The sequence below is a fragment of the Nuphar pumila genome, chromosome 4 (genome assembly GCF_984573655.1).
Source record: "Nuphar pumila chromosome 4, dmNupPumi1.hap1.1, whole genome shotgun sequence".
NCBI lineage: Eukaryota > Viridiplantae > Streptophyta > Magnoliopsida > Nymphaeales > Nymphaeaceae > Nuphar > Nuphar pumila.
In genome coordinates, this window is record NC_143252.1 from 23,538,973 (window position 1) to 23,598,403 (window position 59,431).

The 59,431-nt window shown below is 37.0% G+C and overlaps 1 protein-coding gene across 3 annotated transcripts; it reads right to left on the bottom strand.

Moving 5' to 3' along the window:
- Positions 1-1,924: 1,924 nt before the first annotated feature.
- Positions 1,925-33,227, bottom strand: LOC149839651 (zinc finger CCCH domain-containing protein 11-like). 3 transcript variants are annotated; one of them, XM_090002715.1, is made up of 8 exons: positions 32,877-33,227; positions 32,672-32,756; positions 32,436-32,576; positions 32,264-32,352; positions 24,146-24,334; positions 23,708-23,838; positions 23,479-23,581; positions 1,925-2,361 (listed from the first exon to the last, which is right to left on the bottom strand). In XM_090002715.1, the coding sequence occupies exons 1-8, from the start codon at positions 33,048-33,050 to the stop codon at positions 2,266-2,268; spliced, it is 1,008 nt and encodes a 335-aa protein (XP_089858841.1). In that variant the 5' UTR covers positions 33,051-33,227; the 3' UTR covers positions 1,925-2,265. The 3 variants fall into 3 exon arrangements, with proteins under 3 accessions (XP_089858841.1, XP_089858840.1, XP_089858839.1); XM_090002714.1 differs by having other exon boundaries at positions 1,925-2,371; XM_090002713.1 differs by having other exon boundaries at positions 1,925-2,377.
- Positions 33,228-59,431: the final 26,204 nt, after the last annotated feature.

Below are 59,431 nucleotides of genomic sequence, written 5' to 3' on the forward strand. Positions count from 1 at the left end.
CCCTTATTCCTATCTTACCACCAGTGCCAAATAAAAGAGCATGGTAACCTAAAGTGAAGAGACAAAGAACGAAACATAAGGAAGTGTTGCCATACATGTGCAGTGTATGTCACGAGCTTGGCAACAATAGGTGAAAATATGATTAAGGTAATGTGTGAGTATTTGATGCATTTACAAAGTAGTCTATGACATGCCTCTTTGTAGTTTACATAATATTTTTTCAATATTGTGAGTCTTTTGTTCAAGTACTCATTTGGTTTAATGTTGTGTTGAAGGTTAGTTTGTGGCAATAAAGAGTCTAAGCCGAAGGATGCACTTGTGTCTGTGGATGAAAGTTGATGAAGGTGACCATTGCACTTATTGAAGTTATTCAGCGAATTTGATAAATTGTGGGGCATTTTAAGAAACATGTTATTTTCTCCATACAGTACAATCATTTTCCATTTTAGAAAGGAGATTAATCAACTTGGAGATTGCACCAGATCACTGTCAGCTCTTACTTTCCAAACTAATGGTTGGTCCAGTTATCATTTACATTTTAGGAAAACTGTACGATACTTTTAGCTTCAGCATCATGCATTTGAAGCTGCAGCTTTGTGCCTTGATAACAAAGATTAGGACCTCCAATTTGAATTTTTTCCCTGGGTTGAGTTGAGCGCTTCTGTGATATTCTGAGCAGCTATGCAATGACCCACCAAGCACGGAATACTGGTAACATCAGCAATTCCATGCTGAGCTCTAATATTACAATTAATGGGGGATCGATTTCCACTGGAAATAAAGACTCAAGCCGCCGACATCCACCACAAAGTAAAATACCTTGGTAAAAATTTTCATTTATACGGCAGTTGTTTTCTAGTATGCCGTAGATCAATGTTGACCGTGTAGGCCAGATGTTCATTTTCCATATCAGAACATGTTGGTCCCAATGAAATTTACCATTTAATTTAACCCCTGAAGAAATCGCCACCAACCTTAATATAAGAAAATGAAAACATATCCAAGTTGGTTTTGGTATGAGCATTCTGAATGTTTGGGTGCGTTCAAGACAACAAAGTTCACAGGAGAACCTGAATCTCAACCCACGCTAGAATAGCTCCTTTTGTGATTGTTGTCCAAGATTGATAATTTGGCAATGAGAAAAACACACAAACCAAACAAATTTCTCAGTGAACATGACAGCAAAATTTTGTAAGATTATTTCATAGCCCCAAAACAGCTCCGAATCAACTTACTGCAGACCAAGTCAATTTGGCACAAAGATTTTTCTTTGAATTCAAAATTGACCACAAATCAGAGATGGATCTGAACTACAAGGATATAAATTAAGTGAATGTGGGTTTTCATGTTATTCTTGATTTTAAGCTCAAAAGAATCCGATTCAATTTATGTGGAGTCTTTGTTGGATTTTTCTTAAATTCTTGAAAGAACTAAACATGTTAAATCAAAAGCTATAAGTGAATTTTTATACAATTTACAGTTGATTCAACAGTTGGGATCTGATTGAAACATGGATCATAATGTTTTGGAGTTAAAACCTAAATAGTTATGTGATAAGCCATGTGAGCTTCTCTTCTTAACAGTTTATTGAACAAAAATGAATTGATTTTACGATAAAACTAAACAAAAACAAACACACAAAAGAAACCTCTCCCCTTATTTATAAAAACTAGGGTTTCCTACTTATGTTTCTTTGTTGAACAGAAAAAACAATCAGTTCATCCAAACAACTATTCTGTTCCAAATAAACAATATAAATAAAAACCAAGTACATCCAAAATTTACCTAGATTTTCAAACCAAATCACTTGCAGAATTCCAAAATTAACTTTGCTTAGATGATATGTTAGGATAAACATCTAGACGAGAATTAAACCAACACTCCAAAATTGGACACAAAAATAACTGATTGAAAATGGGCACAGTAAACTCAAAAATAGCAAAGCTGCCTGCATCCACATTAAGCTTAATCAAGAGTATCCGTAGTGCAGTTTTGTTTGCACACAACACGTTGTCTACAAAAGATACCTAAAACACTAGACAATTCACCAAAAAAGTTGATGACATCAAGATCAATGACCAAGCTATATATCCAAGAAAAGGACAATAAAACCTTTATCAGTGATTAAAATGATTGTGTTTTCCAGCTTGCTGACAGTGTTCTTGAGACAGACCAGGGGCTACTACAAACAGAATCAAGACGATGTTTCTATGCCTGGTTCACGAATCTGGATTGAAGTTCTTGATAAGCTGGCTTCGAGCTCATTTAGCTCATCCATGTCCAATTCATCATCATCATCATCATCATCAGGAAGCACTTCATCTTCATCAGCAATTGATGATGTACTTGGTCCCTCTGGGGCTGGACCATCCTTAACCTCAACAAAGATCCACCAAATGCATTTAAAAAAAACATGATACATAGTAAATGAACATGCTCGCATTCACCAAGAAAATGAACAAGATTCATATCCCTAGACAGTACTCAGGATCAAAATGGGTTATCATAAATTTCAAAAATACTAATTTATCAGATATGGAACTTGACACAAACCATAAAAAATATGCAGCATATTCCTGACCTATCCACCAAAGATAAAATGAGTAGCAAGGGATGATGTCAATGGTTCATGCAGAGTATAGGTTGATCAATTAGATCAAGCCATCAAGGACAACACTGATTCATGTGGACAGTATGCTCCACTGCTTGCAATTAATTCATTATTCCTCCATAATTCATTCATTATCAAATAAATGGTAAACTCACAAGGGAGTGTCAAAGTGTAATGAAAAATTCAAGATTGTTCAGTTAGGTTAACAATTGGTTCATCAAAGAATGAATGCAGCACCAAGAAAGATAACAAATCAGTAGTCAAACAGCAAGCTGTACTAACAGAAAACAGAACAGTGCCTGCTGAAAAAACCCACAACTAAATAAATGGATACTGACCGCCAAGTGGATAACCAGTAGATTATTCTCACAGTGGACATATCGGTTCAAGAAAACAGAGACTGCTGATCGTAAATTATTCATTGTTTTGATTATTTGCATGTCAGGGACCTATTCCATAGGAGGGCCGGCCCTGCAGATCTGGACAAGGAGCGAGGCTGGGCACGGGGCAGAGCGTGCGGCAGAAAGGGGCGCACAGCAGGGAGGTGCAGCAGGCTGGCGACAGGGGAGTACACCGAGCAGCAAGGGGGAAGGTGCAGGGCTGTGTCTCAGGGCTGGAACATGGCCACAGCAAGGGGACAAGGTGTGCAGCAGGCAGGCAGGGCTGACTAGGCACCGAAGCAGCAGAGTTAGCTCGAAGGAGGACGCTAGGGGGTGCCGTGTCCCAGAGAAGGGGACACGGTGACGTGTGAGGCGAAAGGCACCGCAGCAGGGATTTTGGCCAATGCAGAAACCAGCTGAGAGAGAGAGAGAGAGAGAGAGAGAGAGGAACAAACTTTTGGAAATACTTCAAAAATTCATTGAAAAATACTGAAGACACCTATTTATAGAATAGCAAAAGCAAAGTCCTATGCTAAATGGGATTCCTAGGGAGCGTCCCGTAAGAAAATGTAATCCACAAAAAATACCTCTCAACAAGTTCTCACAATGAGATTACAAGAACCACAAAGGTTCACAAAGAGAGCATCAACACAAAACATACACCATACCCGAAAGAGGGTATTCACAACAAAAATAGAAAAAATAAACTTTTTAAACTTGGGATAAAATCCCACACTCGAGAATAACATGTACAAGGGGAATAACCCCATATTTATAGAGGAAATGAGAGGAGCCTCAAGGGAGTCGTTGGACTCCCAACGGCTCCCTTGGAGCTGCACCTTTTTGACTAGTCAAAAAGGTGAAGCCTATGAGGGTCCTAAAATGAGGATTTAAGTTAGTTTTAGTTGGGTTTTAACTAGAACTAATCAAACTAAAAACTAACTGAAAAAAAAAGAAAATTATTACAAGGGATTACATGAGCTACTTATGAGATTACATATGAGATACATGAGCTGCCTATGAGATTACATATTTTAACACGTCCCACCAGATTCTCAATCCTGAAGGAATCTCGAGTTCCAATCCTGGAAAGATTCCAAGCTGGGCAGGATTTCCAGGATGGGCCCTAGAGCTGAGCGGTAAATGTGGAACGATCCTGGGGTGGATCTTGGTGAGGGTCAGGAACAATCCACCCCTCTCAAACACGCATTGTCCCCAAGGCGGGTAGTCAGTGGGCCACCAACTGGTCTTCATCTTGCCAGGTTGCTTCATCCACTCTACCACTGGTCCATTGTAAACCTCCATGACCAAGAGACCATCCTTCCTTCGCCTCCTCTTCCCCAGTTGGTATGGTTGAGGCAAAGTATCCTTGAGATTGGGCAAGACAGGTCGCTCGTCGAGCAACTCACCCTTACATAGCTTAAGGTGAGAAATGTGGAACACAGGTGGACCTGTGCTCATGCAAGGAGGTCCAAACGATAAGTCATTGTCCCGATTTTCTACAAGATAGAGAATGACCCGTAGAAGCGGGATGCCAACTTGTGTTGTTGTACTCGTCGTACTGTCTGTTGGTGAGACAACAACTTCAGGAGCACAAGGTCACCCACCTGGAACTGTTGCAGTTGATGCCTCTGATCATATAACCGCTTCATCTTCTCTTGTGCGGCGATCATATTCTTACGCAGTAAGCTTAAGAGGTGGTCTTTCTCTAGCAAAGCCAACTCAATTGTGTATGCTCGTGGAGTTCCCATAACATAGTTGGCTATAGTTGACGGGGGTCATCCGTACACAATCTGAAACGGGGTTGCCTGAATAGAGGAGTGATAAGTTGTGTTGTACGACCACTCTGCCCAAAAAAAGTCTCACTCATGCCTTGGGTATGTCACCAACGAAGGCGCGAAGGTAGATATCCAAGCACCGGTTCAGTACCTCAGTCAGTCCGTCTGTCTGGGGATGATAAGCGATACTCATAACGAACTTGGTACCCATAACCGAAAAAACTCCACCCAAAAGGTATTGATGAAAGAGTCTATCATTGGCAATAGTAAGCAACATCTCGTGCAGGTAAAACACATCTCGTATAAACAACTCTACAATGGATGTGGCAGTGTACGGGTGATATACAGCTAGGAATAGCCCGTACTTGGATAGACGATTCACAACAACAACCATAATTGTTGACTTTCTTTGCACGGAGGAAAGCCCAATGATGGAGTCCATCGATATGTCCTCCCAAACACGGTCCAGCATTGGAAGAGGCTGTAATAATCCAGTGGGGGAGGTGGCCTCATACTTGACCCTCTGGCCCACGTCACAACACCCCACGAATAGCCGAACCTATTTCTTTATACCCCTCCATGCAAACTACCTACTCAAACGCTGTAGGTCCGCAGTACGCCCTCATGGCCCATTGTAGGAGTCGTGTGGTACTGCTCTATGAGGGCCATCAAATTAGACTCGAGAGAAACTACTATCCACCCACGATGCATCATCAAATTTTCCCGAATTTCTAATTCGGGAGCCTCACCTCTTTAGATCTGCACCTATATAGTAGAGAGGTAGTCACGCGCTGCATACTCTCGTTGAAAGTCGTCTAGAAAAGGGAATATAATTGCGATCATGCTGAGACACATCAACTCATCCTCGTGTCCTCATCTCGAGAGGGCATCGGCTACCTGATTGCTGACCCCCTTGCGATACTGATCTCAAAGTCATACCCCAGAAGCTTCAAGACCAACTTCTGCTGTGTAAGAGTGCTCCCTCGTTGCTCAAGCATGTACTTGAGACTCCTATGGTCTGTCCGGACTATAAAGTGCCGACCAATCAGATGCAACCACCACTTGTCCATGACCATGAACTCTTTCTTGTACGTGGACAGATCCTGCTTCCCAGTTGTGATTCTCTTGCTGAAATAAGTGATGGGGTGTTCTTGCTGCATAAGAACAACCCCTACACCGAGCCCGAATGTGTCGTTGTCACCCGCTAAAGTCTTTGTGAAATCCGGTAGAGCCAACATGGGTGCGTGAGTCATTGCCTCCTTTAGAGACTCAAAGGCAGTAGTAGCAGTTAGAATGTGGGATCTTATTATATATATATAGTTTTATATAAGCATATATATATGTGACATGACTATAATATGTATTATCCTCTAGGGGTATTTTAGTCTTTTGACAAATGTAAATTCCTTGTAATAGGTGTCGCCCATTAGGGGCTTTTTTATTTTAGTTTTGTAATATGTTATATTGTCAAGGGCATTTCTGTACTTGACAATATAACAACTTTATAGCTGTTGGGAGCTCCCAACGACTAGATTTCTAGCTGTTGGGGAGCCCCTAACAGCTATATTTTGGGGAGCTTCTTACTCCCCTTTTGCCAATAAATATGGGACTTAAACCCCTTATAAATCAATGATTTTTTTATGTATTTTGTGCTCAATAAAGATCTAATTTTTATATTGTGATTCTCTGAAGCCCTAAGTGGCTATTGTGCTTTTGCCCCTTTGTGTGGGTTTGTATTTGCCTCTTGTTTGAGGCGTGTGGAAAGTTCTTAATTTCATTACATGGTATCAGAGTCATTGCAACCTTAATCATAGTAAAGCTTGATCGTGTGGACGTGAGATCTTGGATCGTATGATCGTGGTGCTCAAAAGTATTCCTCTTTCATATTTTCTTTTTTCTTCTCTATCTTTCTCTCTCTTTTTCTTCTTGTATCTATGGAGGATGAACGAGAAGTGGTTGTCACCATACCCGTGAGACTCAATGACACAAACTATGTGATGTGTGTATCCATAGTGAAGCACAACATTTGGAAAAAGGGTTTATGGGTCTTGGTGGATGAATCCGAAAAATAACCAAAACTTATACTCACCAAGAGTGAAAACGGCAAAGAAATTGCACTTCAAGTGTTTGACATCAAAGACATTGAATCACTGCAATATTTTTTAGGTTTAGAAGTATTGAGGTCAAAGAAGGGTATACTCCTATCTCAAAGAAATATGTCTTGGATCTACTTGATGAGGTAGGAATATCAATACTTAAAATAGTTAACACCCCTTTGAGAAAAAACATAAATTAGGGTCACATAAAGCTAATACAATAGAAGATACACAGAGGCTTGTGGGAAAACTACTATACCTGACTATCACTAGGGTTGACATTGCATAAACTGCGAGTATGAAGAGCCATTTCATGCATTCACCTTCCACAACCCATATAAACACTGCATCATATCTTGAGATATTTGAAGCTGAACCCAGGAAAAGAAATTATTTATGCTGACCACGAACATTTTGATATACAACGGTATGTGGATACAGATTGGACAGGAACAATAAAAGATCCACTTATGGGTATTGTGCATTATTTGGTGGGAATTTATTCTTGTGGAAAAGAAAAAACGAACAAGGTGGCAAGGTCAAGTGCAAAGACCAAGTAATGAACTATTGCCCATGGTACATGTTAAAATATATGTATATATACCCAATAGGGGTATTTTAGTTTTTTTACATAGTTGTTTCTAGAAACAACTCTTTTAATTATGTAGATTCCTTTCTGTATTTATTGCCTTTTATTTCTTTTTATTTTTCTTTTTTTAAATAACGTTGGGGGCTCCCAACGACTCCATGTGGGAGCCCCCAATGGCCTCTCACTCCTCTTCTTTTGTGTATAAATAGGGAACTTCTCTTATATTCTATGGCATTCCAAAGCTCTCTATAATAAAGATTTTATTTCTTTACATGTTTGTGTAGCCTTTTTAGGCTTTTGTATTGTCCCTTGAGGACTTCTTACTTGTATTTCTCTTGTGTCATAGTTATTGGACTTTGTGAATGCTTTTGCATTCTTGGGTTATATATCCGCATACTTCATTACATGGTATCAGAGCAAGGTTGGGTCCTTGATTTTTGTTAAAATTATCCATTGATAGTTTGTGATTCTGAAATCTCTTTCACTCTTTTTGCTCATCCTCTCTCTAAGTCAATATGGAGAGTGAGCATAAGATTGATCTTTCTTTCAAGTTAAACGACACCAACTACGCGATGTGGGCATCCGCCATGGAGAACAGTCAAGGGCAAAAAACTTTGGGGATATGCGATGGGCTCCATTCCAAAACCACAACTTAAACTTACCAAAATAAAAGTAGGACAAAAAAAAAGCTCTAAAGGGAAATGCAAGCACCAAATCCATTGAAGATCACCGATCCAAGATTGAGAATTGAGAAAGTAAACATGCAAAAATATTTGCATGGTTTAGGAACATTGTGGAGTTGAAGATACGTGCCAACATAGCCAAATTTTGCAAAGCAAACGAGGCATGATTTTTCATGAAAGGTATTTATACCCAAAAAGACCTTGCGAGACAATTTTTTCTTCAAGAAAAAAAACATACCATTAAACAAGGGGACATGAGCATCCGTGATTATTTTAACACACTTAGCCCCTTGTGGGATGAATTGTCTCTTCTTGAACCCAAATAGGTTGCAAGTAAAGATGTTGAATTTAGAAGAGAACAAATGAAAAAAGAACACTTTTTTCAATTCCTACATGGGCTTTGGCCCGAATATGAACAAGTTAGATCCTCTCTCCTCCATAGATCTAAGCCTCTTCCCTTAGAGGATGTCGTTGCCGAAATATGCCAAGAGAAAACTCGTCTTGGTATGATAAAATGAGAAGATAAAGCCTTAGTCATGTCAAACCCAAAAATCATGTTAAAACTTATAAGCCTCCACACTTTGGGAGGCAAAATGGCTATAATGAAAACTATAGGAAAGTCATTTGCCATCATTACCATGAACCGGGATATATAAGGCCTAATTGTTCCAAGTTAAATGAAGCTCATAAAAACAAAGATGCTTCCATCGAAGAAACTACGCCAAGGAAGGAAGAACCAACCAAAGAAAATGATTTTTTTTTCACTAGCTCTACTATCGGAGGCACTTCAAATTCTACTCAAATCTCCATCTACATCGGATGCCGTCATTGCCTCTTCCTCTCCTCCAGGTATATCTTCTTGGATCCTTGATTCGGGGGCTTCTTTTTATATGACACATCTTGAGAATAGTTTATCTGAATTATGCTCTAATTCAAAAATCTCTTGTGTTCTAAATGCCGATGAAACATCTTTACAAATTAAAAGTGTTGAAACTTTAAATTTATATAAAACCTTTTTTGTGCCAAATGTTAGAGTTGTTCCACAACTAAATCTAAATCTTCTTTTCGTTTCTCAAATATCCGATCATGGATGTGGAATCTCTTTCTCATCTAAAGGTTGTTCCATGCAGGATCTCCAGTCTAGGAAGCTGATTGGGTAAGGCCATAGGAAGGGAGATCTCTGCTACATGAACTATTTAAACTTTCCTACCAACTCTTTTTGTAATTATGTTCAAGATAAAAATATTGAAACTTGGTATAAAAGACTTGGACATCCAAGTTTCTCTAAGATGTATCTTTTTTCCTCTGAGAAAAAATTTTGTAATGAGAAAAATTTTGCTTGTAAAGATTGTATTTTTGAAAAAATGAAATTCACTCATTTTTCAAATATAACTTTTGTTTCTAAGAGACCTTTTGAATTAGTACATTCGGATGTTTAGGACCTTCTCCCGTCATATCAAAAGGAGGATACTCATATTATGTGATGTTTATTGATGATTTTACCAGATATGTATGGATATACTTTCTTAGTTTGAAATCCAATGTCTTCTCGTTCTTTAAAAAATTTCATACGATTGTCAAAAATCAATTTTCAAGCAACATCTTTATCCTTAGATCCGATTCGGGTGGTGAATATTTATCAAATGAGTTTCAAAATTATTTAGAAACAAATAGAATTTGTCATCAAAGATCATGTCCTAAAACTCTCCAACAAAATGGATTAACCTAAAGAAAACATAGACACATCTTGAAAACCACTAGGACACTACTTATCTCTAAAGAAATTCCGAAAAGTTTTTTGAACGAAGCCGCTCTAACATCAACTTATTTAATAAATGGAATGACCTCATCATCTTTGCAAAATATATCTCCCTATGAAAAATTATTTGAAAAAACACCCAACTTCAATAGATTAAGAATTTTTTGGTGTAAGTGCTTTGTGCTTTTTCATAAAAGAGATAAATTGTCTCCTAAAGCTATTGAATGTGTATTCTTAGGTTATGGAGAAAACCAAAAAGGATATAGATGTTTTGATTCCAAAAACAACTAACTATATGTTTCTAAAGATATAACCTTTTTAGAAAATGAAAATGGTTTTGAGAAGACTAAAGACAACAATGAAGTTGAATATACCTTTTTTATTTGATCTTTTACCACAAGAAGAGTTAATCTCTTATGATAATTCCTTGAATGATGAAGGGGATATTCTCCTAAATATCAATGAAAATGATAATGAAAATATAGGAAACAATACATACAAGTGATGATATTGTTAATAGGCCTATACAAACTTATACCCGGCATTATCAAAAAAATCCTATAAATGCTTTAGAAAAATATTCCCAAGGTTCAAACTTAGAGGAAACTTTTCTTAGAAGATCCAATCATATTTCCAATCCACCAAATAGGTTTATATCCTACGACACATTAGCACCAAATATAGGTTATGCCTAATTGCATTACATTCATTTCATAAACAATCCCATTATAATAAAGCAAAAAATCTTTTCCAATGGGTTAAAACTATGAATTTATAACTTAGTGCTCTTAAAAAGACTAAAACTTGGGAGATAAGTTCGTTACCTATAAAAAAGAAATCTATAGGATTTATATGGGTATTCAAAGTTAAGACCAAGAGTGATGGGTCTTTAAAACATTACAAAGCTAGACTAGTGGCTAAGAGATATTCTAAAAAATATGGTATTGACTGCAAAGAAACATTTGCCCCTGTCGCAAGAATGGCTAGTGTTAGGACCCTCGTAGTTGTTACATCTATTACACAATAACCCATTTATCAACTAGACGTGAAAAATGCTTTTCTAAATAGTGAATTAAGTGAAGAAGTTTACATGGATCCTCTGCCGAGGGTTTGCATTGGGAACGAAAAAATTCTTAAATTTAAAAAAGCCTTATATGGTCTAAAACAAGCCCCAAAAGTTTGGCATGATAAATTTAGTAAAGTAGTTTTCATTCGTGTTATTCTGACACTGCTCTTTTTGTAAAAAGTACAAGTTCTATGGTGGTTATTCTTCTACTTTATGTAGATGATATGATTATAGGAATCAATGACATTAAGAAAATCTTAAAAGAAAATTTTGATATTTCTAATTTACGATTCTTAAGATACTTCTTAGGTATTGAAGTTGTGTACTCTCCTAGAGGATACATTCTTTTTCAAATGAAACTTGCAGCTAACATTTGTACTAAGTCGGGTATTTCATATGATAAGAAGATAAAACCCCCTAAAGTCATTACTGTCAAATTGAGACTGGAAGATGAAACTCTACTTGAAGATCCTACTCCTTACCGTCAACTTGTTGGATCTCTTACATACTTGTCCATCACTCGGCCAGACATAGCTCACGCAATTCATTCAGTCAGTTTCAACATGCTCCTACCACTGTGCACATGAGTGTTGTCTTAAGAATTATCAGATAAATCAAGAATACCATAACCAAGGTTTTTTTTTTTTCTCATCCTCTTCACTTGATTTGTTTGCTTATACTTATGCTGATTGGGATAGAAATCCTAATGATAGAGTCTCAACTACAGGTTTCTGTGTGTTTTTAGGTGACTCGATGATCTCATGGAGATGCAAGAAGCAACACAAAGTATTGTTATTCTAAACTGAAGTCGAATATCATGCAATAGCCACCACGACCATGGAGCTTGTATGGCTTCAAAGTTTTCTTAGTGATATGGGCATAGTCATCTTTACACCTTCGAAGATGTGATGTGATAACAAAAGTGCAATTTACATCGCAAGCAACCATACCTTCCACGGGCATACTAAGCATATTGAGATGAACTGTCACTATGTACGTGACGAATATCTGCGAGAAACTATTGCACTGTCATATGTCACATCAGAGTACCAATTGACAGATTTCTTCATCAAAGCTCTTCCTGCTCCTCATTTTATTTTTCTTCTTAACAAACTTTCGGTCATCTCCCCATAAAGTTTGAAGGGGGTGTTAATATATATATATATATATATATATATATATATATATATATATATTATGTACAATATACCTGATAGGGGTATTTTAGTCTTTTTACATAGTTGTTTATAGAAACAACTCTTTTAATTATATAGAATCTTTTTTGTATTTTTTACCTTTTATTTCTTTTTATATTCCTTTATTTAAATAACGTTGGGGTCACAACATAGAGTCGTTGGGGGCTCCCAATGACTCCATGTGGGAGCCCCCAATGGCCTCTCACTCCTCTTCTTTCATGTATAAATAGGGGACTTCTCCTCTTATATTCTATGGCATTCCAAAGCTCTCTATAATAAAGATTTTATTTCTTTACACGTTTGTGTAGCCTTTTTAGGCTTTTGTATTGTCCCTTGAGGACTTCTTGTATTTCTCTTGTGTCATAGTGTTTGTCCATTATTGGACTTTGTGAATGCTTTTGCATTCTTGGGTTATATTTCCGCATACTTCATTACATATGTGAAGGCTTATGGTTGAGATCCCTTCACAGCATTGAGGATGGATGTTAAAAACCCCATTTGTGACAACAAGGCTGCCATTCAAATTACAGTAGATATGGTATGCCATGAGAGAACCAAGCACATAGAGATAGATTGCCACTTTATAGAGAAAAAATTGAGGAAAAACTCTTTTTCATAGGTCATGTTCTTACACAACTTCAAGTAGCTCATATTTTGACAAATGAGTAAAGAAGACAAGATTACAGGCGATTATCAGCAAGTTCATGATGTTAGATATCTTCTGCCCAACTTGAGGTGGGTGTTAAAAAGTATGTTAAAGAACCCAGTTGCCATATTTTGTTGTATTAGGGGCATTTTTCTCCTTATTAATTAAAGTTGTAAATAGTCCATTGTAGAATTTTATAAGGATATTTCTGACATAGCATAATATTTTTGTAAAGAGAGAGATGTAAATAGCCACAATCTATGTCACATGGGTGCGGGTGCGAGTGCAGGTGCGGGTGCGGGTGCGGGGATGCGGCACTTCCAAAAAACCCGGGTGCGAGGGTGAAGCAGGGGCAAAAATGTAAAAAATATATATATATACATATATATATATAATTTTGAAGTTTTAACAGTTTAACATTTAACCGTTAACATTGTCATAATATGATTCACCATGCATGCAGTATATCAACCTAAATATCAAATTATCAATCAAATAAGTAAAGCAATTACATAAATTGACCTAAATATCAATCAAATAAGTAAAGTATAAAAGAACTAAATTACATACCAAAGTATATCCTGATGAAGTAATGGATGTTAATAATTTTCTTCATCATCATCAAATGCATCATTAGAAGGAATATTGGGCTCAGCTAAATCCATGTTTGTTATGTTGAAATCATGTTCTCCCTCGAAGTCACACTCTTCGGGGTTTACATCCCAAAATTTAGATGTTCCTTGTCTGCGTTATAAACTCAATTTGAAAATGATAAATACAATACAAGTATATTTAAACAAAAACTAAGAAATAATCAAATAACTAAGAGAGCAAATTAGTACTTGTATTCATCATTGCTTCGCGAAAGTAATCGAAGATTTGAATGAACATATACTAAATCCTCTGCACGCTTGCTGGTGAGTTTGTTTCTCTTCATGTTGTGGATTTAAGAATATGTGCTCCAATTTCTTTTACAACAAGATGAACTAGCAGGCTGCGATAGCAATCTTAATGCAAGACGCTGGAGAAAAGGTGTTTCTGATCCAAATGTTGACCACAATGTGATAGGATCTATATTATCTTCTTCTCTCGCGAATAATGTCGGTCCATATAATCTCGAAGATGAAAATTTTTCAAACTCTTGTGTGACTTGATGTAGAAGATATGTTTCTGGAAAAAGTCTTATCATACACATATTTCTATGTCTTGATAGCTCTGGGTCTAAATTTGGAGGGACACGACCAATACCACCAACCCGTCACTTATTTGCATAATATTTTGGATTAAGAGAATGCGTCATGCAATGCAAATGAGTGTTACTCTTATCCCATCTACTGACTAAAATTGAATGAATATGATTAAAAAAATCTGAATCATCCAATGCAGGATTTTTTTCTTCATACTTGAAAACTATAACTTGTATTTTTTCAATCATATTATCCCACATTTCATAAACTCTGTGAAGCATGGGTTCATCCTTATCAACTTCTCTTAACATTTCCCAAATAGGTTGCGTAAATTGAAGTAAGTATACCACTCTGTACCAAAACTCATCATCAAGAATGAATTTTTTAATTTCTTGAGCCTTGATATCATCATCAGCATGATAGAATGTCCAATTTTCATCAGTCACCATGTTAATCAAAGCATTCTTCACTCTTTTAATCATCTTCATCATCACAATGATGGACGCAAAACGTGTTTCAGCGACCTTCAACAATTTCAAATCAGAATGCCTATTAAATATAGCATTAGTACGATGGTGGCTAACAACAAAATTCCTAATGCTTTTGACATTTCTTTCTAAATCTTCAATCCATGAACATAAAGCATATGCTTATGAATTTTCTTCTTCTTTGGGGTTGCAGCTGCTCTTTAGGGCTAGATTTAAGTTGTGTGCTACACAAGGAGTCCAAAAAATATGAGGGTACTCACTCTCCAAACTCAACGCTACACTTTTACAAACTGGAACGCTGTCTGTAATGATTTGTACCACTTTCTGATCACTCACTTCTATAAACAATCCCTTCAAATACTCTGCATTTTTATATTTCCCAGATGCATCAAATGCTTTCAAGAATATTGGGCCACTAAGCGAACAAGCAATGAAATTGATTAATGGACGCCTTTGAATATCTGTTCATCCATCAGACACAATAGAAACTTCATTTTGCTCCCATGAATATTTTTTAATCTCTAGCAACCTCTTCACATTTGCCCTCTCTTCTGCAAGAAGTGTGGTTCGTATTTTTTCTGAACTTGGAGGCACATAACCACTCAAATTACAATTTGTCAAGGATGTTATTAAATCCTTCCAATAAGGATTTCTAGCCGCATTAAATGAGAGTGAACCAGAATAAAAATACCTCCCAACTTTTCTATCCAATTCTTCTCTTCCATATGTATTGAATGCTGCTTGTATCGTTCCTCTACCTCCTACATTGACTTTTCTTTTTTTTCAGCATCTTCTTGGTGGCTTGCAAATGGCACGCTGACTGCAGAAGAATTGGCCATTGCCTTTCTCTTCTCATATTCTTCTTGTATTTTCTTGTATTGTCTTCGCATTGCCTCATCAACTTTTCTGCAAGCTGAAATGCCATGTCCTGGTATCTTCAACAAATGAGCCTTAACTCTTGTGTAAGACCCAACAAAATCTCTTTCTCAGAGCTTGCATCGAAATATCTTGTTTCCACCACCTCCTCCAGTTTTTGCAAGTTTATCTACATGTACCCATAGTGGCTCCACATCATCAATCCCACTGCAACTATCAGCAAAACTAGCAGCAGAACTCACATGTTGGGATGAGGATGACGCAAGTCCTTTCCCTTTATCCGTCATTTTTATCCTGAAAACACAAAAAAAAATACATTAAAATTTTCAAATCAATTATACTCGACCCCCTCCCCCTGTCGAAAACACAAAGAGAAGGGGGGGCTCAGCCCCTCCCCTGCCAACCCAACAAGAGAGCGAGGGGGGCTCGGCCCCTCCCCTGCCGAAAACAGAGGGAGCAGGGGGGGGCTCAGCCTCTACCCTGCCGACCCAACAAGAGAGCGAGAGGGGGGGGGGCTCGGCCACTCCCCTGAAATCAAAGGGAGTAGGGTGAGGGGCTCGACCCCTCCCCTGCCAAAAACAGGGAGGGGCTCAGCCCCTTCCCTACCGAAAACAGAGGGAGCAGGGGGTGCTCAACCCCTCCCCTGTCGACCCAACAAGAGAGCGAGAGGGGGGGCTCGGCCCCTCCCCTGCCGAAAATAGAGGGAGCAGGGGGGGCTCAGCCCCTCCCCTATCGACCCAACAAGAGAGCGAGAGGGGGGAGGGGCTCGGCCCCTCCCTTGCCGACACAAGAAGAGAGTGAGAGAGGGTACATACCTGCAAAAGGAGAGGAGGAGCCGAGAGGAGGAGCCTGGGAGGTGGAGCTGGGGCGTCGATAGGAGAGAGCTCGAGCTCAAGGGGAGAGGAGAGGAGAGATTAGGGCAAAAAAAATTTTTTGCCCTAATCCTCCTTTTCATTGGGGAATTTTTTTTAACGCCAAAAAAGTGGACAAAATGACCCTGGGTGCGTTGATTGCACCCAGGGTCGTGTTGACCACACCCGGTGCCGCACGCGCACCCGCGTCACGTCGCATCGACGCGGGTGCGGCACCTGTTTTGTCGAGTCCCTATGACTTAGGCCACAATTAGCATGAATGAAAGCATCTATTTAGCCCTGTGTAACAAGGGTACTTCTACCAGCCTTTCATATCTGTGTCGTACCCACACTGGCACTCGGTTACTTCAGGTATGGGTCAACTGAGTTTCAGACTTGATTCAACCCATTTTATCCATTTAATGATTTAATGAATGTGTAGTTAACACTCAGAATCAAATGAGTCTAATGTTAACTATATACTTTTTCACTATGAATTGTTAGTTATATCTCGCTAACAAGTTTTAGATCTTTAGTTGGTATTTACACTCTACAACTTCAAGTGTAAAGCATTTTGCCAAATATAGTACAGCTATACATTTTTCTGTTTACATATATATATGGCTGTACCTCTGTACCCATTGTTTCAGAAAATACCCTGTACCCACACCGGTACTATGTGACAGATCGAGCCCTATTCCTCTTTTTCTTCTTCTTCAACCACGATTCCATTTCTCTCTCTCTATTTTTTTCCTTGTTTTCCTTCACCTGGTATTCATCATTGTGAGTAGGGAATTACACCATGGCAACTTAAACAGAGTACCATGATACTCTGGATATTTAACACGAGCAATGTGTCAGATTTGTAAATACAACCAATATAGAGCTAAACCCACCTGCATAACAATATAATAACCATGTAACACCAACTCTTCTAACAGGGCACCGCACCTGCACCTGCACCCGCACCCAAGCAGGTGCGACATTTGGACACGGCTTCCTTTGTGTCAGGTGAAGTCAACCACAATGAGGTCCATTTCTGTCCAAAAGTAGATTAAGTTAACTCTAAGCAAGTCCAGTTTTATATATATATATATATATATATACACACACTAACCAAGTCCAGTGTGGTGTTATTTTTTATTGATAAAGAATAGCAATTGTAGATTGTTAATTTGATTTATTGCATGAATTTATGCATGATAAATTAATGATATGATAATTGCTTTTATTTCATTAGTGTTAACTTAAAATTGTTAAAAGTTATATATATATATACCCTCCCCGCACCCTCACACCCAAGTTTTTTCAAAGTGCTGCATCACCGCATCCGTATCCACACCCACACCTATGTGACATAGTATAAAAGAGTAGTTAACAAGAAGAGAAAACAACTAGAACCAAACATGGGAAAGCAATTATCAACATATGGTTCAATAGAATATATACATGTACATAATGCAAAGAAATGCAATTATATGTTCTCCTAGTTTCACCACTAGTATCTAAGTCACACGGACTCCGCTAAAAGGTCGACGTACCCGCGTTGCACGTACCCAACACGGGTGCGGACACGGGGATACAGTCAACGAAGTGTCAGACTCGGTCAACGCACCGGGGCCGAGTCTGTCCACATTTTGGACTCGGACAACTTTGACCGAGTCTATTTTTGTCCATTTATTAAAATTAATTTTAGACTCGGTCAATTTTGACCAAGTCTATTTTTGTCTATTTATGATTGTTATATATATATATATATATATATTTTATTGTTATTATTGTTATATATATATTGTCAACTTTGATCGGTCAACTTATTGCTTTAAAATTTACAATCTTATTATTGTTATATATATATATATATGTATATATATATATAGCCGTGTCCCCGTGTCCAAAATTTTTGAAATTGCTCCGCACTTGTAAAGTGTTGATAATAATTAGTTGTGTCTTTTAAGAACACCTTTATTACTAACCCTCAGCTTAGTCCAATAACAAACTGCAGTATTTGCTCAAAGGTTCAGTCATTATTTGGTAAATTTTTTCTTGTGTTTTCCCTAGAAAAGCACCAACCACAATATGCAGCATAAATTATGCACGAAAACTGTTTCTAGTTCTGACTGAATGCAATCATTGTCTTTCTCAAGATTCCCAAACTTTAACATGTTAGCAAGATTGTTCTGGGTATCTCATAATCATCTATGTCACATGGGTGCGGGTGCGGGTGCGGGTGCGACACGGGTGCGGCGCAATTCCAAAAAATTTGGACACGGGGACTCGGCTATATATATATATATATATTAAAAAATATATATTATAAATATATATATTTTAAATATTATAATTATATATATAACAATAAATTAACACATAAAGATTGTAAATTTTAAAGCAAAAAAAAAGCAATTCTTAACAACACAAACTTACCAAAATATAACAAATAAAGAAGCTTGTGAGTGTGATAAACAACAAAACTTATCATAAATCTGCCTCATCGTCTGAATTAGAAGGAAGAACAGGATCGAGGTAGTCCATGTTGAGAGTATGTAAATTATGTTCTCCCTCTAAGTCAAAATCTTCTGGATTTACATCCCAATTCTTGGATGGTCCACAACTGCATCAAAAAATCACTATATTAGTATCTAACTTAAAACTTTGAATACAAATATTTAAATACAAACTTTGAATACAAAGAAAAAAAAGTACCTATACTCTTCTTTGGTGCGGCGAGAAATTAATCGTAGATTTGAGTGAACATATACCAAATCCTCTGCTCTTTTACTAGTGAGTTTGTTTCTTTTAATGTTGTGAATTTGAGCATATGTACTCCAATTTCTTTCACAACAAGATGATGTAGCAGGTTGGGATAACAACTTCATTGCAAGACGTTGCAGATTTGGTGTCTCTGATCCATATGTTGCCCACCAATTAAGGGGATCTTCCTCGTCCCTTGCCACAAGTACTGCTAAAGAATCAAATCTCCCAGTAGAAAACTTGTCAAACTCACTATTTACAACCTTAAACATGTGAGGTTCATTAAAAAGTCTTCCCAAATATATCATTCTATTTCTTGATATCTCAGGATCTTCATTTGGAGAAACACGATCAACACCTGTTGTCAACCATTTTTTTGCATAGTATTTTGGATTGAGAGAGTGTGCCATGCAATGCAAAGGTGTATTGCTTTTATCCCATCTTCTCACTAAAACTGAATGTACATGATTATAAAATTCTGAATCATCAATTGCAATATCTTTCTTCTCATGTTTAAAAATGATACTTTGAACTTTTTCAATCATATTGTCCCACATTTCATAAATTCTATGAAGCATGGGTACATCTCTGTCAACTTCTCTCAGCATTTCCCAAATAGGCTCTCTAAATTCAACAAAATATGTAATTTTATCCCACCAAAAATCATCACAGATGCATTTTTTGATAGTTTGAGCCTTGACATCATCTTCAGTACGATAAAAATCCCAATCTTGATCAACCACCATCATCATCAATGCATTCTTGAGTTGCTTAATTCTTTTTATCATAACAATGAGAGAAGCAAAACGAGTTTCAGCAACTTTCAGTAACTTGAGATCAGAATGCCTATTAAATATAGAAAGGGCATGATGATGGTTTACAACAAAATTTCTAATATTTCGAACATCATGCTTTATTTCCTCAATCCATAAGCACATTTCATGTGCATGTGCATGTGCATCATCTTTTGATGGATTGCATATACTCTTAAGTGCCAAATTTAAACTGTGTGTTGCACAAGGAGTCCAAAAAATATGTGAATATGTACCTTCACTTGCCAAATTCATTCCTGCACGACTGCAAACTGGAGCATTGTCAGTAATGATTTGCACCACACTTTCTTCACCTACTTCTTTTATCACTTCAACAAATAATCTCTTTAAATATTCAGCATCTTTATACTCTCCAGATGCATCAACAGTCTTCAAAAAGATTGGCCCATTTAGTGAGTAAGCAATGAAGTTTATCAGAGGTCGCCTTTGTATATCAGTCCACCCATCAGAAACAATCGACACTCCATGTCGTTTCCATGCAAATTTTTGGGTCTCTAGCAAGTCTTCAATTCTATTTTTTTCCTCTGCAAGAATGACTGTTCTTAGTTTTTCTGAACTAGGAGGCACATAACCACTCAAATTGCAATTAGCCAAAGATGTAATCATATCTTTCCAGTATGGACTTCTAGCTACATTAAAAGGAATTGAGCTTGAGTAAAAGAATCGACCAATCTTTTTATCAATTTCTGCTCTTGCCATGTTTTTGAATGACGCTTGTATTGTTTTATTGCTTTCCATCTTTCTTTTCTTTAAAAGCTCTTCTTGTATATCACTAGCAGTAGGAAAAGACAAATTAATCGAATCGCTTTTCATCTCTGCAATTTTCTTCTTTTCAGATTCCTCTTGTTCTTTTTTTAATTGCTTTAACATGTCTTTGTCAACCCCAGAACATGCCCTAATTCCTTGACCACGAATATGCAAAAGATGTGCTTTCACACGCGTATAAGAACCTGTGAAAACAGTCTTACATAGATTACAATGAAACTGCACATTCCCACCACCACCACTACTAGCTTTTATCCCTTTTGTCACAAGCCTCCAAAGTGGTTGAGAAACATCTAATTCAGGGTTAGAACTTGAACCAAATGTATTGACACTACCGCTAGAACTCGCCATTATATCTGAAAAGTGAAAACTGAAAAGAAAATAAGTAAATAAAATAAAGTTAATAAACACTACCTCTATGAATGGGAAGCACAGGGAGGGGCCGAGCCCCTCCCCTGCGAAAACAGGGAAGCATGGAGGGGCCGAGCCCCTCTTCTGCGAGCAGAGGGTGCAGGGAGGGGGGCCGAGCCCCTCCTCTATGAATGGGAAGCACAGGGAGGGGTCGAGCCCCTCCCCTGCGAAAACAGGGTCTGCGAGCAGAGGGTGCAGGGAGGGGGGCCGAGCCCCTCCTCTATGAATGGGAAGCACAGGGAGGGGCCGAGCCCCTCTTCTGCGAGCAGAGGGTGCAGGGAGGGGGGCCGAGCCCCTCCTCTATGAATGGGAAGCACAGGGAGGGGCCGAGCCCCTCCCCTGCGAAAACAGGGTCTGCGAGCAGAGGGTGCAGGGAGGGGGGCCGAGCCCCTCCCCTGCGAAAACAGGGTCTGCGAGCAGAGGGTGCAGGGAGGGGGGCCGAGCCCCTCCCCTGCGAATGGGAAGCACAGGGAGGGGCCGAGCCCCTCCCCTGCGAAAACAGGGTCTGCGAGCAGGGGCCGAGCCCCTCTTCTGCGAGCAGAGGGTGCAGTGAGGGGGGCCGAGCCCCTCCTCTGCGAGCAAAGGGTGCAAGGAGGGAGGCTACGAGCAGAGGGTGCAGGAGGTCGACATACCTGACGGAGGGGGAGACGGTGGCTGCCTGTGGGTACCATCGCCGGAGTCTGGATCGCTGGCGTGGGTGCAGAAGAAAGCTGCAGGGGCTGAGGGGGAGAGGCAAAATCGAGAGGGTAAGCCCTCTCCCTGTCGATAAACACCTTTTAGGGTTCGGCTGCCAAAAAAAATTGGATCTGGGTCGGGTTTGGACCCGACCCGGATCCAAAACATAATTTAAAACTCGAAATGGACATTTTTGGACTCGGTCAAAGTTGACCGAGTCCAAAATGTCGACGGACTCGGCCTCGACTCGTTGACCAAGTCGGACTCGGCATTGACCGAGTCCGGGCCGAGTCCGAAGCCGCACCCGAGTCCGCACCCGTGTCGGGGCGTGTCGACTCAGGTGCGGCAACCCTTTAGCCGAGTCCGTGTTACATAGATAATCATAGTTACCAGAATCGCTTGTTGCAACTTGGGAATCACAATTCCCAGGAAGCGGAATCAGAATCTGTCAGGAATCGTGATTCCTAGTAATGGGAATTGTGTAGGATTCGTGTAGGATTCGTGATTCTCATACAGGGGAATCTTGATTCCCAAGACAGGAAATCCCGATTCCTTCAAGAATCCCAGTTCTCATAAGATGGAATCTTGATTCCTTTACATGAGAATCCTGATTCCCTTAAGAATCCTGATTCATATGTTCACAGAAAGCAATTCCCTCTAGAATTCCGATTCTTTCAGGAATCTCGACTCTTATGCTCATACAATATTGTTTACTGCTTCCTAAATGACTCCCCATACTGCTCCCTACTCACTTCCCGCTTCCCAAATCCTTTAAAATTTTGAAATGACCACTTCTCAATTCTGGTTCCCGTACCGCTTCCCGATTCTGATTCCACTGGCAACTATGCTCAAATCTGCCAATAGATCTCTTGAACTTTCTCTTTATAAGGTTTTTTCCTCCCATTAGGTGCAAAATTCTCAATTTCAAATACTACATCTGATGCAAAACAATGGTCCAATTGCTGTATCTCTTTTCACTTTTCCTTCCTATTTTACATCAGAAAATTCACTCACCTTTCATCTTTGAATCCCTTCAGAAGTTCCCAATGCTGATAAAAGCATGATACATCCACTATGATAGTGATACAGCTAAAAAGTAGTTATGAAATACCAGTCAAAAGAACAGTTTGACCTCATAAGCAAAAGAAATGTGAAAGAGATCTTTTGCTGAAAAAGAAAAAAATGAAGTGACCCGCTTAATATGAGATGCAGGAAAAAAATCAAACCTATGCATAGCATAGGTCAAACAAAACTAGAAAAATAAGTGGTAAAAGAAATCCATAAATTATACACTCAGGTTAAACAATTCCCAAGTGTTGGAACATTACCAAAAGGGTAAAACAGAATGTTCGCACACAAGGAGCTACCAAGTGGGAAAAACTAGGGGTATGTTTGCAACACGTGATTTTGTAACTTCCACAGGTTTCTTGTGATTATGAATCACATTTTAGAACTTTCACAGGGGCATTGCAAACATGCAAAAATGCAACCCGTGAATGTGATTCCCATATGTGAATGTTGAAACCTTAAAACTTGTGAAAGTTTTACGTCTGATGGTGTATAAAACTTTAACAAGCATTAATGCTTAGCTGTGAATGTGTTAAAGTAATGACATAACACATTCTTACATGATAGATTTTCACACAAGTCAAATTCACAACCTAAAAGCAAACATGAGAAAGTTAATGCTTGAGAATCTGAATCACATAAATCACTTTTGCAGGGACAACTTTTACAGCTACAGTAACCTGTGATCAAAATTAACATGCCCTAAAACAAAATCCTTTTACATAACACATTCACAAGCTAAAGTTCAGCAAGGTAACAATCTTACCGACTCTTCAATTGCATCAGATCCTTCTTCTCTCTGATACTTCTCATAAGCTTCAGCATCATCCACAAACAAGCTAGCATCTGACAGAAATAACTCACGGCCACTACAAGGAAGCCAGATTATCAAATGCACAGCCAAGCGCAAAGTAGAAATGATAAAGGTCATATGCATTATTTAAAAGGGGGAAAATGGAAAAGACGAAGAGAAAGAGAAAAGGAACCACAATCACCTCAACCGATCATTTTTAGCTCTCTCAGTTCGCAAAGCAGCCAGCCCAACTTCTCTTTCCTCCATCTTTTTCTTTTTCCATTGCATGAACAGCTCTGGAGTGAGTGGTGTAGAGGCACTCAATTTTGCACGCTATTTAACACCAAAAAAAAAATTTATGCAACAGAGGATTAACTATAATATACACTCTTGACCGAGCATCAATCACCAATGCTAAAATTTATTAATCAGGAGCTTTTCTTGCAAAAATGTACACTTAGCATGCAAGAAGATATTTCCACTTGCAATGTAGTTCGACTGCTAACTAGCTAATGTCTAATTATGACTGCAGGAAACTCCAGAATTAGGATAAACTCTTTTCAAATACACAAATTTTTACAGCATGCCACAACAAAACAACATACTTATCAAAACTATAATGAATGAAGGGAATGATCACCTGGTTTTCAATCTCTTCTTCTACTGGTATCTTCTCAGTCTCCTCCTCCAATAGAGCCTTCATCTGGGATTTCAACACATATCCAGGAGGAAGACCATGCCTATAATGGCAGTCTTTACCACCATTTGGACAAACCCAGAACCAACCATACTGTTTCTTCTCAACTGCTTCCAAAAAGTATTTACAGACCTGCAATCAACTCTATACTGATCAAAAAACTGTGCCAATCCAGATGAATAAAATGCAGCAGTCAACTTGTCATCTAAAATGGGCCTACCAAAAGCTACAAACATGAAACTCTCTCTTGTTTGACAAGGGAAGAGGTATGATGACTAGTGTGGTAATGTGTATCTAAGAACTAACATGTCAAACAACAGATAAAATTATGAACAGTACGTGAAAGGGCAGATAAGCCCTAAGCTTCAAAACAATATGCAGTTTTGCTTTATATACTTATTCCACAAAAGCTAGGTAACATTCTAGAGGTGCTGGTGTACCCCTTGTACTCCGATAAATCCATTATAAGTTTCAGATGTTGGCAGCTGACTAAATTCCAGTTCAGTCAGGGTTCAGGTGATTGCCAACAGTTCACTAAATTCCAGCCCCAATACAGTTGGCAAAAAACTATTTAATTTATGCATTGTTGACTGCATTCCCTTTGATTGACCATCCAGCATGTGCAGAATCATCTGAAAAGAGGTTCCATATTGACTTGCTTATAGTAGTCTCCAGCACAAATGACTTCCAAATGAAGGTTGTGGGATCAGCCTCACTTGCGATTGCTATTTGCTATGGATGGTGTCAAGTAAAAGGCTAGAGCATTCACGAAAAAGGTAACATGGAATTTTAATTTATCCCCTAGTGCCAGGTGATTGCTACTTGCTAAATGATGCTGTTAAGTATGAAGCTGGTGCCTTCCTCAAGAAACCAATTTAGAATTTTAGTTTATTCCATAGAGCCAGGTGATTTCCTAAGGCTCGTTAGTTCTTAGTCTGTAAGTCTGCAAGGGAAATCAATTTTTTGCTGAGCGTGACCCAGCTTTATAGGCCATCTAGCTCAGACCCATAGCATCAAATCCTGTTCGTGTACCGTGGGATGGAAACATAGGCAACGAGTGGCTTTTGTAGATTTAGCTGGTACAATATTTATAACAATGCCATAAAAATCGATTCAAAGAGCAAATCATTTTCTCAAGTGACCCCTGTATTGGATAGAATGGAGTTGATTTACAAAAAATGCCATAATCAAAAGTCAATATAACAAAAAACTGTAAAAATTTTAAAAAAGTGATATATGAGAAAATGAAAAAATAAGGGATCACGCATGGGATGAAATCAAATAATAAATCATAAAAGTTGAAATATCGCATAAAACCTTTTGAATGGAAAGATAAAACTTCCATTAAAAAATTAGGAAGGAATACAGTGATGAGATTGAAAGGGCTGAGTCATGAAGTTCATGTGAAGATAGCTTCCTGCGAAACGTGATGTCCCATATCCTACCTTCCAACCAACAAATGGAGACAGGTCCTCTATTATTTGCCAAAAGTTACAGCCCTAAGAAAGTTGTCAAAACTTTTCCATCTACCCATGGATCCAACCAAAATGTTGATTTTTCTCCATTTCCTAGCTTTAGACTGATCTTTGAAGTCAGCCATAACCTTGCACCATCTTTCATAAACTAGAGTATTTATCACCAACCGAATTCCAATGCCAATTAAAAGGAAGCTCTTTTATTTCATATTTATTTTCACCATCTCTGACCACTAGTTGCTTTTATGGAAAAGTTTTCACCACCATTTTAATAAAAAAAGCCTTATTTGGGGTGCCTAGTCTTCTAATACCGAGATCTCCTTTTTAAGCCGGCAAGTTGATTGTATTCCAGTCAGCTAGGTGTTTCATATTCTCATTCCCCACACCATTTCAAAAGAATGCCAAGAAAGTTCCAGTGAGTCTTTTATTTTCTTTTGTCTCAAGGAGAGTGAGAAGGTAGGCAGGAAGTTGTTCAGAACATGTTTAACCATCGTGATTCTGCCACTAGAGATAGATATTGTGGTTTCAATGACTACAGCTTCTTCCTGGCTCTATCTATCACTCCCTCTGAATATCTATAAGGCAAGATTCCATTACTGAGAGCCACACCCTTGTAATTCATAGGTAATAAATCTATTTTACAATCAAAGATATCAGCAGCCAATGATTTGAATGAGTCTGATACATTGAACCAAATCAGCTCACTTATTTTCATTTGGGCAGCCTGGACAATAAGGAGAAGCACTCAAGCAGTAACCATAACCACAAAATCAATTCAGGACTTCTTCAGTTTCACCATAAACCAGTAGGTCATTCTCGAAGAGGATGTTAACGAGTGGAGGAATGCTCAATATCTTGACTCCTCTAGTAAAATTACATTCCATCACATTTTTCAAGAGAACACTCCACCTTCACATAAAATATCAAAAAGCAAGGGGGATAGAGGATCCCCTTGCTGCAACCCACTTCCCTCAGGAAGGGCTTGATTTAGATGATGCTCAGTAATATTTATGCTGAAGGTAATATATTTTAAATCCAATTGATCCAGTACTGCCCATCTCCATAGCCTCCACACATTGCATACCATAACTCCAGTAAACAAAGTAAAGCCTTATACAAGTCAACCTTGAGCATAAGGGCTTTCACTTTCCTTTTGCAGATAGGTGGATCACAGAGTTACCGGAAGCTTCTTAGATAAGTGGGAAGCACGCTTCCCAAAAACCTGCTTCAGAAGCGTGATACTCCTCGCTTCCAAAACTTGATAAGAATCTTGATTCTCCCACACTTCTCTTATACTTTCCACACACTCTGTCCATACTTATATATTTCCTCATGCGTCTTTTCATGTTTTTTATGTGTTCCCTTTAAATTGGTAGTCATCATTTTTAGATTTTGACAAAAAATTAATTCACACTAAAATCATGAAAAATTAAGAATAGTAATTTTTATGTTAGTTTTTATTTGTGTTCTATTCAATTTCCACTTGATTCTCATATCACTTTTTTTATTCCTCATTTCTTGCTTCCTATAAATTTTAAAATGCCTCGCTTCCACTTCCCGTATTGTTTCCCACTTCTGCTTCCTAGTCTAGCAACCTTGGTGGCGCATTTCATTCACATAATACAACATTTGTGAACAACATGTTTTGGTAGTATAGTTTTCAGCTTTTTCGCGAGGGTCTTCCTCACAATCTTGAAGCAGCTATATAAAAGAGAGATGAATTAGTCAATGCTATCAACACCTTTGTTTTTGGGAAGAAGAATTATGATGATCAACCTACTATCAGCCTTCACTGGAGGTGATTTTTCTTTGTTAGTCTTGTAATTTACCATCCCAAACCTCAATCTACTTAAATTCTTCTATCCCCAATGTTTTCCTCCAGAGAAAAATGTCTTATTAATGAAGTCTAGTTCGTGTGTAAGCAATGAAGCCCATTTCCCAAATTGTTCAACTTCCAGCATTCTTGTACCAGTTGCTAAAAACATGAAACTATAAGCAACCAGAGTTCTGAATAGAAGTGGCTTTGTCTGCCTCCACGCTTTATATGAATGCCATCATAGTATGAGAGATTCCTCTGTTAGACCTTGCCTCTGAGATCATGAAGGAAGCTAATGGTGTTGTCAGAGACCAAAAAGAGATCAAGTTTTTCAAGAAACAGTGCTTCCTATACTTCGACCAGGTGTATCGGTCGCCATATAAAGGACTGTCCACCAGTTCCCAACAGTCAACAAAATTCCTAAAACTAACCATATTAGAGGACTAACAGAGTTGAAAATTATTGTTTGTGAGGTTCAGTATTGAGTCGAAATGACCACCAATGCACCACGAGAGACAATAATCATATCTCAAAGCATCTATTTCAATCCAAAGCTTCTTTTTCTTCGTACTTGTCATGGGCACATAGATGAATGTACATAGCAATTGTCTATGTCACAAAGATATAGGCACAACCTGACACCCAACTCGAGTTCGACACTCAAGTTCAAAAATTTATTGAAAAGTAGGATACAGAAACATGGATTTTTTATTTTTAAAATAGTACAAAACTATTGTTTTGATATTTTAGCATATACAAATATATTTTTATTGAAATAATATTAAAATATAAAAACAATGTCCACACATGTCAGAGTCACAATAGTGTGTCATAGCGTGTCAGACTCAAGTAGGCAGTTGTCCTCCTAAGTCACAGGGACTCGGCAAAGCAGGTGCCGCACCCGCGTCGATGCGACGCGGGTGCGGCACCTGCTTTGATATTTTTAAAATAGTACAAAACTATTGTTTTGATATTTTAGCATATACAAATATATTTTTATTGAAATAATATTAAAATATAAAAACAATGTCCACACATGCTAGGGTCACAATAGTGTGTCATAGCGTGTCAGACTCAATTAGGCAGTTGTCCTCCTAAGTCACAGGGACTCGGCAAAGCAGGTGCCGCACCCGCGTCGATGCGACGCGATGCGGGTGCGGCACCCGGAGCGGTCAACATGACCTTGGGTGTGGTCAACGCACCCAGGGTCGTTTTCGTCCAATTTTTTAACATAACTTGTGTTTTCTTCTTGTATCTTGTGTTTGGTTGGTAAATACTAGCTAATACATGTTCCTAGGCATCATGGAAAAAATTAAGGACGTTACCACTAATGGTTACTTAAAGGGTTTCATGGAAAATGAAAGAAGAATTAATTTTACATGATTTTTAGTTACTTTTATCTTGGGAATTAATTCTACAAAGGAACAGACTGCGCAGTTCCCATTAATTACTCTATCTCTCTATATATATAAGTAATCAATAAATGCATTAGAAAAGTTAATTGCTTTAACCGGTAAAATATCATGTTCATTTATGTTTTACGCCCTACAGTGTAGGGATGAAAGTGGGGTTGGATAGACCTGACCCAATCCGAATTGACCTAGCTTGACTCGGTCATGCCCAAGATGAACATTCATTAGTGTTAATGTTGTTAACTGCTAAAATTTAAAAATTATATATATATATATATATATATATATATATATATTTTGCCGCACTCCCGCACCCGCACCCATGTGACATAGTTGTCCTCCCTAAAAGCTATTATTGAAAATGATGGACATGTAATTTTTCACCATCAGCAAAGAGACCACTAGATTTTGTTTCCACAGTGATCGCATGTTTATTGCTTTGTTGAAGAAATTGTAGCCCCTTCAAATATCCACCACAGTCTGGTGGTCCACTTCTCAATTTTTGTTGCAAACAACACAAAAATATTGAATCTATGTTGTTTTATAAAATTTGTGTGCACGATGGCTCCTCTCAGACTCGTTGATGCTGCACAAATTCCAAGAGCCAATCTTCATTTCAAGGGAATTGAGGACCCAAATTTTCAAGGAGATGTTCTCAATTCCTCAACATTGAGGAATGCATTTGTTAGTAGTGTCTTAAGCTCCCGCTTAAACTTTTTCAAAGGCAAAAAATTTAGCAATAGAAAATTTAAGTCAACCTTGCCATTTGTTAGCTTGTGAGAGGAACTGGAGCACATTTGATGCAGCCAATAGAAGGAAGATAACCCACCTTTGACCAAATAAGAAAATATATAGACATCGATAAGCACATGAACAACAAGGTCTCAAAGAAAAGATCAATGCAAGTTCAATTGATATTGACAAAATAGATTCAGTTGAGAGAATAAACCAAGACAGAGGAGTTTATGAAAGTGAAGAAACCAATGATGCTTGAACAATGAGAAAGCGATGAATACTCTCTAGAAAATGATCTTGCTAATGTTTGATTGAGTCTATTAAAGTGAAGAAAACAAGGATGCTTGACAATGAGAAACAGATGAATACTCTATAGTCAATGATCTTGATAATGTTGATTTTTTATTTTCTTTCATTCTTGCTGGGGGCTGTAATGATTTTATGAAATTGGGATAGATATTAGGACTTCTATAGCCAATTGATCTACAATTAATGGCATTGATATTTTTAATACTTAATGGTTAATCTCCACTACTTGCGTTCTTGTTGATTTACTTGTGCATAATTGCTTAAATTTTTTTATGCTAATTCTTCATTCATTTCAAACACAATACCTATGTCAGCAACTTAATGCAAATTTAGGTTGCACATCCTGATTCTTTATCATATTAAAGGCTCTTTTGTTAACTTTTATTTCTCCCTACTTTTTAATTTTCCAAAAAATTTATTTTTTCCTGCTTTAAAAAAAAGTAGGGTTTTCTCAAATTTTCTTGAGATTTATCAAAAAAGAACTAGTCTAAGAATTTCCTCGTCAAGATGTCAAAGACTAAGGCTAGAAACCATGTTCCACCCTCTACCCCTGCCTCCCAACAAACAACCACAATTACATCAAAACATATTTTGTGTCTGTGCATGTATCTGCAAGTGTGTAAATGTGTATGTGCATGTGTGAAAAAAGAATTCTTTTGGATAGACGCATTCAACACCGTCTATTTAGTAGGAAATACAATTTGGATCAAATGATTTCAACTGAATTTTTTTATTTTTTTAATCATAAAAATTTGTGTGCATTTGTCGCCCATTGATTTTTGTTCTTAAGAAATCTGTTTACACATGACAATCACACAATTTAAAGCACATTTCTCACTTAAGATACTATGCAGATCACATATGTATGGCTTGATCCACAAAGCAAAAAAATGCTAACCAACTAGTAGGTTCCACCATATAGTATTGTACTAATCAAGGTTGTCTGTATCGTATTGTAACTATGAAGAAAAATGATACGAGTGTGTATCATATCCGTATTGTACTGTACATCGTAAGATACGTACGATACGGGTGTGGCACACTTAAAAAGGCCAAAAAGTAATTTTTTCATTTTTGGGTTTTAAAGACCTCTTGAGGGCTGACTGCCTCATTTCTATAGAGGCCATTAGATAGGTATCCATGCACCCTAGGACTCGTGAGAGCGATTTGAGGGGGTGATCCGTGTGCAAGAGATAGAGATCTTGTGATTTCATCAAGAGTGCATTTTCACTATTTTTCCACTCAAAGAAGTGGTTTAAGGTAAAAGAAAAACCTTATTTTTTTTCTTCTAATTGAGCTTTTGGGAGGATGATGGCATCAAATGATTTAGCATGGCAATGGGGCACTTGAATAATGAGTGAAAACTGGTTGAAAGAACAGTTTGATCTCATCAGTTTAACGAAATTCGATGTATTGGATGAATGGGTTCAAGAAGAAGCAGACCTCCTGAATGAAGAAGACATTTAATGGATATATGTGGAGGGAGCTCAAGACGTAGATGACGAAGACCCCACGTATATTAGAGATGATTTGAATGTCGAAGGAGGAGAGGATGAAGAATAAGAAGATAATGATTGTACTTTGTAACTGTTAAGTATTCATAAACTTGGTTTGATGAATCTTGTAGCATGTTCTTAATTGAAGATATTACTATTTTGCATTGTTCTTGTGAGATTTGATGATTGATGATGTGTTATGTAGCTCATAGAGACATAAATGCTTTACATGTGATTTTATGGTTGCATTTTGTGAATTTCATCATTTTTTTTGTGTTATGATTTTTTTTAGAATTTTTGCTAATTTTTCTGATTCTTTATGAGTTTTTTAGATTTTTTAAGTTTTTTTATTCAAAATTTATGATTTTTTACAATACGATACTTATCTTATTTTGAGCCAGATCTATAAGGTTACTATAAGATACATACTACCTTGGTATAACATCTCTTCCTAGGCCTCTCTCCATAGAGTTGAAACTTTAGCTTTATAAATGAAATACCTATTACTCTGATCATGCAAGGGCATCTCACTCATGTAGAGTTATAGCAGTTCAATCTGATCACAATGTGATGTGCCAAGCGGGTACCATGCTCCAGGTTTTACTCTAGTTACAGAGTTTATACAGGATTACACAGTTTTTTTTTCACAACTTAACCAAATGCCAATTGTTTTTGCCATCCAACTTCATGAATAAATAAAGAAAGAGCAACTTCCGGACTGCAGAATACCAAATTTAACATTTCTTCCTCATACGAAAAAGTAGTGAGTGAGAGCGGATCAAATTAAACATGATAACAGAGACTACGGGAGCACGTACAATTTCGGTTGGTTTATTTTGGTTGTACTCCTTCTTCTTCGACTCCACAACCTTCTCCAACGTCTCCTGGTCCCAATCCTCCATCGTTTCTAAAAAACCAAAACTTGTTAGAATCTACAAACAAAAAACATACAAAAAACCACATCCAATTCACCAATTTCATTCTCCTCACCTTGATCACGCTTATCGCTATAGATATCAATCTTCTCTCCTTTTCGCTGAACGTTCAAATCATGCGAGAACTTGCACTTGAAACCCTTTGCGCATTGACCCACTTTGTAAAACTCGCACAATATGGACTTGGGATCAACCCCTTCACCATTCACACCCAGAGAAAACCCCATCAAATGCAAGACCCCAATAAAAACTAACAAAAACGAGAAACACATATGCAAAATCAAAGCATACCAACAGGAACTTTGGGCTGACTCACGGCAATCTTGAAGAGATCGTTCAGCTCCTTCTCTCTAATCTTCTCCTCCTCTTTCTTTTTCTGAACAACCAAAAAAAGAAAAAGAAAACCTGAATCACAAACCATTGACAAAAATAGGGGGAAATAATTTATTGGTGATGGGTTCTAGAGAGAAGAGAGGGAGTAGGTTGGTGGGGATGCCTTTGCAGCAATCTTAGAGGGATCGGGCTTCGGCTGCACGGACTGCTGCAGCGACTGGACGTACTTCTGGACATTCTTGCTCTTGTTCTTGTTCTTGAGACCGAAGGTCTTGTCCTCGACGGTCTTCTGCTTCTTCGCTAACTCTCCTTTCGACGGCTGCTGCTTCGGCGGCATCTCCCACTCACCCACTACGCATCAAAATCGATCGGATTCTCCACCAACTATCAAAAAAGGATCAGCTAAAAACACAAAGGATTTTCTCTCTAATTGATCCTTGGTGTCTCTACAAGATTTTGCTTCGTTTTCTCGCAGCCTACGCGAGTTTGGATTGCAGACATTGATTGGTTGATTGCTGCTCTCTCTCTTATGATGGATTTTATAAAGGGCTTTGGGTTGGGGTTCCGCATTTCATAGTAAAACGGGGTGTGGTGAAGATTGATCTGGTTCTCCGATCCGAACCCGATACTATATTTCTGTATACTGACTCTCAAAGCAAGAGCGGGAATGGTATCGGGATCGGATTCAGATTTATACCCATTCCAATTATTTTGAGATCCGGGTGGGATTTGGATCAACATTCTAAATTGAATTTGCATCTAGATTTGGATCTGATCCAATCAGTTTTGAATGTTTTACATGAAAATCTTTGCTTTGGGTCTTCTTTAACCGGATCCAGTATTACCCTATATAATTCTATATCCTAATTCAATTTTACATTGTTGGATCATTTGAATTCGGATTTGGATCTACAGTACAAAAGTTTCCATTTGGATTCAATTAGGTAGGTTCTGGCCCGTTTTGCAACCCTAGTACTGACCTTCGTTATCAATGGATCGTGTGAACCTAGTACTCAACAGAATGGATACTTGCGACTAATGAGTTAGAGTGTTGGACCTAGGCTACAAATGAATTGGGTTCAGCCAGGTATCTGATACCTATACATCATATCCGCTTAAGGATCCCTAGATTAAGATCCAAATGTGCCTTCAAATCGGATTTGAATCACAATTCTTGTACTAGGGTTTGGCGAAGTACAATGTCTTTCATTTTATTCAACATAACATAACATAACCGTACTATCCTCAAAATTTGGCTTGTTCTCACAAATACCTACAAATTGCGCAAATTCTCTGCCTATCAAAAAAAATAAAATGCTGATTCTCAAACTTTTTGAAACATTTTACCCTTCCTTCCTAGGTGTTTTGTGCGCAAGACCTCCGACAGTCTCACCAATTTGTAGCGAATCTCCTACCATAGACTCGAACTTTGCATAGCAGATTTGCAGTTTTATGATGTGTACCTGCGGATGTCTTGAGGTCCCTGGAAACTACGTGCACATCTCCCTTCTAAAGTTAGAAAGACATCTCTCATTCAAACATTCAGAATTCATTAAGTTCTTCCTGCAAAATGTTAGGAGGACTCAGATGATTTATAACTTATGACCCTCTTTCGCTAATGCGAATTACCCCTTAGTCGTAAGCAACATGCGCGATTTCTTAGAGATTTACTGTGAATGCCTTCTCATAATTCGAATATTCATGCTTTCTTAGGTTTCGTTGTGAATGGTTAGCGGTAGAAAAACTAGTGAATCTCCTTTCTCTTTCAACAAATATTGAATTTCCTCTGTTTATGCATATCTTCATCTTATTTTTTTATTAGAATGTCATTATTTAATTTTAGTACCTTTCTTTAATTCGAATCTTCCGGTCATTTATGAGATATTTGTGTGAATGTCTAGTGTTTTGCACTAAATCCGCTCAAGATTTTTATTCCCTCTTCTTCTATAGGCTTCCCTCCCACCACCCCCTCTTCCTTTTATCATGAATTATACATCTGCTTCTTGAGTTTCTGGTAGCATGAGGAGCAGTGTTGTGAAAGAGCTGGATGTCTCTTCCCACGTCTCTCAAGGATCGTCACCCTATGAAACAAAAAGACTATACGACACATGTTTTGTATCCTGGTAAGTCCCTTTATCAAGAGGCAAAAGAAGTATGGAGTGCTTCATTTTCATTGTCTGTCCCTAGTTATCCTATATCGGTTGGTCACCCCGACTCTCATTCCTCTGTTTGTCATCCCTTTTATCCCCTCAACACTAGATTCCATCTCGACCCCCTCTCGATCAAGGTCAAGATCTGGCTCTCAAGCACTTTGCCGCCCCCCCATGGATGTGCTATGCTCGGGGTGATTGTGTGATTATCAACATCTTGGCACAGTTTCATGCTGAGTGCAAGAGGGGTCTCTAGTTTGGACCGGTTGGCCAGTCGTCATCCACCTTCCTGAACTTTGATGTCCTTAGTTGACTTAGGGACTGGTGCAGTTTGATCAACAGGAGGACAACCCAAGCATAGGCGTTATCCATGCGTAAAGTGAAAATAATGTATTGCTGATGAAGAAAATCGTAATGCCTGCAATTTTTTATAATTATTAAATCATTATTTACATCTTAAATTGATGAAATTAGAAATTTATTCGATTTTCAACTTGAGATTGAAATTATAAATTGAATTGAGTTAGTAGTTGAAATATAATTTAATATTTAATTTAATTAGGTGTGAAATTGAAATTTAATCATACTTAAGAATTTAATTTAATTTGATAGAAATTTAAGATGAATTTGGACCCTTATTGGGATGTGAGTTTTATTAATTAAATATGGATATGGATCTGATATGGTTTACTTTTACTGGATCAGATCTTAATTGGATTTAAAATCCAATAAAATAACCAATTAAGGATAAATCATGGATTTTACTTAAAAATAAAATTAGATTTGATTATAGGCTGGACGTCCATGGTGGACCCTATAAATGGTCACGCCACTTGAATATATATATATATATAATAACAAAAATAAAGAGATAAAGAAAGAATAAAATTTAGATTTTTTAGTTAATAGAAGATAAAAGGAAGAATATCAAATGGTTTGGACTCTTGAGAGGTCTATCCACATGGAGACGTCCCCAATAGCGGGCCCTCTTGTGTGTACTTTAAAATAAAGTTCAATAAGGTATATATGTTATATATATTTAAGATGAAATAATTTATAATGTTTTAGGGTTTTGATGTTTTATGTTAAAAAAAGTTAATCTAAACATATATGTTAGATTAGTTTATGTGTAACATGATTAAACAAACATATTATTTCATAAATAAACAATGATTTTATGTTATTTAAGGTTTTTTGTGATTCTTACATAGATGAAATTGTATTTGAGATATTTCATGAAGGTTTTTTTATTCTTGGATGATGGATATTAATGTTTTAGCAAGATTAGCATAAATATGATCAAAGATGTATTGTATGATATTGTAAATGTATTTAGAGCATAAAAAATCATGATTGTATGAGTTTCACCATGATTCTAGTTCTTGCTTAATAGATCTTGCATGAGTTTGAATCTTAGTTATTCTCTTTTCATTTTTTATTCTGATCAGTTTTTAAAAAAATTGATATTTTTATAAAACCAAAGTCAATAAATTAAAAAAAAATACTGGAGTGTTCTACACATCCAAGGCTTTAATTTAGAATCTTGTTTTATTTTGTTTGGTTCTGTTTTAAGGCTGAAACGTTCATTGCAATAGTGCACAAGTTTTTTGCCCTATTAGCAAGACTGTTTCAACCAAAGATTTTGAAAGTTCTAAAACCCCAAACAAAACTGATCAAAATAAATTATGAAAAATCTAGGTGAAAGTTAACATGTAAAAAAAGATTATGTAACAAGAATTTTGTCAAAAGATTTTTCTATAAGTTATGAGAATTTCTCCAATTTGGAATAAATTTGTGCAGTTGACAGGATCTGTCTCATATTTTCCTGAATAGGGTTCTGTCCCAGAATTTGCTTGATTTTATTACGATGAATTTTACAGTTCTGTTTTTTGGATTGTCTTACTAAGATGTTGGGGCAGTCCCAATAACATTTTGAGAGTGAAATTTTGTCCCTGTGATTTTTAGTGGGTTTTCCAAAATCGGGTTAACATGGATTTGAACTGCACAATATGCATGTGTTGGTGCCTAGTTGTGTTTTACTTTGTGCAACATGTTTATTGATGGTTAAATGAGATATTGAATTGATATGCATGTTAATTGAATTCATTTCCTTCTTGATTGAATTATGCATGCATAAATATCTATATCGCTTGTGCTATGTTTACTTGGTGTTGCATGTCGCACACCAAGTATTATGTGAATTACCTAAGCGGCAATTTGTACGATTTTCACAGGACCTCTTGGTTTTTTCATGATCCACTACTCATTTTATGAAGGTAGAATCCCTCATTGAATTTATGGAATTTCTTAATTAGGTTGTTTGGTAATAACCTAGTGTAATTTAGTGTCATGTTTAGAGATATGTATCGTGTAGTATCATGCTTAGCAATTTAAGTTTATGATATGTCTAATTATGTGTTTAAACCATGATCTAGGTATTTAATGATATGAACATTTAATTAGATTGATTAAAGTAGTTTATGTAATTCTGTAAAGTATGATTATAATTTTGTAAATTTAGTTTATGCCTTGAGAATTGTGTCGCACGCTAAGTGTTCGGTAAAATATTGAATAGAGCATAATTTGTATATATTGGAAGATGTTTTGAATATGATTTTAAATCAGTTTTCAAAAATAAATCATGTGTATTTAAAACTCAATTTTAAGCATGATTAGACTACAGTTATAATTGTGTTGAGATGTGTCATAAAAATGCATGAAAATGAGTGCGAATGTGCGTAGTTAACCATGTTAACACGCGCATCGCAAGTGTGGTTTGCGCGCATGCTCATGCATTATTTATGTTCTAAAAATTCAATGCAAAAATATAAATCAAGTAAATACCCATGGTAAGTTTACTATAAAAACATGTTAAGTTTGTGATTGATTAAGCATGTTGCACACACACCACTTAGTTATGGATATCTAAGGTTGTAATATGGAGTTCAAAAGACTATATTTGACATGGTTGTAGATTAGCAGGATATGAAGTGTGTGGGCTCTCGGTGCATGCTTGAGCATGCATTATTGGTTGATTGTTGCATACTTGATGTGATGACATGGTTGTTATGTATGCTTGTATGAAATAATATTTTTGTAAAGCATGCCATGTATGTAATGAATGCATCATGAATATATATTTTAAAATAAATGAATCATGTATGTGAACATGAATAGATTCTAACATGTATCTTGCTTATGAGTTGACTTATGATGTAATATGTATCATGCATTAGAACTTGAATTATATGTTATGTGTTTTATGTATAAAAGCATGTATGGTTGAATAATGCATGAGAACATGTGTAGATGAATCATGGCATGATAGGATCATGCATGAAAACATAAATGAATATGTCATATAGTATGCATGGGGGCATAATTACAAGATGACATATAACATGCTTGAGAGTATGTAAGATTAAGTTATGCATATGGCATTGACTATTTAGTCATGCATGAGGGTATAAACTATTGATATCATGCATGAGGGCATGAAAGGGTTATCCTATGAGATAATGGCACTAGAATGTAACCTATAACTTAATAATAAGAGTAACCTTGGACCATGGGTCTATTTGAGGTATCAATGAAGCCGGGATCTCAGAGATGACTGGGTTCATCCCAACCTAATGAGATAGTTGGGTCCGTCTCGATCTCTTTGTCCTCTCGAGAGAGGAAAGGGCGGTACAAGCCTTGTGGGATGTATTGAATTTTTAAGGGTTGGAAGAGCCTTTTGTCTCCGACCAACAAAGGTTAGGGGACATGTCTACCAATGAGTCCTAGGTGGTAGTACCACAGCTCTTCAGAGTTAGAGATGCATGCCTGATTGTAGCCCAATGATATTAGTTTGACGTAGGCCAAAACCTAGGACCATGAGTCTGTTCTCCCAACTGCTGCATTGAAGGGTTGAATAACTCAAGATATACCCAATTAAGCCATTAGAGAAGTTAGAACACCATTAAATAATAAACACCCCATTGGTTGTTTCTAAGAGTCTTTACCTTCTTTTGTACCAAATGAGTTTGTATAACAAGAGAAATAATGCATTAGAAATTTAGAATCACTTTTATCATATGCATAAATATATAGATGTAGGTATGTGGAGACTGCTAATATTTACATATATTATTGCATATGAGCATACATGCGAATGAAAAAGGTATGTAATAGGTCATGGACTTTACCTAAGAATCTAGTCATGGACTAAAATTTGTGAAGCACGTGAGGTGTTTGTGTGCGTGTGGCACAATAGAAAGATCAAGAGAAAGGATCCATTCATAATTGATAAAAATGTTAAAGAACATATTATGGAAATGAGAATGGACCTTTCACTTGAATGTAAGAGTGCATATCATAGTCATGAATTGGACATGTTTATGCTTTATGTGAATTACATGTGAATGCTTTTAATTGTTTTAGACTGGTATGTCTTATTTACTTAGGAAGCATGAGCGTATGACATATGCTAGCACAATCATATGAGTGTTTGACCTATTTACTTTTATGCAATTATATGTGATTGCTTTATTTGCTTGTTATGCAAATGAATGCCATGAAAATGTATGACATGAATAAATGTATGAATGACTTGAATGAATGAATGAATGCTAGGCAAATGCATGTTGTGTTAAGTGGATTCCCTTGACCCTCATTTTAAATGATGGGAATCAAACTATGGTTGTACCATTATAAACTTGATTAGATATCCTTCAAGTTTAGTTATGGGATTCTTATAGGCATGTTGTTAATGCCCTACAACATTATAAATACACTCTTGGAGGACTGATGTGAGGGACGAATTGCTGCACAACTGAAATCTCCACTTTTACCTATTACGATCCCTAGGAGATCCAAACATTTTGACTTTTATAAACATGTAAACAATTAAACTTTATTATTCTGGATTTGTACATTTGAGGACTTGTAATATTCTAGAATGAGAATCCTTATAAACGTTGTCTTTTCATTTATGCATTGTTTGCATATATGATTTTAAAATCTCAAATCTTTACGTAACTCTTCCATTATCTTAAACCATAAATGAATTTCATCTTTCACGTTTTCTATGTGTGATGATTCTTAGAGTAATAACCTCAATCGAGTTGTGTCTAAGGTTGATTCTGTACTGGATCTGATATTGAGAGATTAATATATGTTTGCGTTTGTGCTCAGGTGGGTCGTCCATTATTTAGAACGATTGAAATGTGGTCATAGATGAACTCGTTGACACATTACTCTCGAGAATCATATGAAACTTTATAACAAATAAAAAATTTTAAATTTTTTAAAACTTTTGGGTTTTGGAAAAGTTTTAAAAGGGTTGAATTTTTTAGGAACGTTATAGCATGAACCAAGTACTAGGACCCGATATCGTTTTAGAAATGTATACGGCAAGGAAAATCCCACTGTACATGACAATTATTTCAATAAATATAATTTAAAATAAGGAACGTCATGAAAACCTACCAAAAATTTGGTATAGGTAGCATAGTGCAAGCGTAGAGGCGCACCTAGGTCATGGCCATCATGTCTTTACGTCTAGTACAGTTACAACAAAGGGCGTCTCGTGTAGAACTCATCAGCAGGAAAAAATCTAGAGAGAACGCTTTTCTATAGAGACTAACAAATATGAAGAGAGGGCTCTTTTCTAGAGAGCGAGTCATTTTCTAGAGAGACAACAAAACTAGAGAGAGAAGAGAGGAAAGATGAGAGAGAAAGCTAGAGAGAGGGGTGGCAATTTTTTAAAAGGAGAATACGGGTCATATTTATAGAGATTGAGTTTGTCCTACCTCAAGGGATAAGTATGCTCTTCTTCCTAATTTCTCCCTACCATTTTCGGATAAGGACAAATATGTCTCCTGTGGGGCCCAATTAGATATTTTTATGAGATATTTATGTGGGGCCCATAAGATATTTTTGTGAGATGTTTATGTGGGGCCTACACATTTTTTGGGTTTCACCGATATTTTTTATGGAAAAAAGTGAGTACGTTATTCTCTTTGTCTCGACAAGATGAAGCAGATTTTCTTTGCAAAATTATCTCATTTTGCCAAATGAACGTGATATGGCTTCCTGAATGTTTTGAGCATATATCTCTGAGGATATATGCGTCTTAAGTATAATTGGCTCTGCAGAATCCCTTTATTTCATATTCTAGGTCAATACGATAAAATTATGTAAAAATACCTCATATTTTTATTCAAAAGTTTACTGAAAAATTATGGATCTTATATTAAGCCTGGTTGGGTAAACCTTGATTGGATCTGGATATGCTTCAGATGCAAACCCATCACTCACCCTTATAAAATGACCATTGTTTCCTCTCTCATCGTTTTTCATAAACCTTACCAAGTGTAACTTAGTGTTACACTTGGCTTTATAAAGCCCTCCATGTATTGAGCTAGGAGTTGCCAATTGGCAACACCACACCCCCTCTCCTCCCCTATTTAAGGAGGCTTGCTCCCTATCTTTTTCATTATCATCCCTCTCCCATTCTCTTGAGTTACTCTCTCTCTCCCTCTCTTTCGTTATCTTCTTTACTTCGTCTCTTATTCACCCCCCACGATAGTGGCTGCACCACCCCCAGCTGGGCCACCAGCCACCTTCACCTCCTACTTTAGCCCAACCCACTACCTGCGAACCTCCTTATTGTTGCACCTAGCCACCACCATGCTCGGCCCTGCCACCATCTAGACCCAAGCCCAATTCAAACCTCCACCGCACTTGGTCTGGCCCCATTATCTGTGCACCCGAGTCACTTGGCTCATTCGCGCTCCCTTGCACCCTGCTCAGCTCTGCTGCAATTAGCTGCCACCTCCCTCAACTCTGCACCCTTTCGACCACCCGGTTCAGTCCAAGCCTGACCTAGCCGAGCCTAGCTAGGTACTCACTTAGTTCAGTTTCCCCTTTGCACCAAGCTGCACCCGCTTCACCCACCAAGCCTAGCTCGCCTTCAGGCTAGCCCACAATGGTTGCATAGCTCCACAGTGGAGCTTAGGGTTTTGAGAGACCCTACGGGCAATAAGATATTCTGCCCCAGAATAAGAATAGATACTTGTGGCCTAGAAGAGGCCAAGGTTCAAGGAACCTATGGGTGCCATAGGTGCACAATAATATGTGTATGGCATATAATAAAATCAATTTTTTGCTCATATGCAAGCCCGAGATAACTCAAACCCGCTGGGTGCAAAGATGGCATAAATAACAGATGTACATGCCTGCACACACCTAAAGTTGGGATCTGCCTCCATAGGTGAAGTGCTCATATATACAGAGCAATTACTGAATGGGTTGGGTATACAAGACTATGGTTTACCTTGAATGGGTACCTGTGTTATTGAACCCTGTTTCGGCTATAAGAGTGAGGCACATAAAATAATGGTCTTTGTAATAAAGATAACCCTTAAGACCCATTCTGAAGTGATATCTGCCTTGAAAAAGGTAGATGATACAACCTTGAGTAATTTCGATCTCTTTATGGGAGCAAGGCATCTCAGTGGTCTCCACTCGCTCGTAGGTTTTGAAGGTTGGGGCTATCCATGTATCCTAGGTGATAGATCCCCAACTACTGTAGTTAGTCCAGGATGCATCATATTTTCTTTATGCCTTAGTTATGACTTCTTCCGGTCAAAGACCCCTCACTTTGGGTCTGCTTCAGTTAGGTACCCTGGTTAAAATATATGAGAATAATATATCCCTATAATACTTTGACTATTTGCAATGGCATCACTCATGTACTAGAGTGAATGGTTAAATATCGAAACAAAGACCTTTGAATCACATAGTTTAGGTGAAAATATGCTCTGATAATGCAAAACAACTAAGTATATTCTTTTGTATGTGTTGTGCATAACTTTTTGTGGAATGACTCTAGTCCTAGCTATGGATGAATTGTGACCTCTGAGTTACATTTAGATACTTGAATATATTTTAACATTTAGAATTACTTAGAATTGGTATAGACTTACCAGATTGTCAGAAGTCTGACCCTTTAATGGAGTTTTGTTTAGGTATAGGATAGTGAAGGCAGTGGGGCAGGAGCGACATCCAAAACTTGCACTCTTCGAAGAATCTAGGGCCTAGCTTGAGATTTTGTTTATAATATTTTATTTTCTCTAAGCTTTGTGTTTTAAACACTACATTTTGATAGCGATTACGTAAATAATATTTTGGTTTTACTCTGATATGTTGGATGTTGATTCACCCCTGTTACCTGCCCAAAATTACGAAACCCAGTAGCAACAACAATAAAACTTTGTTTTTCGCTACCCATATTCATTTTTTTTTAAATTTTCAGTAAATTTTTGAGTTTTCAAATTTTGGACAGTGACAATTATGATGTACAATAAGTCATGAAAAGTATGCGTGCACACGTGAATACTCATGAATGAGCAAGTGGTTTAAAAGAACTAATATGGTGCCATAAGTGCATAAATATGATATATGGAATATGATTATGGTATGTAATAAGTCATGAAAATCATGCATGTACACATGAATACTTATGAATGAGCAAATAGTTGAAGATAACCAATATGTTGTCATAAGGCATGAAGATATAAAAATGCGCACAAAATGATACTTCAGAGTGGATGCAGGGGTATAAATGCTTAATTGGTTTAAAGGTACCAGAGGACATACTAAATGGGTTATCAACATGAATGTGCTAATAAATGTGTAACCGCCATGAGTGAGCAGTATGATGCTCTTGTCATAAAGGCAATTATGAAAAGTTACCTTAGAGCAAATGTAGGAGTAATTGGTCAGGAAGGACTAAATAATAAGTGGCACATGTGATAAAATGCAATGAACATTTGCCTTTAATAAAGAGAACCCAATAACTCATTTAGTCCATGACTTACCTTAGAGAGGGTAGGTGGTACACACTCCGATGGACCTTGTTATAATTCTTTTCAAGTGAGAAAGCTCATTTGGTTTTTAGTCCTCGAAAGCTAGGGGCTGGATTGCCAATCTTGTCCTACGGGGTATGTCCATGTATTATATATAATTTTAGGATACATCCTGTTTGTTGGTGCCACTAGTGGGGTTTCTCTCAGTCATGAACCACCCTCAGTGGGTTTGTTTCAGTAAGTCCCTCAAAAAACTAAAATATATAGCATAATAAATGCCTGAGTGGTCTCTTCTGAATCGACGTTGTGTCCTCTGAGTACCCACAAGAAGGGTAAACAAGAGAAACAAGGCCTTACAATTGAGCATATTGATTTTGTGTTAAAATTATGTTGAAAACATGCCTTAATGATTCAAATGCTTAATAATTGATATGTTCATGTTTTGTAAATTGCTACATGGATTTAATTGTTATAATTGTCCATAGGATTAAGCATACTAATTGGAAAAAAAAATCTACAAAATAATTAACTCATACTAATTATAAAAAAAAATGATTCAAGCTGTTGTTTCAAAAAAATAACTGGTTCAACCGCTAAATATGTGCTTATCGAAAAAATTTGTCGTCGATGATTCTAAAATATTCACGAATGAAGTGCCATAGATGAATCTTCAAAAATAATTCCCGAAAAAGTCACCAAACAGGAAGTAGGTTGGGGCCCACAAAAAACCCTAATTTATGAGAAAATAGCCTTAAGCTGTAGACAATCAATTTTTATTCTCAATCATTTAAGAGTGCAACCTTCATGATGTATATGCATTGATCTCTACATATATGCAACTTTAGTCTAGTATTTATGAAGTTACGAGGTTCAATTTAACTTACATATATTTTTATGAAAACTTTGTGAGTTATATATAGACTAAGCAGGATATTTATGAGCTTATGAGGTTCAGTTTAAGTTAGACCCTTCAAAATTTCTAAGATAGGTGGTTCAAAGGAAGGCCAAGAAGGTAGGTCAGGATTTCTGACAAACGAGAATTGTAATTTGAGCCCAAATGACTCAAGAGGATTAAACATGTGATTCTTGGATCGTGAGACCTGTGGTGCACAAGTAGGGGGTGTTGAACCCTACTGGACACAATGGAGAAGAGGTTTGAGGTTTTTCGTGGTCGTAATTTGGCCGAAACAATAAAGACAAGGACAAATGACTAAATCAAGTAGGTGCAGTTTGGGCTCGGTAAGCATTTCAGGTAAAGTTTTAGCTCACAACAGAAAGGACCTGGTCTAGAGATTTTAGGGTTACCTAAAACCATGCGTATGTTCTAAATATGGTAAAAGGCTACTGACAGTCATGGGTTACCCGTTTAGAAAAATTGAGTATTTTTGTTACTCGACAGAATGCAATTTTGGTTTTCAGGCTTTAGGAAGTAAATAAAAGCCATTCTAACATTATGAAGCGGCTACAAGGGTACCTTCGAGATCTATAGAAGGTTGAAAAGGAGTTCTCCATGTTCTGAAACTTAGACACACAATCTGCAATATGGAGATGCCACTCAGTTCATTGGAGAAGCAGAACATATGGTCCAGGATGATGGGAGAGCTTGGGCTCCTAAAGGGGGTTGGACGGCCAACCCTTTGGAGGTTTGATTCATCATGAATATGAGAAGATCAAAGGGAGGAGAGAGAGAGAGAGACAAAGAGAAGGATACGTCCAAAGAGAGAGAAAGTCATCTAGAGAGAGAGGGATGACTAGAGAGAGATGTTATGAGAAACTCAATATTATTGAATGCATAAAAGAGAACCCAAAACCTCTATTTATAGTTGAGAGGCTTGGGATAGAGTCCCTACTCAATTACCTAATGCATAAGCCATAAAGAATTCTACTGTAAAATAAAAACTGAACTAGAGAAAGGATTCCAAAGTCGTTCCTATGATAGGACTCCTTCTAGAAGTCTTAATTAATTAAGAAAGAATAATTAATTAGAGATTTAATTAATCATGAGAAACTTCTAGGGAGAGTGGATGCCTCACCGTGATCCTCCAATTAAACGCCTCCTTAAGTGGGTCATGTTGGGTAGCTCTCTTTGATCCTGTCGTGGACAAATGTCAAACTCTCCTTTCTTCTGGTATGAACATGTGTACCTTGACTTTTCCAAATGTGAGGAGGACACATCAGCTGCTATATCATCCTCTTGGGTCCCACTTAGGCCTGGATAACTCTCACTACCTATAGAGAAAGACATGTGGATCCTAGAGCTTGTATCCACACCATCTTTTAAAATTCAGGTCGTAATAGACCACCATGCTTTGCACTACTTTGCCCTCAAAGTAGAGACTATGGCCCTCTAAATTTCTAAACCACCCAGGTCAAAGAGTATCACCTGTGCATCCCTCGATAAGTATTTGGTGCTCTAGCGACTGAAACATTGCCAAATCAGTATGGATGTTGATAGAATTTGGAGCAAAATGCAACTCCACCTCTTGAGCGATGAATAAATAGGCACATTGGGTGCTCGTGACTACTTAAATGCTCTTTTTGGATGTACCTTTTTTGATGTTGGAGGTTTGATTATAGCAAGTACAACCTCCTTTCTATCCACACGAAACAATATCTCTATTACAGAGAAGTTTTAGGCTACCTCACCCAACATCTATAGTCACTGCATACCTAGGACCACGTCCACACCATGGATGAGTAGGATGTATAGGTTCAACACACACTAAAGGTGTGATCCATTTCTCACCATCACATCAAAATCAGGTTGCTCTTTAATTTCACACCCGATTTCCCGAATTATACCCTTATGGATGATATTGTGGGTGCTCCTAGTATCAATAAGCACGATCACCTCATGGGTTCCTAGCAAAGACGTGTATCCACATGGTGTTGGGCATAGAGGCGCCCAAGAGTATAATGTAGGATATGATGTGACAAGCCCCCTCCTCATCAGACATATGGTCTTCTAGCAACTCATCTTCTTCGGAATCTGACTCCACCACTTAGAAGATGTGGTAGCACTTGCATGTGTGGCTCTTGAGCTACTTCTCATTGCAGTTGAAGCATAGACCTTTTTTAAGGTGTTCTTATTGCTGCACACTCGTGATCCACTACATTTTAGAGCTTGACGTGACCCCCTTGGCTGACTTCAGTTTGGACAGTCCATCCAGAGAGCGATCACGGGGATCGATTGGTCGATTCAACTTCCTTATCGCTTAGAGCCGACATTGCTTTTTATCGTAGAGCTTGACCACCTTATAAGCCTTCTCTAGACTTCTCACAACTGTAGCTAAAACCTCTATACGAAAGTCCTCATTTATCCCACTAATGTAAGACCTAAGCAAGGTTTCATCATCGATTTGGGGCCAAAGCATTTATAGATTCTCAAATTTCGCTTGATAATCATCCAAGTTGCCCCATTGCCTGAGATTTTTGAGAACCACATGCTGATTAACTAGCACTATGGGTCCAAACCTCTCCATAATGAGCTTGACAAAGTCCTCCCAAGAAGGCGTCATGTGTGAAATGTCTAACTATTTGTACCATCGAAGGATGCTACCTTAATGGAAGGCCACTGCTTCAGCAATGCGTGTCTCAGGAGACACGTTGTGACATGTGAAAAAGTGCTTAAGCTTGAAAATCCACTCACACACATTCTTACCAGCAAAAGAAAGGACTTTAAATTGAGGTTTCTTACATATGCCCTGTGTGAAGTCATGAGACATCTTCCCGAGAATCGAGTTGTTTAGTCCCTCCATGCACCCACCAACAAAAATGAAGCCCTGGTTGCCTGGCTGACTCAGTGTATTGAGCGGGAGGGCTTCAATGTGATCTACGAGGTTTGCAATCAACTGATCTATACGCTCCAACCTGTTTCCTTGCTTTGTGCTCGCTTACCATTGCAGAAAAAGTTTGGCTTAGTCTATTCGACAATGCGTGAGCTTGTTTTGCATGCTAGCAAATTTCTTTCATCTTATCAATGTTGGAGGGTGGCGACTGCTCCGTTTGAAAAAGTTCTCGCTGATACCAATTTGTTAGACCCTCCAAATTTTTTGAGGTAGGTGGTTCAGAGGAAGGTCTAGATTTTCGACTGACGAGAATTGCCATTTCAGCTTGTAGGACTCAAGATGATTGAACCTACAATTCTTAGATTGTGGGACCTGTGGTACACCTATCGGGGGTGATAAACCTTGATGGACATGGTGGGGAAGAGATCTATGGTTTCTAGTGGTTGTGGTTTGGCCAAAACAGTGAAGACAATGTCAAACGTCTAAATTGGGTGGGAGCAGTTTGTGCTTGGTATGTATTTCGGGTAAGGTTTTAGTATAGAACTAAAAATTACCTAGTTCAAGGGTTCTAGGGTCACATAGAAACATGTGTAAGGGTCTGGTATCTAAACATGAGAAAAGACTGATGACGGTAAGGGGTTACTGGTTTAGGAAAATCAAGTACTTTGGGTACCTAATAGGATGCAATTTTGGTTTTCGGGGTCTAGGAAGTCAATAAAAGCTATTCTATTGCTATGGAGAGGGTATAGGGGTACCTTCGAGATCTATAGTAGGCTGAAAAAGAGTTTTCTACGTTTTCAAAATTAGACACAAGATCTGCAACACAGAGATGTTGCTCAGCTTGTCAGTAAAGCAGAATGCACGGTCTGAGATACTAGAAGAGCTTGGGCTCCTAAAAGGGGTTGGACGGCCAACCCATGGGGGTCAGGTCTACCATGAATATGAAAGGATCATAGAGGGGAGAGAGAAAAAGAGAGAGAGAGGTTATGAGAAACTCAATATTATTCAATGCATAAAAGAGGAACCCCAAACCTCTATTTATAGATGGAAGGCTTGGGATAGAATCCCTACTTAATCACCTAATTCATAAGTCATAAAAAATCCTACTGTGAAATAAAGACTAAACTAGAGAAAGGATTCTAGAGTCTTTCCTCTGACAGGACTCCTGTAATTGGAAGTCTTAATTAATTAAGAGAGAATAATTAATTAAAAACTCTTTAATTAATCATGAGAGACTTCTAGAGAGGGAGGAATGTCCCACCTTACTCCTTCAATTATACACCTCCTCAAGTGGGCCCCACTGAGTGGCTTTCCTTGGTTCTGGCGCAGACATGTGTCAAACTCTCTTTTCTTTTGATATGAACATGTGTTTCTTGACTTCTTCACATGTAAGGAGGACACATCATCTACAACATCATCCTCCTGTGCCCACCTAGGTCTGAACGACCCTTGCTGCCGGCAGAAAAAGGCATGTGGATCCCGGAGCTCGAATCTGCACCATCTTTTGAAATTCGGGCCGTAATAGTTTAACAAGAGGTCACACATTTTTTATGCAAATTTCATATTATTTATGCAAAATTAGTTTGATATTTGTGAATTTTGAGGATTTGGAGTTTAACAGGATGTTCGCAAATGTGATTATGTGAACTTCATGATGTTCACAAAAAAAAAAAACATGTGGACTTCCTTTTAAGTGCAAGTTTGAGATACCCGATGAGCAAAATTTTGTAATATATATGTAAAAACAATGGAATATTTGCGAACTTAGTCAGGTATTTGAGAAGTTTCGAAGTTTGAGTTTAACAGGATGCTCGTAAATATAATTATGCGAACTTCGTGATGTTTAATGGGAGTTTGAGATACCCAAAAAGTGAAACTTCGAACTATATATGCAAAAATTGTCAAATATTTGTGAACTTAGTCAGGATGTTTGCAAATATAATTATGCAAACTTCGTGATGTCTGAAAAAAAAAAATATGCAGACCTTCTTTTAAGAGCAGAGCGATATCTCACGCGAAATTCATGAGTTTCACACATGCGAAGGGTAAAAAGGTCCTACCAAAGTTAGCTATTTGTGATTTTGAGCATCGGCGGATTTTGAAAAATTGTAGGTTTCTTTTGAAAAATGCATAATTTTTTGCCGGCATAAAGATAAGGATACAAAATATATACATAAAATATGAACTAATAAGTGTAATATATATTCCATGTATAAATATCATGGAATGTTTTTACATAAGCTAGCTCAAGTTAGGATCGTCTCATTCAGCTGTCGAGCTCGGCTTGGCTAAACACAAACATAAGCTGAGTCACAAGCTCAATCCACTGGTAAATTAGCCAAGCATGAATATGCCCTGTTCGGATCTTTTACCATCTATAATCCTAGGATCTCGGATCTTTGAATCACTGTGTCTCATACCGCCCCCCACGATTTTAGGATCCCAGAAAACCACGATTTTAGAGGGTCTTAGGGATCCTAGATCCACAGATCTAAGATCTATCCTTTGCTCGAGGATTGGTTCTGGTATGAGCTCCATGCGGGATCCGTCCTTGGGCTTGGAGATCCAGGGCAATCAAATGCGTCCTAAGGGAAAAGGGAATTATCCGCCTTGCTTTGAGTCGCCCAAAAGAGAAATAGGAGATTGCAACAAATTACCAGAGAAATGCACAGCTGGATTTGGTGAAATCCAAATCCCTTCCTTTTCCTGTTCTCATTGGTTTTGGATCAAATAATATTGAGAATTACCATTGATGGTGATTTTCAGTGTTGTGCACGGGAGGCCAAATCCCTCCAAAAATTGTTATGAATGGGGGATTTGGCATCCGACCCTTGATCCACCAGGATGGGCGGTGGATATTGAAAATCTCCATCAATGTTGATTTTCAATATCACCTGATCCCATCTAGTTCTCATTGCCTCCAAGGCTCCAACCCCACTATATCCAACACTTTTTTGAAAAAAAAAACGACTACTAGATAATTATACAACACATACTGCTGCATAGCTAACCACAAACCTTGTTTGTTTATTAGGCTTTTATTGTTTCATATCACCAACAAGCAAATCAATGCAACACTCAAAACACAGACAAATATACAAATCCTGAATAAATGTATCTCAATCAGAACACCAAAGGAATGAGGTCAGTTATGATGGCCTCTCTGAGCCACGTGAATGAGAACTCCTGGTCTCTTCCTGTCCCTATACAAGGGCACACCCAGCTGGTAGGATGGCTTAGCCTTGGAGGGGGATGGTGAATAGTGTTTGTCTTTCAACCGATCTACTCCGAATTTCATGGCATGTACCTGCATGGATGAAGAGCTCAACGTGGCAAACATGAGCATTAGCAACAGGGTTGCAATCCAGAGCTTGCTCATCTTCGCCATTGAAGAGAGACAGCACACCTCAGGATTCGAGCAAGCTAGTTAGTCCTATGGTCTTTGGTGACCTTTTGTAACAGGGGTTGTTGGAGATCTTGTGGTATGCCCTTCATTCTAGGAAGCTACCCCACAAGGAACATAAACGGTTTCTGGATTCGGTTGGATTGAAGTGCAACCAAGTCTTGTCCTGTATTATATAGGAAGCGCCAAACAAAGTGGTTCCTATCCAAAAACATATGGCAAAATGTAGTGGCATTTCTTCATTTGTCCCTAAACTAATTTCAAGACCAACAATATTCGGACATAAATGCTTAAAAATAGGACTCTCTCTCTCTCTCTGATCTTCCACTCCCTCCTGCTGATGCTACCTATCCTTTGTCGCAATCTGGGCAAGCGGCTCTGGCGTGAGCCCATTTTATCTGTCTAATGTTCTTTTCTCTTGTGCTTTCTTTATTTGTTTTGGCTTTTGTTCTTGTTCAGTTCATGGGTTCAACATTTTGTTGATCTTCATGAGTGGTAATGTTGAATTACTTTCGGCTCTCTCTCTCTCTCCTTAGTTTGTTGCAGGGCATATAGTGCATGGGCATTGGTCTAATTTCATATACTGCAGAGCTTTTTTTTTTTTTGCAAACACTGATCAACTAGGTCGAATTTGATGGACAAGTTGGTGTTAACAGCAATCATCTGTGCTTCCCATGCTAATGGTTTATTCTTTTCTACCATGAATTTTCTTTTTCTTTTTTATTTAACGTAGAGAAACAACTGTTATGACTTAGATGTCCTGTTGCAGATGGAGAGTTGACACGTTGATTGTGGACCTGAGTTGGTGCCCACGATGTTACACTCCATGAGTAGTTTTCCCCCTCCCCACTGGGGATAGTTTTCATTTGGCTTTGAGCTTTAGGCAAATAACACACACCTGACACCCCGGGTATTGAACTCTCGACCTCCTCCAACTTTGAATGCCTTACGTCGACCCACCCAGCCAGGTATCCAGAGCCCTTTTGGCTGTTCCAAGTATGCAATTTAACAATTGTTATGATAAGTGAAAGGAGATCAAGATTATGAACTTCGATATTTGTTTAGAAACATTGGAATTTATGAAGTTGGCCTTATTTTACTAACATCAAACAGGAATTCATTTATTAGACATTCAGGTGGCTGAAGGAGACGAAAACATGATTTTTTTTTAAAGCTTTAAAATTTGATCATAAAAAGAAAAGGAAAGAAAAAACAATGTTTACAATGCTGTGTTTGGTCAGAGGAACTTCTGACCAAAGGATTTAGCAGAATTGGATTACAGTTCTACTAAATTGCCTACACACACCGTAAAATGGTTCAAGGTTCAAACATATGATCCTTACATTTCCAGACATGATAAGCTGTGTTTCTCAATATATCATCCTCCAGTACACAAGCAGCCATGAGGAAAGACGCATTATGTGCTACAGCTGTCACACACATCCTGCAGATGTGGTATTTGTGCATGCTAAAAGGCAGACTAAACACCAAACAACTACTCATACAGAGAAAATAAAAAGCTATTAAGACAATTTTCTCTCGTGAATTACACAAATCAAAAGAGAGTCTTGCAATAGTTATGTTAGCATGCATTCACTAAATAAATTATATAATTAAGAATTAAAATTTAAAACCCTTGAAATCTAATATATATATATAATAAATTTAATATGTATTCACTAAATATATTATACAATTATCAATTAAAATGAAAACTCTCTAAAATATAACTCATATATATATAAAAAACAGATTTAGAATGCATTCACTAAATAAATTATATAATTATCAATTAAAATAAAAAACCCCTAAAATCTAAATCATGTATAAGAAAAAAAGCAAATTTAGCATGCATATTATACAATTAAGAATTGAAATGTAAAACTCTTAAAATCTAAATCATATATGAGAAAAAAATATTACAATAATACCACATTTTGTCTTTTGACGATATTTTAAAAATATTGCAAGATATTACCTTTAGTATCAACTACCTTAAAATATCAGTATAATTTCTCACAATATTTTCAAAATATTACCGATAACAGAATATATATATATATATATATATATATATATATATATATATATATATAGACACACACACACACATGTTTGGGAGTACCATTGAAGCCCCAAAAATCAGACCAAAATCGGAAGCACCAATGATGTGTCATGTGTAGCATTAAAAAGGGATTTAGCGGTGGTCATTCACTACTGCTAAAGGTCTGTTTTTTCATCTTTTGTGTGTGCACACACGTTTAGCGGCGTACATGCATTTGATTTTGTTATGATTATTTTGGGACTCGATGGTACACCCCACTAACTAACTAACTAACTAACTAACTAACTATCTATCTATCTATCTATATATATATATATATATATATATATATATATATATATATAGAGAGAGAGAGAGAGAGAAGGCTGGTAAACGAGCAAACGAACTGAACAAGGCATGTTCAGGCTCAACTTGTTTAGCAATAGACTATGCTCATGATGCCCATTGTTGGTATTTATCTGAGCCGAGCTTGAGCTCGATTCATCCATGAAAGAGATGAGTTGATCACGAGCTGACTTGTGTAAAAAATTCCATATCATTTATGCATGGAATATATATATATATATATTTATACATTACACTTAAAATGTATATAATTTATATATTACAATTAGTAGTTCATATTATATATATATACATATATATATATATATATATATATATATATATATATATATATATATATATATATATATATATATATTATCATGCAACCTTCTCTCTATGTATATATTCTATGCATTTTTTCTTTATATGTTTCATTTAAACTATATATATTTATATATATGAGCTCACACAATCTGAGTCTAGTCGAGCACCTTGTGTTTGGGCTCAACTCGTTTAAGCTAAATAAGTTGCTCATGGCTCGACTCGCTAGTTATACGAACTGATCATGAACGAGTTCATGACGAGCCAAATCATGAGCTGATCAGTTTGTTTACTAGCCCTAGAGAGAGGTGGGCAAGGATTTATCATTAAGCATGGTGTGCATTCTAATTTTCAGCATTTTTTAAATTTTAAAATTTTTTGTCTGTACATGTGTTCTACTATATAATGAAATATGAGAAAAACAAAAGAGCCTACAAGAACATAAACACAAAAGTGCATATGCACAAGTCCACTAAGGAACAATACAAAATGCCAACATTGTCAATACAAACAGCCACGAGCAATACAATGCATCAAGGCACAAGAGAAAGAACAAAAATAATAATATTTCATTCATAATAAAACTCATAAAGGAGTTAAAATGCTTAAAAAAGCATTAGTTACAAGCTAGGAAAGAACCCTACTTATAAGTAACAAAGGAAAGCAAAAAGGGCAGCCCAACATCTAGTTGGGTTGTCCCAACAGTCATATTTTAAACAAAATATAAGAAAAGAAAGAAAAACAAAAATACAAAAAAGTATGTTCAGCCCCTAATGAGCGGGCCCCTATTACAATGTAAAATGATTGAAATACCCTTGATGGGTATTTCAATTTACATACAAACATGTGCCAAGCATTACAACACTATATACATGCACCTGTATTCATTTATGACCATGCATCAATGTGAAGAGTTATATCATGCATGTCTAACTTTCATTCAGTATATCAAAAAATGTTTCTAAGTTTCTAATGCAATGTTTTGCTTTTTACTCAACCTATGGGTACCATTGCAGGAAGCCACTCAGAAACAACCAACCCACAAGAGTGTTTATTATTCTATGTATTTTAATTGCCCATGATTCCAACTGAATTTGTCATACACTGAGACGAGTCTACCATGACCACACCAGTCAAACTCAAGAGAAAACCCCCAGTGTTAAACAAAATGATCACCCCTTACTCTATAGAGTTAACTGGACTCACCTAAGCAGTATGTCTAGGATCTCTTATAACCGAGGGTGGGAAACCCAGGAGACACCTCTAAAAATTCTACTCCCCTTGGAGGTATACCCCTCTACCCTCTCTATGGTAGAGAATGCAACATGTAGGTTAATCAATTATTAATATTTATTTTTTTCTTTCTTTAGATTAATGCATTTTTTAATTGTCGAAGCTAAGATATTAATGCCACCATCAATCTTACATAGCATGTTGATTTGGTGCTAGTGTCATACTCATGGTCTTACTCTACACTCTGCATGTCAATGCTTACCCAGACTCACATGACGAATGAAACCCTATGCTAATGCTTCTATGGTCTTACATAGCCCATCAATCCAGTAGCTCATGCCTCACATCTCGACCCTCATCGCTAGTTTGATGTCTCATGTCACACTGACCCGAATTCACATGCTAACTGACCCACAATTCATGATAATAAATTATCAAATTCCACATTGTCATTTGCTTGCACACAAGCGTATCATGCACATAAACACTTCATGCCATGCTATAGTTTCTCATTTTTTTCTTTATATGACATGCACCACATGAATTCATTATTAGATGACAATACACATTGTAATATCATGCTTGAACATAAGCATATCATGCATCACATACAAATACATATAACATGCCTTACACCAAAACATATCATGTGTTATGCTTTGCATTAGTGTGTCAGATACATATCTTTCATAAGCATCATACCATTAAGCTAATTTACATAAATTTTTTTCAACTTTTTCAATAATACATTCAACCAAATGACATTTGAACATGTACATAAACATCGCATGATATCACAGGTACACTTAGGCTATTAGACATCAAGTCATACACATTCGCAAGTTAGTTCCCGAAACTTGTTGTTCATAGAAAATCAACAAAAAATAACAATTAGATGACAAAAAATAAAATTTTTGCAGAGGCATCCCACATATGTCCCAAAAATCCTAGATTCAAGCTCATTTAAGTCATGGTTGCACAGTCAATTGCACACAACTATATCATTTTCAAAATAAAAAATTTGGTAGATTTCTGTCTTGTAAAGATAGAGTTGCTGAGAATAATTTTCAAAAAATTGCACATTGAATTTTTTTTTATAGATTGCCCAGCATCACAGGAGAAACTTCATAGAAGAACTCATTTTTAGATTCGTTCCCCAGAATTCCCTAAAAATCCCAAAATAGAAGCTATTTTTGCAAAGCTACAGAGCGCTTCCCGCAAAATTTTTAGAATTTATTTTGACTTCTCAATTTTTTTGAGATAAATTTAGAGAGAATTTTTCTGCAAGGTTGTAGACAGGACATAATTCCAGCAACAACTTGCAAACACCATATCTTATGAAATACGAACCTGATTCATCTCAACTTTGGGCTAAATTCTTCATTAGGATGTCTAAAATTAGCATACCAAAATTGAGAATTTTTTTGATCCATAATCTGGATGAACCATGTGTTTAATTCAAGTTGGTCGGATAAAACGAAACTCCCAAATCAGCATAGGTTTCATTTCTCATTTTTTTTAAACCACAACCAAACTATGAAAATGAACTGATTCAAAAGCATATAAATATTATCTAAATGAGTATGTCATGCTATCAAAACACATACAACCTTTAGAATCATGACCATGCTTCTATAATCCAATGGTTTACATGAAGCATATCTAATAATAGATTTGCTTCTAAATTTTAATCAATCATACATGAAAAATTATATGTAATCTATTTTTTATAGACACTAAACATACCCTATTACATTAGATCTAACACATAAATGCATGTATAATATAAAACCACTTTTAGATCCAAGATCAGAAAACACATTTTTCCCAAAACAAATAAAAAAATGTGTTAGTCTCTCTTTTTTTTAGCAAACCAAAAACTTAAGCATTCATTCAGATCTAATCTACAATACAATTAATATGAAAAAATCATTCATATGAACCCTTCCTGAGCCATACAAAATCCGATCTACATGTAGAACCCCTATTTCCCAAAACTGTTTTTAAAGAAAAACCCCAACTATTAGAAAACATTTCTCTTTTTTTTTTGTTATATACATATGTATATCAATCTTAGGTAAAACCTAATTTGATATATCTGCTGGTCTAGATCTGTGGATCAACCAAGTGTATGCTTTAAGTATTTCCATATCATGTTTAAACACATAGATAAGGAAATCCTACCTCTTTTAAATCTCTTTTCCAAACAAGCTACCCTCTTTCAAGCCTCTTTTAATGGACGTTTTACTCCATAAATAGTGTAGAAGAAGAAGATGAGAGAGAATGCCAAAATCATGTGTCTCTCTTCTTCTTTCTTTCTTTCTTTCTTTCTCTCATAAAGAGGTTGGGTTTCATTAGCAAGCCCAACCCAATTTGACTTTTAGTTATTAGCAATGCCCTTAACCCATTTAGGAACTTTTTAGAAAAATGTCTCCCCCTTTATGATGAGTTTTGCTAACTTCTAAAATCTTTAACCAACCCTTATTTGTTTCCTTTTTCCTTATTTTTTTCAATTGATATCTTTCAAACTTAATTTCTTTTTGGAATCCATATGGGATTCTTTGACCTTTGATTTTATCCACATGGGATGGCCCCCATCTCAAGGGAGTTTCCTTAACCAAATTCACCCCCTAGTGGATTTAATTTTAAATTAAATCTTTTTAACACTTTCCTAATTATCTAATCCTAAGATACCTATGTAATTTAAACTATATAACTAATGCTACTTAAATAAAAACCCTAAGCTAATTAAGCCATGTGGGTCGTCCCACTAGGTTGGACCCCATCCTTGATGAGTGACAAGTGACACCCATCTCCTTGGGTCGTTTCCTCCTGTGAGTCTCACATGCCACCTCATGGTTCTTGGTGTAATACTTATCATACTGTGTGAGTTTGGTCCTTTATATAGCATGATTATGTGATTGTTTCACAAATGGATGCGTTATGCCATGTTATGTTATGAATGGTTGTGTTTGTCCATGTATGTATTTGTTCTATAGTTTATACCTACCAGACTGTGTGAGTCTGACCCGTTATATATTGACATTTTTAGGTGATAAGTAGTTGTATAAAGGTGATGGCGAGATGAGATGATGGCACCAAAACCACACCTCTATTCATTTCAAGTTTTCTAGGATTAGTTTAAGAAAGCAGTTGATACTTTTAATCTATTAAGAGTTTGTGATGACATTGGTATAGTCAGTTTTGTCTAAACTGCTATATTTGATCTTATGAATGGTTTTAGTATGATTATGAATGTATTTACTTGTTGAGGGTTTGGAATCGAATTTATAGTTAAGATTTCTCATATGTACGGATTTGGACCCAAGTCCAAGATAGGATTAGGATATAGTCCTTAGTATTAGTGTACGATTGTCTGTGACCAACTCAAAGTTTTATAACTCAAAACAAAAGAAAGTTTTTTATGTTTATTAAAGAGTTTATTTTATGTAATGTATAGTATCATTACTTATTGAAAGTTGTAACAACATTTTATAAAAAAGCTTAATAAAATAGGAAATTGTTCAATTATGCTATATATAAAACGTGAGCTTTAAAGAATTTATAAAGAAACTGATTTACAAAATGTTTTAAGAATGTATTTTATTGTTGTTTATATGTTTATCGCAATTAAAAGTAGGTTTTGTGATTCAAACCAAGTTTTTCAAAAGTGAATTAAGATTTATTAGAATTGACTTTAAGGTGTCTTTTCAATCATCCTTCTTTTGTCTTTTGGAAACCTTAGAAAACTAATTTTTAAAATTGTAACTAGTTACAAAATGTGATAGCTCATTAGTGGGTTGTTATTGTTTTTAGAGTGACAACTTTGGTAAAGGTAACAAAGATTTTGAAAGGCACTCATAGGGTACTACAATGAGCACATCAACAAGGAAGTAAAGCATTTAAGCATTGATGGAGTTGTAAGTTGAACTTTTAGATAACATGATAAATCGTCTCATAGTGGAAAATAGGGAGAGAGAGAGAGAGAGAGAGAGAGAGAGAGAGAGAGAGAGAGAGAGAGAGAGAGAGAGAGAGAGAGAGAGAGAGTTTAATAGAATAGAAATGGGGGCATGAATGGGGTCTTTTATAGGCTCCATGGGATTTTCAAGTCCCATTTGGTAGGTCTTCTAAGCCTCTAGATATATTCTTAATTGGCTTACCAAAGTCCAAGCCAACTAGGTTTCTAATCTTATTTAATTTTTTGTTTTTAATTAATGTCATTAAGGTAAGATAGGTGGGGATGTCCCAACCCCTTGGAATTATGTCCACAAGTGGAGTGCATTCCATATGGACTCTCCACCATCTAGGAAGGCCCACCTAAGGGGCGCCCCACCTTAGAGTCCAACTTACTAAAAGAAGATCTTAGTTCTTCTAATAAATTGACCTTATTTTTAATTTAGGAAACTTTTTTTAATTATTTTTTACTTAATCAAAGTAGAATTCTAGGTAATTAAGAGATTGGAAAGTAGGGTTTTTTTTTTCTTATAACCAAACCTAAATTCATATTTAATTAAATCCAAATTAAATTAAATTAAATTTTAAATTCAAATTCACATTAAATTAAATCCAAATTAAGTTC

Coding starts and splice junctions, on each gene's coding strand:
- LOC149839651 (XM_090002713.1), bottom strand. CDS start 33,050: ATGCCGCCGAAGCAGCAGCCGTCGAAAGGAGAGTTAGCGAAGAAGCAG. Junction 32,757..32,876: donor CCTCTAAGATTGCTGCAAAG/GCATCCCCACCA, acceptor TTGGTTGTTCAG/AAAAAGAAAGAGGAGGAGAA. Junction 23,839..24,145: donor AAGAAGAGATTGAAAACCAG/GTGATCATTCCC, acceptor GGTGTTAAATAG/CGTGCAAAATTGAGTGCCTC.